Below are 60,948 nucleotides of genomic sequence, written 5' to 3'. Positions count from 1 at the left end.
CTCTGCGATAACAATTGTGGTCTAGCATGGTTCAGTGTTGTATTTGTATCGATAGGGTTATCAAGCTCCTAACATTGCAGAGTGAGCAGTCATGGCACAAAAGAGCTGATTTTTTGTGTGTGTCTATTACTGGCCTTTGGCCAATCAGGTTGCCCTAGTTTTACAAGCATGATGTATTGGAGACCCAGATTCTTGGCTGGTGTTCACTAGTTACAATAGCCATGCTCTTTTGAGCAGAACTTTAATTCAATTCAATTACATTTTATTTATAGTATCAAATCATAACAAGAGTTATCTCAAGACACTTTACAGATAGAGTAGGTCTAGGCCACACCAAAGAGTATAAAAGTAACAAGAGGCAAAACTCAATAGAACATTGTGTTGTGTTCAGTCCAAGATGGCGGAGCTGCACTCAATAGAACGTTCCATTGCAACAAACGCACCCATGACCGAGCTGCAGCTTGCAACGGAACGTTCTATTGAGTGCAGCTCCGCCATCTTGGACTGAACGCAACACAACACTCAAGTTGAGTTTCGCCTCTTGTTACTTCTATACTCTTTGACCACATTCTATAATTTACCCAACAATTCCAGTAATTCCCTTTACAACATCCTCATGGTATTGTGCAATGGACAAATAGATTTTGTTAGAATCTAGTAGCAGCATTGCCCCAGACATTATGGCTTCCTATACAATATCCGCCAACATTCAAGTGTTGAATGGCAAGCGAGACTAGACCAACAAGGACTCGCTTTTCTCTTGTGCTGTTCCAAAAATGGACTTCCGTCTCTTTCCAAAAAAGTAAAGGCCTCTAAGATGACAGCAGCCAGGAACAGCTCATTACAGGCCAGCATAATGCCCTTTAAGCTGTGCAGCATCTGTGACTGGCTGTTTGGAGCAGAGGGTTTGTATCTCAGGCCTGGACTGACCTGGTGTTAACAGGCTGAGTTACCCCCTAATGGTCAGTCCTGCCCTGGACCTGTAATGATATGTCACAGCCAGCACTAAAAGGAGTTATTTAAAAGTCTTACTCTTCAGCCAGTGATCGTGTTACCTCACTGGGAGTAACCTATGCTTCTGGTTGTGGCCTGCCTGACTGACAGGAGCTGGTGCTGGTCCACTCATCTAATATATGTGGAAGATGGTTATGGTTTAATAAGTTATCAGTGGTGATGGTTCAGCTCTGGGTCTGTCTTGGTCTTTCAGGGGTCGGGGAATGTAACACACTGAATTACATTTCATAACAGCTCAAACAGTTTGCAAATCACCTTTGAAGTAGAATGTATATGTCTTTTATCCAGTGGTGGAAGAAATATTCACATCATTTACAGAAGTAAAAGTACTGATACCACACTGTAAAAATACTCTGTTACAAGTAAAAGTCCTGCATTGAAAATGTTACTTAAGTGAAAGTATGTAAGTATCATCAGGAAAATGTACTTTAAGTATTAAAATTAAAAGTACTCAATGCAGAAAAAAATCCTTCCATTTTAGAAACCGGAATTGATCCAAACAGTTCTGTCAATAAACTAAGTCTTCAATCAGCTGATCATTTCAGGTGGACTTGTAGGCCGTTTTATTGTTGAGTAGTTCAATTCATAATAAAACCTCAGATTTTATAAACTACATGTGTTTTGTGTGCAAAAATCTTAACGTGTAAAGTAACAACTAACTAAAGCTGTAACAGATGAATGTAGTGGAATAAAAAGTACAATATTTCTCTCTAAAATGTAATGGAGTACAAGTAGAAAGTGGCATGAAAAGAAAACACAAGTAAAGTACAAATACCCTCAAATCTGTGCTTAAGTACAGTATTACATTCCATTTCACCACTGCTTCTATCCATGTTGATCCATTTTCTAAAGCTGCAAACCTACTAACCTGGCTCTGATGATAGTGCAGAGTCCTGACTCGGACTCTTTGTACCCATATTTAACAACGCCAAAGGTCATTTGATAACCCAGTGCCCAACTACCTTAAAATAGCTCTGGAGATTTCTGGGTACTTGTTTGACTTCACTCTTAAAAAAGATTAGAGGGGGTTTTGCAGGACAGGGGAACTGGTTTCATTTACCTCTGTGTTGAACTCAGTAAACAGAGACAAATTCCTAAACTTTTGTGTCTGCTGGTTACATGACACATGGCATTTGTAACAAGGCCAAATGAGCTACACAGTTTAATTTCAAATAATCTTCAGTAATCAGTATTACCCACCTGTCATTGATGCCGTTAGATATCCTAAGAATGTTGCTCAAATAAATACAAATGCATTGTTTAATACAAATCTATTAATGTCCCACAGCTTATGTGGCATGTGTGTCTTGTTATATTCTAGATGTTCACCTGATACTTTACTAAACGTCTATTCAGGGAAAGTCCCAACAATGTGAACTGCAGGTCAGACTGGACAAAAGAATACTTCTTAGATCAGTCATTTTGGTTAGAATAGGTACATTTGTCTTTGCTTTTGGCAAAGTGGGAACTGCAGATGACAGATAAATGAGGAACCTGACCTGGGGCAGTCAAAAATGTTCTTTCTGTGTCATGCTTTGTTTCATATTATCTTGACATCTCCTTTGGTAAAAAAACCAAAAACAACAACCTCTCAGTTGCAGTTCCAGTTGTTGAGGGCATTTCTTTAATAGCCTATTTCAATAAAGAAATATTTGACAAATGGCCATCCTGGACAATTGTAGAGGTCTACAACTAGATACATACAGTACATACCTCTATATATCCATATGTGCACACACACGCTGAGGAGCAGAGCAGGAAAGAGATAAATACTCAGCTTTAGTATGGCTTTCTGGGACTGATTCAGATCCTATTGTAAAGAGAACCCTGCCATCTGCTGGTGTGAAACAGACAAAAGCTTTTATTGGATTAGGCTGTAGATTAAAAAACAATCTTATGTAAAAGTCTATTTTACAAAGAAAAAAGACTTGTTTCATGTATTTGGCGCAAGAAATACAACTACAATAAAATACAATTTATTCTGGATTGTCAATTTATTTCAGCAAACGCATGTCATACTTTTATCCATGCTGTCTTATTCTACGTGTTATACCAAAACAAAATCTTTCTTTCTTGTGTAGCATAAAGGGACTAATTCGCATTTCGTTGTGCAACCCTGTGTTGTAGAATTTCAATAAAAGGACCTTGTAACCATGTGATGATTTCATCTGCCCCCTTCTCTTCCTTATGTCTGCCAGAGGCTAGTTGCTCCTCTTACATCCAGTGTGTTGGACAAGAATCAAGCACCGCTCAAAGTAGACTTTTCTTATGTCAGTTTTACACAAGGTTAACTTTGAGCCTATACTTTTTCTATGTCTGAGCCAGGGGAGTGTGCTTGCACCACTGCTGCTTGAATCCTCTCTGGAACTGCATAGGATTTAGATGATGTGGAAACATTAAATACAGTTTTTAATGGGAGGGAGCCCAGAATGAAGAGACTTCCAGTTATCTCCCCTTTATAGAGGTCAGATCTGAGTTGGTTCATTATTTAATATATTTCCAGTGTAGGAATAGCAACATTATTTTGAGAGTCCCGCATGATTTTGTTTCCATTCCCAGAGCAATGCTGACAACATGCCAAGTATAACCACGTTGTTCCCTTAAAATTTGGTGACATAATATTAAGTCTCGGTTGTGAATTTAAAATCTATAAAGGTCTGTTTTTTTAAATGTCTTACTATTATAAGTGAACCTCATGGTTCCTCCATAAAATAGCATGTGGAATTATTTACTGCACCGGTTTGTAACTGCACAAAGAGCACACTTATTCGCGTTTTTCTTTAGTGTTGAAAAGCCTAAATGATCATACTTGTATTTGATATCCTGTTGTATTAGATTTTTGTATTGCATTGTCTTAGCTTTTAAAGAAGTACAGCAATCGCCTACTTTACCCTTTTTTTTGGCCTCTATAGTACAGTATCGGACTTGAAAATGACTCCTTAAAATGCAAATAAACATGGATTCATTGGGTGAACTGGGTGTGAACAAAGACTTTGGAGTGTGAAAGTGTAGTATTTTTGATTACAGTATTCTTGCCTTTCTTCTTGAGGCCAATCCCGTCCAATTTAACACATTTCCTGTTTGTGCTCGGGGTCCAACCAGCGGAGTGGTTGCATGTGCACTAATCAACACACAGAGAAGAAGCTTGGTAGAGTTAAGATGGCGGCATGTGGGTGAGGAGGCTGGGATCTAAACTCGAGGTTTTTCGCCATTAAACGATTCATATGAATCCACGTATATACAGTAATCGAAAGAAGAACAATTTCCACATCTTTCACACGCCTGTGTGTGATTTTGGATTGACCCCATGACATCTATACACTTCGTGGTTCACCCGTTGCCCGGGACTGAGGATCAGCTCAATGACAGGTATTTTGTTGCGGCCCGTGGAAAAGAATAATTTAAATCAATATTTACGTGCAGGGTATGATACATAGTATTTGAGATTGTAATTACGAACGATGTTGACATTGTCATGCGCGTTCAGTCGGGTTTAAATTATTTAAATGACCCCCTAGGGTTGAAACAAGGCCCGGCATCTTGAACAATCCTCGTTAGCCTGCTAACGTTACTACCTAGCTAAACAGTCCGTCCAGTGCTAGCTAGATGCTAGCCCGTTAACTGGCTATAGTACGCTAATAGCTAACACTAGCAGGCTGTTTCCTTGATTATCTGGAAGGATTGGCTCACAGTCAAAGTTGAGATAGACAATGCGGGTTGGGGGATGGGGAAAAGAGGGAAATAATGGTCGTAAAACGCTACGTTATCGAAAAGATACGAATTTTCTTTTATAAATTATAGATATACTCTTTTGACATGTGTCAGTGTTTGTTTTGTGGGCGTCTCGTCGATTATCATGATCAATGAAGTAGCCATCGTTAGCTAACGTATAGCTAGCTGCTAATGCTAGCAAGCTAATTCGCTACCACGCTCTTGACAAAGCCAAATATTTGTGTTCCAGTGTCTTTTTTTTTTTTTTTTTTTTTTTTTTATCGGGGTGTTTTTGAAAGCTTAATGGCACAATTTACCTGCTAACGTCGTCGAAAATAATGATTTCATTTGTCTTTTTTTTTTTTTTTAAACATTGCGCACCAAGATAAATATCTAAAATATGCAGGGAAGCACAGTTAGCAACATTGCATTTACATTAATCCTGTTATCTTCTTTAGTAAGGGGACTAGCCAAGGTTTATAAAGTGTGTATGAAAGATGCTGGATTATTCAGTGTTCACGTGATCATAGACTTTATTTCTTTTCACTGTAACACAAAAAGCTACAGCATACTTGGGACAGTTATTTCAATTGCACACACTATTGTTAATAGTGGCATGCTGCTGGCATGCACATCACTGTGTTAAATGCGGTTTCTTTATAGGTTTTCAAAACAAGAAATCATGAGACCGTAGTAGTTGCAAGAAAGGTCCAGGAAATTTCGTGCGACCTGTATTTTGGCTGAACGTGATTTATAATAAACCTATTTATATCATCCATTGAGATTGAACTGATTAATGAGCTGTTCTACTTAAAGACAAAGAGGTTGAGACGTGTTTTTAGAATGACCTTGAGTTTAAGAACTGGGTATAGGCTCAGAGTATTTGAACGCCTTTTGCGGGTTGGTGTACTACCTAACTCTGGGGGACCAGCTTCGGTCTAACTGACAGGAAAGCTCAGTTTCTTCCCTGGTTACACTTGTTATTGAGAAAGCCACCCAAACATCTTGGTGGTATGGACCATTGGTTACCTTAAGAGGTCATGGCTGTTACATCCTTAGGCATGCATGCCATTGCATGCTACAGTCACCATGTGCTGCTGGGAGGCCCCCTCACTCTTCCCCATGAAGGAACTTGCAGTTGTCAAAGCAGATAAGTGCCTCTATCTGAAGTAAAAAGGCTTGGTCCAGCTTGGCTTATTTGAAGTGCCTGCCTGGCATGAACATCCTGTCAGATTCCCTCAACCAAATGCCACTGGCTTGCTTGACCTAACTGATGTCTGCTTAGACACATTAGTTTAGCACAGTGAAATGGCAGATACCATTCTTTGTTCATAGTGAGTTGGATGTTTAATATGTTTTGGCTGTGCTTTAGTGAAACTATTTATTTTAGTTATGTCTGTCCTAGAGTTTGTTTGATGGGTAGGTTAGTGAATGACTGACCGATCTTGATGCTGTGTGAGTAATTTTCACCTCCCTTCCTGTAGTGTTTGGGCTGCTGCATGGGCTTCTAAATGTGCTTCTGCATTGTGAGGTTATGTCTACCTTTTAATACTTGTATCTTGCTCAATTTCTTGAGATTGTTTGGTTTGTTTGTGTGAGGGCATATTTTATCAACCAGTGAATTACACGGACAATGGAAAACGAACAAATGGCACATTTACATTGACATTCTATTTGTATGCCTAAGTGGCCATGACATTTTCATTGCTTGTCTTTTGTTTTTGTGCAATCATAAGCAAGATGTATAATATGTTTAGGTTTACACTAGAGGTGGGCGATATATCGTTCAGACGATAATATCCAAATTGTTGTCTGGACGATATGCAAAATTGGGATATCGAATATTTCATAATTTGTACAATCCGACCCCCCAAACATGAAAAGAGCTGAAGGAAGTTAAAGAGAAAACAAATAACGCACACTATAACCTTCTAAACAATTATATGTAGCAATTTTAATACTGTAGGGGTTTGTTTGACTGTATTTTTTGTACAAAATCACAATCGTCCCGCACGAGAGTAAGCTGCTACTAGTTCTTACCTGTGCGTTATGACGTTCACTCATGTCAACAAAGATGGCGGTGCGCGATTGTGCAGCGGCTCTCCTGTCGGTGTATATTTATACAAGTACGTACAGCCACACTGAACTAATCAATACAGGACCACGATACAACACACTGAACTAATCAATACAGGACCACGATACAACACACTGAACTAATCAATACAGGACCACGATACAACACACTGAACTAATCAATACAGGACCACGATACAACACACTGAACTAATCAATACAGGACCACGATACAACACACTGAACTAATCAATACAGGACCACGATACAACACACTGAACTAATCAATACAGGACCACGATACAACACAGCCGTTACGAGAGCCTTCCAGGCGGCTCATAACATCCCTGAGGATATAGCCTGACCGAGCCCTCCAGGTTGTTGTCGGCGCTAGCATGCCGCGCTAGCTATCTACCGGCAGAATGAGAAAATAACTGGCACGACCAGAGGCGGAGGACTGCAGGATCGTTGCCCAGCACGGCTCACCTGACCTGGAGCCCTGTCGGTAATATACTGACCATTTTATTTACCACGAAAACAGCACACTGCCGTCTATATAGCCCCCGATGCTAACGTTAGCAAAAGTTTGGTTCACTGCTAACTATAGTGAACAAACTGCAGCGCGATCACCTGGATACGGGATACAGGGGACTTTATCAAGGCGTCCTTAAAATCTGTTCCCCTCCAGCTTTCTCCCAGCATGTAAATTGTGTTACTAGAGGGAAGAACACACTAGACCATGTTACTCTAACATCAAGAAAGATACAGAACTGCACCTCTCGCTCACCTGGGCCAGTCAGATCACATCCAACTCCTGATCCCAGCATAAATCCCGGTCAGGAGGACTATACATCCCAGTAGAAGGACTATCGGAACCTAGTCTGACCCGGCCCTGTCACAGCTCCAGGACTGCTTCCAATAAGGACATGGTTGTGTGCAATATGTTACAGAACAGAGCCCTTTGTTTATAGTTATGATTTCATCTTGCTTGTACATTTTCCCAAGAGAACCACCAAAATAGCCTCTGAACAGGGCTTCTTTTAACTTCTAGAAGGATTTCAAAAATATCATCTGAATATCGATATCGAAAAAAAATATCGAGATATTCATTTTTGTCAATATCTCCCACCCTTAGTTTACACCTGGTATTAGCATTTAAATAGTGTTTTAAATAGTCTACCTGATCCGTAACTGCAATGCATTTACGTTTACCACTGAGGATGAGTTTTCTTCTTCTTGCTTTCCATCCAAATTGGCATTTGTTGATGTATAAGTAAGGTCATTCATCACAACAGGTGCCCCTGTTCTTCTGTACCAGGTGTGGAAGAAACGGTTTGCGAAACTATATATTCAAGGTGACAGCATAGGCCAAATAGGTGGAGCAGTATGTTTCTTGAAAAGACACTAGACAAGTATCGGCATACAATCTCAGACATCGGGGTTAAGCGTGTTCGGATAAATGCAATTCCTTAACACTGTCAGATTGTCCGTCTGTATTGTTGGGCTGTGCAATTAATCAAATTATAATCGTGAATTTTGGCTTCTAAAGACCACAAAAACAATGTAATTGATTATAAATTATTTTGCACTTTACTTGAACATATGGAACTATTTTTAATTTGTGGTCTGAATGCAAAAAGTTTGGGAAAAAGGGAAAAATATTAAGGGAAAATTTCCCAGTGCAAGGTGTTTTCACTGTTTTTTTAAGTTAAGTAATGCAACATCTTTCCAAAAGTCATTGAATAATTGTGTTAAATAATCATGATTTCAATATTAACCAAAATAATCGTGACTATGATTTATTTATTTTTTTCCTCCATAATCGAGCAGCCCTACTGTATTAGATGTGTGCGGGGAGTAAATTGAAATCTGGAGAGCAAACAATGAAGAAGGTAATTAGACCATGACCTGCAACGGCCAACAACAGGCAATTAAATGAGGCGGTTGGCTTTAAAAAGTGGTAGAGCTGATTTTGTTCTAAGTTCACAGCAATCCATGAATGTATAGTTTTCGACAGTTATGTTGCAGTAGCATGCTTGACACTTGCTTTGCACTATACAGGGCTCTTAACGTTTTTCATACCATACCAAAATTAATGCAGATCTTTACCAATTTAAAATCTTTGTTTTCCACATTATCATAAGTGGGAATAATTGAAAGTGACCTTTTAACATAAATAAAACCTCCTACAAATTATTAGATTTTCAATCAACAGTTTTATTTGAGTTGCCCCCCAAAAGCTAGACATGGCCATGCTAGTTGGTGTGTTTAAAAGTTGGAGGAGGTGCTGGACAAGATGCACCTCATGGGAAGAGGCACAGCATGTTGCCAAGGAAAACATGCAAGGAGAGATCTCATTTCAGCCTTATGTCCCATAAGGCAGTGGTCTTCAACGTTTTTTTTTAAACCAAGGACTTCTTAACTGAAAGAGAGATGGACCCCTACTACTAATATTGTATAAAATTACTGTAAGTTGCATTTTAAACTGAGCCTACAATGACGTTTGGGCAGCCTAAAGACTTTTTTTTTTTTTTTTTTTTTTTTTTGTGCATAGAATACTAAGCTATTAAAACAATAATTGTTGGCACGATTTATAAATAATATTTTAATTCGCAACATAAATGTGGCACAGTGAATCCTTTGGGATGAACTGTATCTGTGGATGGATAACTTAGTTACTACCTTACATATAGGCAAGTAAGCCTATCAGTGGGGATTTATATTTGGTGATATGTTATTACTATGTACAGACTTTTTAATTTTTGAAAAAACTTTCAAAATTAACTATTTTGGAGGCCCCCCTGCAGTGACTCTGAGGACCCCCTAGGTGTCCCGGACCCCCTGTTGAAGATCTCATGCCATAAGGGATGAAGTGGAGTAGATAAGTTAAGTGGTTAAAGTTAGTAACATGATTGGGGAGTTTTGACTCCTCATAGTTAACGTAAAGTTATCGCCAGCTCACTCGTTGTAAATGCAAATGTTGTCTGCTGACTTGTTATCTAGTGTTAACAGTCTAACATTAGCTGACTGGTAACGTTAACAATAACGTTAACTAGCAAGCTTACCGACTTACTTCCATCCAAGTAAGGTGAAATCAGAGGCTGACGGTTCAGGCTCTGGCTCTGCTGTGCATTTCCCTGGTGTTTGCTTTCTTGATGTAACGTTAAAGTACAGCAGTATCCCACCACGGGACACCACTGCACGTCACTCTGACAGTCAATACTGGGGGTGACAGGTGTCTGATTTCACGGGTCTGTCTGTGTTTATGTGGTCAGGGAGGTTTATTAAGCACTGTGTGTGCTACACAGAACATGTAGTTAGTTTCATTTTCATTGTAGCCTAAGTTAGCACAGATTCTTTTTTTTTCTCAACTGTCGTCCCAAATTCATCCCAAAATGAATTTCTATCCTTCCTGATCCTATTTTCTTCCGCCCCAGGACAATGGGACGTCCTTTAGCTCAAGCCCTGGCACTATAGTAGTGAGGTGGCAGGAGATATTTTGGGTTGCAGAGGTTTCAGAAGTAAAAGTCCTATTCATTTTCTCCATGGACAATGTTAGGTTAGTGGCAGATAGGATGAAATTAAACACTCTGGGCTGAAAAAACATATTGTTTAATTGATAAAAAGGCAAGGAACATTGTTGTGATAAACATCCAATGACTGTATGTAAAATATTGATGTTCTAAAGATCTTTTAATAAATCTGGAAACACGATGTTTATCTTTCAGGATTCTTTTTTTTTTTTTTATCATTAAGGCAATGGGCAAGTGTTTAAAATATGCAACAACTCTGACTTGCCTCTCTTGCAGGTGTCTTTCCCCATTGCAATAGCCACTGATGCTCATGGGTACTAGGGATGGGCGATATGGTTGAAAACTGTATCACGATATAAGTTTTTCATATCGGTCGATATCGATAATTATTGATATTTTTTATGACCTATTTAAAATAAGGACCAGGAGAAAAATATATTAAATGTAAACATTTTTATTTAAAACTTAAGCCTGCTCTAATTATAATCCCCTCAATTATAAAAGCAGAAATGTCAACACAACCATGGAAAACATAATTAAAATGTAAACAGGTCTAAAATCACAATGAACACTTAACAATTATCTCTTAACATTAAGGTGCAAAATTTAGCGAATAAGTAAGAAATGCTTAATAAAGTGTCATAAAATAGTGCAAAGTGTTAGCTAAATATAAGAAACCTGAGAAGGAACTATTTTCTACAGGTTTAGTGCTAGGTTGGTAACTTGGCTTCTGGACAGTGCTCAGCACGTCTGCCTTCGTTATTTCTTTGTAGCGTTTAGTAAGGCGCTGATGCAGAGTACCTCTCCATGGTGGTCTGCTGCTTGTAGTGTTTAGTAAGGCGCTGATGCAGAGTACCTCTCCATGGCGGTCTGCTGCTTGTGCGGTGTAGCAGCTGCAGATGTTGTTGGACGTTGAAGGCGAATACGGCTGTGCTCGAAAGTGTGAGCGCGGCTAAAGTGGTAAAACAAGTTTATGGTATTACCAGTGTTGGTCTGACTACGGTCAGACTTATAAAATCCCCAGAACTGCCATACTGACTTTTCCTGTTTTATCAACAATTTCCTTGCTCGCTCCGGCACTCACTTTCCACTCCACGCCGGTTCTGTTATTGAAGAACACGAGACAGCGATGTGGCGCAACCAAACATGATACTGTTATATGATTGGCTGTTAGAGTGTCACTCCCCACGTTGCTAGGTTGCCAGAGAGTGAGGGCCTTTGTTCATGCAACCAAACTTGATTCACAACCTCTGGTTTCTTCTGATGAAGAAAAACAAGTTATTGAACGTTTTATCGACCGCATTTTCTATTGATATTGATTATGTGTCTATCGCGATACATATCGTTATCGTTTTATCGCCCAGCCCTAATGGGTACTGCAATTTTTGGAGGCATTTTAACAGTCTTAGGTAGTCTTGAGGTCTTGATCTCATTTAGGATCCTAGTGGCCTGAGGGTAAAAACTCCTAGCCTCCCAGTGCTGGCCTGGTCTATTCAGTACCTTCTTCCTGCCCTCAACAGTGAGAAAAGGCTGTTATCCAGGTGGTTGGCATCCTAAAGGCGTTTTTGCATTACATGGTACCTGCTTGACTCGCCTCGACTCTACTCGCATTTTTGGGTTTTCCATTATGAAATAAAGTCCCTGGTACCTGCCAACAGGTACTTTATTTAGAGTGTGTGTGTGTGTCGCGTCAGGTCACGACAGTTTCCTGCAGCGTTGCTATGACAACTAGCCACGCTCAGTACTAAATCTCTCATTTGAAGTGTCAATATGTCATATACCAATTTCTAATGTTTTTATTGTTTCTTTGTCCAAATATGTCAAACGTCTGGCATGGGCAAAGCCATGGGTGTTCCAAATAGCCCACTTCATGATGTGTTGATGAATAAATTAGTGGTCGACCGATATCGGGTTTTCAAAAAATATCGCTGATGCAATATTTAGAGAGCAGGGCGGCAGAAATCTAAATCTGTTTTTTGCATCTGATAAAATACAACAATTTAATAATAAATGAGACACAATTGCTGAACTTAAATTAACATTTATATATTTATATTATATGACTTAGGGTCAAATTGACCCGTTCTTAAATTTTTGTTTTATATCAGAAAATATGGGACGTCAAAATAAGAGCTGAAAATGTAAAGAAGAAAAATTTTACAATTTAAAATGATGGAAAAAAACAAGGTTGATGGGAAGCCCGCACAAGGGTTTAACACTGTTAAAGGAACACACCAACTTATTGGGAATTTAGCTTATTCACCGTAACCCCCAGAGTAAGACAAGTCGATACATACCCTTCTCTACTCCGTGCGTGCTGTAATGCTGTCTGACGGTTCCAGCATTAGCTTAGCCCAGCACAGATCCTGCAGGTAACTGGTTCCAACTAGCTACTGCTCCAAATTGTGACAAAAGTGACAAAATAACGCCAACATGTTCCTATTTACATGTTGTGATTTGTAGAGTCACAGCGTGTACAAAAAACAACGTAACATGAGACACAGCCGTCTTCTAACAGTAAACAAACCGGGAACTATATTAGTAGAGAATATAGTTCCCGGTTTGTTTACAGTTAGAAGACTGTTGTGTCTCATGTTGTTATTTTTTGTACACGCTGTGACTATAAATCACAACATGTAAATAGGAACATGTTGGCGTTATTTTGTCACTTATTTGGAGCAGTAGGATTGCTGGAACCATTCACCTGCATGTTCTGTGCTGGCCTGATGCCGCTGGAGCAGTCAGACAGCATTACAGCACGCACGGAGATGAGAAGGGTATGTATGACGTGTCTAACTCTGGGGGTTACGGTGAATAAGCTAAATTCCCCATAATTCGGCGTGTTCCTTTTTAAGTATGTGTTGTCTCTGTTTAGTCTGTTTAAATGTAGTGCTAACCCCATTCTACAGTAGCCACACTGACAAGCCTGCCTGCAGTTAATTGGCCTTGTGAGCGCAGGCATCAGGCGATTATCTCAAAATGGTATTAAACAGCCCCATTAATCAGTCAGCCGACTAATCGGTCTATCATTTAAATAAATGTATATTTAAAAAATTCTTAACACTACAATCTTGTTCTATTCAAAACTGTTATGTCTTAGATCGCAATGGCTAATGGCTTAATTTTGTCTCCGCTTGTATCCTTTGGCCTGTGTGGCAATTGAAATAGGTGTGACCAGCAGTGTTGCCACAGTTACTTTGAAAAAGTAACTTAGTTACTTTACAGATTACTTAATTTTAAAAGTAACAAAGTTAGATTACAAGTTACTTTATTAGTTACATGCTGCAGCTGGCGACAACACCCCTACAGCCTCAACATAAAAATGACAACCGGTTTACTGTGAGGTAGCTCGGCATTGCCAGTAGTAGGATCTGGTTTATTATGGCACGAAAGACAGCGAGTCAACCGTGTTTAAGGGCAGCATTTCCGCTACAACGTAGGCGTAACTGCCCGACCAACTTCTTCAACTCTCCACTTACTGGTTTTGCACCGAAGTCCAGCTTTTGTTGTTTGGGTGGTGGGGGACCTCCTCCTCTCTGCTTCGTTCCACCTGCTGGGACTTGCTCTGTAAGTTTGACTGCAGTGCTGCAACTCCAAATGGTGCTTCAGATTTGACGTAGTGTTTTTGTAGCTAGATAGCACTTTGTCGCCACCAGCACAGAGTGTACAACCAACCTTAATATTGCCGTCTTTAGCTGACACAAACTCAAAATAGTGACTGTATTTCCAGCTAGAAAACGCGAATCTCTCTCCTCTCTCCCATTGTTGTTTACATTTGTCGCTGCATGGTACACGTGAACTGTCGACAAGCTGAAAACGTGACTTGTCGCATACGTGACTTCACTCCCCGAGACGCAAGAAGAAAGCAAAAATATATATTTTTACTAAGGAAAATGACAAAAATAGTAACGCACAGGGACTTGGATAAGTAACTTTAATCTGATTACTGGTTTGGAAATAGTAACGCGTTAGATTACTCGTTACTGAAAAAAGTGGTCAGATTAGAGTAACGCGTTCCAAGTACGTGGCATCACTGGTGACCAGACACACACACACACACACACACACACACACACACAGACACTGTGTTGTCAACACAGAAAAAGCTAACCTTACCCTCAAAACTATAGTGGAAATTGCTCTTCAAAACGTCATCTTTCAATATGTGTTATTTTGCTTGTGTCTCTATCCTATGGTGTGCTGTTGGCATTTGACATTGGCCAAGATTTCTGGTCCAGGCAGCTGGTTGAAAGTGCAGATGTTTTTATGAAGATTTCTGAAGACCAGCTGACTGAAAGAAAAACAGCTTGCAGATTCAATACTAATGTTCTAACAATAGTAAATTAGTCAATTTCAGGATTTTAAAATGAACCAAAATTGCCATCCTTACCTCAGGTGCGTGAGGAAATTCCGGGTATTGCTGGGCGTTATGACCAAAATTTTGTATCGTGGTATTTTTTTTATGATTCTGGCGTTTTCACGGTATTTCTTTTGCATGACTGGGCCTTTTTATATAGGTTTATAGTGGCTTATTCTACTGTCATCATACATACATAGAATATAAAAACATTTTAATGTCCTATTTACTGAAAGCTTTGATTACTATAGGGTGTGATAATGATACAATACATGAAGGAATCAGAATGTATGAAATGGTGACAGAATGTAAACAATTCTTATGGCCCCATATCAAATCAAAATGTATTTGTATAGCGTTTTACAACAACCAGCAGGTATCCAAAGTGCTTCACATCTGGAACTAAGAATAGACAACATATCTTGCAATAAGAAGAATGAAACGTAGAAAAAAGTAAAATCATAAAAGGTTACACAGAAACAGGAAGAGGAAATTGTCACACCACTACTGTGTATTAAAAGCCATTCTAAACAGGTAGGTTTTGAGTTTAGACCTGAAAAGAGCAACATCTGTAATCGTGCAAATTTGTTAAAAAGCGAGCAGCAGCATTCTGCACAAGTTGAAGACGTGAGATGGAGGTTTGATTCAAACAAACGTAGAGAGCATTACAGTAATCCAACCTTGAACTAATAAAAGCATGGATCGTTTTTTCTAGATCATGCCCGTTAAGGAATGGCTTAACTTTAGCTAGTAGACGGAGCTGGAAAAAGCTCATTTTAACATTGCTGATTTGTTTGTCAAATTTTATGTTGCATTCAAAAGTAACCCCCAAATTCTGACCGCTGGCTTAAAATATGAAGCCAGTGCTCCCAAACTCAAAGATGGACCGTTTGTCGTGCCTGAAGTACTGAAGATGATAGTCCGTTTTATCTTCGTTAAAGTTTTGTGACAGCCACAACTTAATATCATTGATACAACTAAGCAGGGAGTCTAATGCGACACTGTCATTCGGTTTGATAGGCAAATAAATTTGCAAATCATCTGCATAACAGTGAAAAGATAAGTTGTGCTTTCCTATAATAGCCCCTAATGGCAATATATATATAAAGAAAGCATGATTGGGCCAAGAATTGAACCCTGGGGTACCCCACAAGAGAGAGGAGCAGTAGAAAAAAAAAAAAAAAAAAAAAAACTAAAAATAGATATATGCCAAAAACATTTACATTGCTTCCTTTTCAAACTATTTTAGAATGGTTGTGTAAGCACTACCTTGACCACAGGTCTATCGTAGAAAACGGGGGGTGCCATACATAGTGTACGTAGCTCCACTTCCAGCTTGCTTTGGTGTTGGTATAATGTTGGGATAGCAGTTTGGCTGAAGTATTTTCACTGGTCTTACTCTCTTGTCTGTAGCTGGACCATGGCCTTTCATTAGTTGATTGTTATCGCATTTGGTAATGTCGCTCCACCGCTTGAGGTGATCGAGTGAGGTTAATGCTAGAGCTGGGCGATCTGGAAAAAAATCTAATATCACAATATTTTTGACAAAATGCCTCAATGTCGATATTGTAGTGACTATTGATGCTTTCACAAAATATTAACGCATTGGGTTTTGATAATTTATCTCCAATAATGTGGATACAATGACTAAGTGGTTAAAGGCAAATAATAGAACAACTAGAACAGTCTGGTAAGTTCAGAAAATGACATCACTTTACTGTAATGCAGCCTTTTATCGATGTTTGATATAATAGCGATATATTGCCCAGCCCTACTTAATGCTAATTTGCTAGTGTTAGTTAGCATGACTTTACAATTATGTGTTAAAACTTTTGTTTGTGTCACAAATTGTTGAATGGTGTTTTACCTTGTTAAAGAGTTAGTTGTGGGTTACTAACTGTTGGGTTATAAAGTTTTAACCATGAGTGAGAAGAGTACGCAGTGATTAGGGGTCTCCTCTGAATTCACTCACCGCTTGCCCCGACCATAGCCACTCCCTGAGGCTGTGCACCTATGTGGCGATAGACGTATAGGAAATTAAAACGGGTATACTGGATGAAAAGGTATACCGCCCAGCACTGATTCTGGGTATCCCTTCATATACTGGGGAGTTTATCTACTTCTACACCATCGACTCCAGCACAGCATTTCTAAATTGCACAGGTTACATTAATCTGCACTAATTGGGTCTTACTTGCCTTAATATAGTCTCTATCTTCTTGTCAGGCTCCGTGAAGTCTCAGAGAAGCTCAACAAATACAGCTATAACAGGTAAGTTTGTGTCAACACTGTAACTGTAGGCTGCTTTGTTTAATTTTTTACAAATTGTTGTCAATAGAACCTTGTTTATTATCCTGTATATTGTCTCATTTGTCTCTGTGCTTTCCTTTGTCTTTTCCAATGCAGTCATCCACACCTTAGTCTGCTGGAGCAGGCTACTTTAAAACAATGTGTTGTCGGTCCAAACCATGCCGGTTTTCTCCTTGAGGTAATGCTTTAAGAAATTACATCACTAGCATTAATGACACACTTGGGGATCTAGAGTGTATGTTTATTATTTATTTATTGCCCACCAAAAAAAGTTCAGTATAACCAAACTGGGTCACTATTATCAGACGACCTCTGACTTTGCTATAATACAAAGTAATTTGCTTCTGTTTTACTTTATGGTTGTTTAGAAATTGGCACTGGATTTAATAGATTGGATGTGTACTGCAAACATCTTTCTCCTCAACAAAAGCGTGTAGTTGATCTTCTTTAAGGTAAAATATACTGTCTAGTTTGTTCAATACTGCCTCAATAGCCGCTCTGACAGGAAGTTCATCAGTTGCAGCCAAACCGTGCTCCTCTTTAAATGCTCTAAGCGATGTCACGTTTTTTAGGCTACATGTTTGTCACATACAGCAGACATCTCTTCACTATCTGCTAGCTGCCTGTCCCCTGAACACACTGTAAAAAAAAAACTAAAAAAACTGCAGTCTCTGTAGACAGCGCAGGCTCCATAAACGCCAACAAAAACAAACTGTGCCAACCTGCACCACCAAACACAACAGTGTTCCAGCCAATAACCGACAAGAAGGATTTGGTTGTGGGGGTTGGGGGTTAGTACGCTGAATGGAGGGAGAGGGGACGGGATGAGGAGGGGCGAGCTAGCCTCTGTTTGTTGGAAAATACTTTGAACGTCAACAAGAATTGCCATCACCCAACATCGCTTAGAGCACCTTTTAAAGTCATCGTCTCAAACACGACCCATATTTGATAAGCGATTTGTGATTGGCCTGTCAGATCTCAAGTTGCTGGACCAGACACATCTGCCGGTTCAAATAAAACATGAGCTCGCAGATTCGTCTGGTTCCCAGGCAAACCCCAAATAGGCTAATCCAGTCATAACAGGGCTATAAAAGAGACATGTAGTAATTGACCTGATGTTGGTCAAATGTTGTGCCTTTATACTTTGCAATGCAATTGTGCGTTAACAAACATAGTCTAATCTAATGGCACAGGGTTTGGTTTGGCTATAACATAAGTTATATTTATTTTAGTATACAGCACCTCTAAAATAAACTAAACTGATATGCATGTAGACTACCATAGTGTTTTGGCTTTATGTTTGGCTTGATTTGAATTCCTAATTTGATAAATTGCACTCACATTTACAATATGAGTTTTCCTACATTAAAAAGTTTTAATTTGTCAAATGTGGGACACTAAAAACCATGAATGCATCTATTTTAGGATGGGCGTGTGTGCAGAATCAGCTTCGCTGTCCAGCCTGATCGCCTGGAGCTCAGCAAACCGGATGGCAGCGATGGGTGAGAGACTTCTTTATGATGGGATCTGTCCCGGAAACTTTGGCACAGAGTTGGAAAACAGATTGCTTGTGAAGATGTCTAGTACAAGATGCCCTGAACATGCTCAGGCTTACTGATAGAGGTTGCTGTGATTTTGAAGTCGGCAATTCTGCCCCTTTTGGCCCAGTACGAAGCAGTTGGGCATGATTTCACTTGTAGAATAATACTCTGGCTCTTTGCTACAAACTGTCAGGACTGAAACATATATCTGAATACATCACAGGTCTATTCCCAAAAATTCCTCCAACAGACAGCTGTTGGACTGGGGGATGCTTTAGTGTTGTGCTTGTTATAAGTTATGTCTATTAGGTAAGTCTCACTACAGAGCTGTTTTTCAGAGAGTTGTTCCCCAAAGTTACATGCATTCCAGGGACATATTTTTGCTTTCCCAATATAAAATATTTTACTGCCTTTTTATTCTAATCTTGACACAAAACGACCAACAGCAAGACAGTCCCAAAATTGTTTGTAACTTTCTGAAAGCCATACTTTTACTAGCTGCTCTGTTTTGTGTTTGCTATGAGCATGTATTTTTGGTCAATGTCTCAATGATAGTTGTTGATATCCTGCCAGCAGAACCACTTGATTTAGGAGCTTTCAAGGCCACTCTAGCTGCTAAATATGCATGTGAATCAGGCTGTAAAAGGCTGAGGAGCTCCATTTATGAAACGTTTCTGCAGAACACATGTTTTGTTGCTGCAGACTTGCAAAAGAAGAGGAGATGGTTTCACATTGTAATAGCTTTTCAGTCAGCAATATTGTGGGCTGCTGGGAAGCCTATGGAAAAGAGTGTGTGTGGCCTGTTGGTCTTTTGGTTTGTCAGCTTACTGAACAAGGTCTAATATCCTCTGATTTTTCAGTTGTAACAAAAGTTACACGGGTTAGGTTGTATCAGCTTGTTGACTTGGCTGTCTGAATTTGCTGTTTTTCTGCATTGCATCTGAATCATTTAAATCTCTGTTTCTGTGTCCCATTGCCCTACATTACAATATGTTGTTGCTGATGTAATTGTGTTATTTTGTTGGACATCTAAATATCAGCTTGTTAAACGAAACATGGGCACAATTTAGTTCCCTTGCCACAGCAAAACACAATTTTTACAAATTCTACTGAACACATCAGTTAAGAATATTGAAGTAAAGTACTTTTGGTTAAACTCTGAAGGCATTCCATTAATAGAAATCTTGAAATAGGAGAAAGCAGTCGCAGCCCCAAAACCCCAAGAACTTTAAAAAAAGGAAAGTCTTGAACGAGGAACGAGTTGCAGCCAATTCTGATTCCCAAGGGTGTTGCCATGCTAGTCTCCAACATACCCCCTCCTGTTTCACTGTATAATATATAATTTAATAAAGAATCTTGAACCAAGGGGTATAATTTAACAAACCTTGGGTAAATTTAGTTTCTGTTAACCTAGGTAATAAGAGTCTTTTGGTCCTTTTGTGGGACTTCTGTAGGTTTGTAACTGATCTCCCATCTTTTGTTTCCAGTTCAAAGTTGAGCAGTGGTTCAGGGACAGGAAGGAGCTCCAGGCCAGGCAGGACTAGTGATCCGCCCTGGTTCCTGTCTGGCTCTGACACACTGGGCAGACTGGCAGGCAACACCCTTGGGTAAGTTCTGGCAGGGTTGACAGAGACAAATTGTCCTGTGGAAGCTTGGTGTTGAGAGCACAGATGCTGCAGCGGGTTAGGGGTGTATTCCCCACAGGGTTCTCAATTCTGAAGAGAGAACTTTAGGGTGCTGCAAAATGTAATGGATAAATGTCTCCACCACACGACATACATAGAAAAGCATGGCCATGTTCATTGAATCTGCTAAATTTGCAGTATGCAGTTTTCTTAGTGTTGTTGTTGACCACTGGAGAATTGAGTTTCTTCTCAAAATATAGTTGTTGTGGTTCCTGATATTGAAGTTGTGCAGGTAAACTTTCTAAACTTGCACTCTTACAAAGTGATAGTTTTAAATATCTGAAATTATGGTTAAAACATCCAAAATATGTCCATAATACATTAATTATACTACACCGAAGCTTTTTTTCTTTTCTTATAATGCCTAATTTAATTATGACAATTGCCAACAGTTAATTTCTTCCTTCCTGTAAATGCTGCTGATGTAAAACCTTACTCTGGACTGCCCTGTCTCTGCTGTCACAAAGGCTGAATCCCTTTGTACCCAGATGTGTGTGTGTGTGTGTGTGTGTGTGTGTGTGTGTGTGTGTGTTTGAGTGTGCTCTGTTAGTCAGCTGGTGTATTTGGCAGTTGTGTCTGACTATGGCCTTGCGCTGTATGTAACAGGAGTCGCTGGAGCTCTGGCGTAAATGGAGGCAGTGGAGGAGGTGGAAGTGGAGGAGGAGCAGGGGGAGGTGGAGCTGGAGGTGGCAGCAGTGGAGGAGGAGGGGGTGGAAGTGGAGGCGGAGGCACGTCGGGCAGGTCATCAACAGCAGCCCGTGATTCCCGTCGACAGACCAGGGTGATCCGTACAGGAAGGGATCGCGGCTCGGGCCTGCTAGGTAGCCAGCCTCAGCCCGTCATACCAGCGTCTGTCATCCCTGAAGAACTTATTACTCAGGTACAAACTTCTCCGCAGGAATATATCTTTTCTTTAAAAAAAGGAAATGCTACAAAAACGGTTTAACCTTTTTCGTACTGAAACAAATTGTACATTAAGCAGTTCACATTAATTAATAATACATTTATTTTATATGTGACTTTGAAAGGTACTCAAAGGCCCTTTACACAAAAACAGTAAAACAATACAAATATAACAATAAAACTAGCATGTACTTGCTAATCTGCAGTCACAAGTGAGTATGAATAAATGTGTTTTCTGCTTTGTTGTCTATTTCCCCAAGGCCCAGGTAGTCCTTCAGGGGAAGTCCAGGAGTGTGATCATTAGGGAACTCCAGAGGACCAACCTGGATGTCAACCTCGCCGTCAACAACCTGCTGAGCCGGGATGATGAAGATGGAGATGATGGAGACGACACAGCCAGCGAGTCCTACCTCCCTGGAGGTTTGTCAAACGAAACAAAGAAACCGAAAACAGAGTTTGGAGTTCAGGCTTAGTAGCATTTCAACATATTTTAATGCAAATAGGCTTGTGTGGAGGAGTAACACAGTATTCAAATGATTAAATTATGACCATTGTAATGGTCTAGACAGTATTTGCAAATGTCCTACAAATAATGTGTTTTTTATTGTCTTAAACCTTGCATCCTGTTGTGCCTTTGTCCCATGCAGAGGACCTGATGTCCCTGTTGGATGCAGACATTCACTCGGCTCATCCCAGTGTGATTATTGATGCTGATGCCATGTTCTCTGAGGACATCAGCTATTTTGGCTACCCCTCTTTTAGACGCTCATCGCTGTCTCGCCTGGGATCCTCCAGAGGTAACTCAACAACTCACTTCTGACTAGTAAAAGGAAGGCAGGGTGTTGGAGAGCCTTTGGTGACAACACTGGTGATGGCTTTTGTTGTGGGGATGGAGCTTTACTAGCTTATTAAAGAGAAGACAACACAGTTTTTTCAGTAAAAGTTTTGCCAGTTGCTTAACATTTGAATAAGCAGTTATCTAACGAGCACAGCATTTTTTTTTTTTTTGATAAATGACAACCGTAGGGCAAATGTAAAAAAAAGTATACATATTTTCCTCTTTGCTAAATGTATACTTGAGCCAGTATAGGTTTTACACAAATTCATGTTACAGGAAAGGGTTTTAGCTTGTTTGCTGGGGAAACCAGTCTGTTTAGCTTGATTTGTAATATTGGTGTTACAGGCTATAAATGTTTGGTGTTGTATACTGCATGGCTGTAGTACATTCTGTGAGCTCTCTGAGAAAGGCCCGCTAGGCCCACCTGTCTTAACAGGGACCCTTTTAAAGCAGTCTATTGTTAAAAAAAAAAAAAACGACCTAGTCCACTTTTAACCCATATGCATGCTTATTTTCTGTCTATCCACTTCCTCTTCTACCTTGCATTTTAACAGTTGAGCGTGCAAACTGACTCACCTACTAGTATAATTTAGACTCCCACTCGATCTTGAGTATTGCAATTTTGATTTGCATTACAGTGATTCTAAAGAATCTATCTTTCTTTCTCTATTCTTAAAACTATGTTAACGGGTCTTTCCCAGAGAGTGGCTTACTTCTATCCCACTGGTGTGACCTTATTGCATACCAGTTCTCCTTCTTCCCTTAGAGCGCGACTCCGAGCTGTTGCGTGAGCGTGAGTCTGTATTGAGGTTACGTGAGCGCCGGTGGCTGGATGGAGCCTCGTTCGACACCGAGCGAGGCTCCACCAGCCGCGAGGGCGAGCCCAGCTTGGACAAGAAAAGCATCCCGGTCCAGAGCCCTGTCTCCTTGGGAGAGGAGCTCCAGTGGTGGCCTGACAAGGTAGGAGGAGCACAAACGGAGCTCTTAACACAGAAATACAAACCTTTGCAATGACATTGCAAGTGGAGCTTCGATCTATTCTATTTCCTTTTGAAAATCTTGAGATGACTCTTCAATCTGATTGGAGCCCACTAGTGGCAAATTAAATTTTTTTTTGGAAAAATATAGAGGAAAGTTGTGCTTTACCTGTCATTTATTGAGATCTCTAATCTTCTTTCCAGGATGGTGTGAAGTTTGTAAGCATCGGAGCCATGTTCTCAGAGCTAGTGGCTGTCAGCTCCAAAGGAGAGCTCTATCAGTGGAAGTGGAGCGAACCTGAACCCTACAGGAATACACAGGTGGAGAATTCTACCTATGCGAATAAAATTGCAGAGAAACTGCTATATATGTATTTTTAGCAAAATACAATATGCATTTAATCTGTTATTGTAACACACTTAATGACTGGAAAGCACTGGTAGTTTATTACATGTTGGACACCTAATATTACTTAAGATTTTCTGTCATTTGTTCCATCAGAATCCTTCGGTTCATCACCCGCGTATATCTTTCCTGGGTCTGGCCAATGAGAAGATCACCTTATTGTCTGCCAATTGCATCAGAGCCACAGTAGCTACAGAGACAAATAAGGTATATTATGATTGTTGACATAAGGACATGTGTGCTCTGCTTTGTTCATGCAAATAGTACTCAACTACAGGATACGTTGTGTAACCATAAGATTATGATTGACTAAAGAAAAGATTATTTAGTTACTAATCAGCCAGCCTAACATTACAAATATTTTTTTGATGAATTGTTCATTAACTCAAGTGTGTGTGTGTGTGTGTGTGGGTGTGTGTGTGTGTAATAGGTGGCAACCTGGGTGGATGACACACTGAGCACAGTGGCCTCTAAGCTGGAGCACAGTGCTCAGGCCTTCTCTGAGCTGCAGGGGGAACGTATGGTGTCACTGCACTGCTGTGCACTCTACACTTGTGCACAGCTGGAGAATAGCCTCTACTGGTGGTAAGAACAAATGTTTTTCCATGAAATTACATTGAATGGAATTATATTATGTTTTAAAATAACAGTGGCTCCCAAATGTCATCATGACATTGTTATCCTGCTAAGTGTAGTGGGAGTGTTCATTAAAGTCATACACAAAACAGGTTATTACACATTTCTCTTTTACAGTGTTAGTGATGGGGAAACGTTATGTCATTGTGTTTTTATAAGGTTCTAAAACATGACATTTAGCAGGGGTTACAAAGTGATGTCTTTGTCAATTCAGTGAGAAGGGTATATGTCAGGGACGGGTATGAAAATCAGTAAAGTTTTGACACTTGATTGCTTGCATCGGTCTGCAGGGGTGTTGTGCCTTTTAGTCAACGGAAGAAGATGCTTGAAAAGGCCAGAGCCAAGAACAAAAAGCCAAAGTCCAGTGCTGGCATCTCCTCAATACCAAACATTACCGTGGGAACACAGGTAAGAATTTTGAATTTTCATTGTTAAAATGACTATATGAAACTTTTAATTGTTCATGAAACTATGTAATGTTTCATCTGATGATCATAAATGACCTGTAACAGCAAATGAGACTTAACGGTGAAGAGAACGCTATTTTTATATAGTTTTATTAATGCCTCTGCCCGGGTACAATTCTTTTCCTGCAAAGTCACAGAATGATTGACAGAAGCTAGACGCCGCTTCAGAGCACACATTCTGATGGGTAACAGATTTCGGCATAACACTGGAAAAGTTATTGTATCCAGCCAGGTAAAGGGTAGCAGGAGATTTCTTTATATAGGCCTAATTGTATTTAAAATTATTTTAGAAGTGATCTGTTGTAGTTATTGCTGATACTGGTATAAACTCAACATTAACCTAAAATAATTTTACCTGTTCCTTCCTTAGGTGTGCTTGAGGAATAACCCCCTCTACCATGCCGGTGCAGTGGCCTTTTCTGTCAATGCTGGCATTCCCAAAGTGGGCCTCCTGTTGGAGTCTGTCTGGAACATGAACGACAGTTGCAGGTTCCAGCTGCGCTCACCAGAGAGCCTCAAGAACCTGGAAAAGACCACTAAGACCCAGGATATCAAGTCAGTTGCATTTTATGTGATAAAAGCTGTCAATTTTTGTATATGAGTAGTCTTCCATGACTTCATTTCATTACAATTTTAGAAAGGGCTGGGTATTGCCACTAATTTCCCCATTTCAATTCGCAAGGTCCCAATTTGATTTTCGATATAGTACCAATTCAATTAGCGATATTTCAGTTACAATGCAAATTTTATGAGAACTAATGTCAATTGTACAAGGAACTCTCTAACCTTATTTAAAAAATTGTTTACATTAAGAATTGACTTCAACGCAGTTACATTAATGTAATTTTTTATTAAACATGAGCACACTATAGCAGTCAACACAATAAAGTGCAACTCTACAGACTACAGTTAGTGAGTATTAAGTGATCAGAATTTTTTTTTAGTTATTTTGCCCCTTCCCTGCTAGCATGACATGGTCAGTACCAATGGATGCCTTAAGTCGTGTTGTTTCATAAGATACCAATATCTTCACTCATCTTTAAAATGGAGCCCACTACAGCCTCTTAAAGACAATATTGTCGGCCGAGATCGCTAACATTCCTGCGCGTCTCTTGGGGTTAAAAGATCTATTGAGATTTTATGAATCCATATCGGATAATTCAAATGATCTATTTGAATCAGAAAATGTATTATTTTAAACCCAGCCCTACTTTAACCACATTTAGAAGACCTAGACTTTAGTCCCTTTGGTTACAGAATGTGGATCTGTGAGAATAAGTCACATTCATCTCACTAACTTGGTCTTAACCCATAGGACTGAAAGCAAGCCAGAGCTGGTGAAGACTGAGATGGGTCCTCCTCCCTCCCCAGCATCTACCTGCAGTGATACCTCTTCCATTGCTAGCAGTGCCTCACTGCCCTACAGTATGTCAGCTTCTCTCTTGCTATCTGTCCCTCTTAACCTCTAGCTCTCCAAACAACACTCAAACATCCTCTATCTCCCAGGCACAGAACCAATTTCTTCCTCACTCTATGCTCTCATTAGTCCTTTGACTTTGAAACAGATGGTGCACAGGCTTTCATCAGCAAGACCCCCCCCCCCCTCCCCGTCTGTTATTCTGTGAAAGAAGTGTGGTCGGCTCACAGTATATACTGTGGTGTATTTGGTTGCCTTTTTACCTCCTCTTATCATATGACTCATATACAGCTAGCTATCAGTGTTGATCATTTTCCCTAGTCTACACTAGTTTTCATCACCTGGTCAGCAGTGTATTTGTAATGTCCTAATCAGGAGTATGATGCCAAACCATTTGCAATCCTTTGATTGCAAATGAGGACTAAAAGTTAGTATGCCCTACTACTTGCAGAGCGAAGGCGTTCTACCCCGGCTCCCAAAGAGGAGGAGAAGGTGAATGAGGAGCAGTGGCCTCTCAGGGAGGTGGTGTTTGTGGAGGACGTTAAAAATGTCCCTGTGGGAAAGGTGGGTGCATTACATAGAAGATAACGTTCGCAAATGTATTAATATCTTGGATTAATAAGTAATGCAGGTGTTTGAGTCTCGGGCTACTCTCAGATCCTGCTATCAATCATGTGTCCCTGGTTTGTCATGGCATCTCTGTTTCACAACTTCTCACCTTTTTATACTATGTTCTAGGTGCTTAAAGTGGATGGCGCCTATGTTGCTGTGAAGTTTCCAGGGACATCAAGCAGCATGAGCAACCAGAGCACTGCTGCTCCCACTGACTCTGACCCATCATCACTGTTGCAGGACTGTAGGCTCCTCAGAATAGATGAGCTGCAGGTATGGATGTCAACTGATCCAATATCACTTGTCTTCATCTCAGTTTTTGGAGTTCAGTGTGAATATATCTCTGCAGGTGTGAGCTTCTTTGTCCTGACATTCAAGTATTTTCCTTTTGTCTCCTTCAATCTCTTCCTGACAGGTGGTCAAGACTGGTGGGACTCCTAAAGTTCCTGATTGTTTTCAGCGCACACCTAAAAAGCTCTGTATCCCAGAAAAGGCAGAGATTCTGGCCGTGAATGTTGACTCCAAAGGTGAGTCTTTGTCTGTTTTTCTATATGTCCCTGGGTACTTTATATACTTAATCAATATATTTATTTGGTATTTTGCTGTAATTTGTATTCCCAACCCTGAATATCTCTCCATCTTCCAGGAGTCCACGCAGTGCTGAAAACTGGTAACTGGGTGAGGTACTGTATCTTTGACCTGGCCACAGGCAAAGCTGAACAGGAGAATAACTTCCCAACCAGTAACCTGGCCTTCCTGGGCCAGAGTGAGCGCAATGTCGCCATCTTTACTGCAGGACAGGTAAGATAATTTCCCAAATAGGTGACACGTTTTTGCAGTTTTGCACATGCCTTTACAATATCCAAATGTTAAATGTCGAAATTGTTTTTCTTCCAGGAATCTCCCATCATTCTACGAGATGGAAATGGCACAATCTACCCTATGGCCAAAGACTGCATGGGTGGTATTCGAGATCCTGATTGGTTGGACCTGCCTCCTATAAACAGCCTGGGAATGGGGGTGCACTCTCTGGCCAATCTCCCCTCTAACTCCACAATTAAAAAGAAAGCTGCTATTATTATTATGGCTGTCGAGGTAAATGTGACCTTATAAATACAATGTAAAAAACAAATGAACAAGTAGATTAAGTATTTGTGTTTAGTGTCATTACGTGCCCTTGAAATGTAGTTCTCAGTTACATTGCAAAAAGGTTTTACTGTGGTGGTTTCTATCACGTTCCTACCCATTCATCTGTCTGAAAGAGCAAAAAGCAATAAGTCATAGTGAAACATCAGACATTCAAATGAGTGATGGTAATCAGTACTTACTCATTGTCTGTGTCTTTCAGAAACAGACGCTGATGCAGCATGTGCTGCGTTGTGACTATGAGGCATGTCGGCAGTACCTGGTGAACCTTGAGCAGGCTTTCTTGTTGGATCAGGGCAGCCAGGCCCTCGGAGCACTTCTGGATCATCGCTGTGATGGAAACCGCAACATCCTCCATGCCGCTGTCTCCGTCTGCTTCCCTGTTAGTAACAAGGAGACCAAAGAGGAAGAAGGTAAGCTGGTGCTTTAGACCAGGCCCACCTATTCATACCTGTCCAATACCTGGGCCAATTTAAAAAAATAAAAAAAAAATCTCACATTATTTTGGCTATTCTAATAATCAAATCTAATATGATCTATTTTAGCTGTATTAATAAACTACAACAAAGCCACCCTTTTTATACAGGCGGGAGCCCTCAAATTAAATCAATACATTAACAACAAACAGGTTCTCTAAAATTGTATGGGTGTGCCCGAAGCCAACATAAAACCGTAAAAGCAGGGAATTCTCAGTTAAAGAGATTTATTATAAAAAAGGGATATAAATCAGCACATACAACATGGGTTATTGTTAGGGTTGGGTACCTTTTTGCATCTGAACAAATACCTGGAATCTGTACCTGGAATTCGGTTCCGGTACCCAACGGTACTTTTTTCGGTACTTTCCCTCTGTAATTACAAAAAAAATATTTCCGTTGTAAAAATAATTCCAAACCTATTTACTTAGAACATTGTTATTTATTTAGAATATTTTACTCTCTCCTCCCAAACCCGTCCCTACAACCTATTAAATTGAGTAATTGTTCTGCTTTTTTTCTTGTATTTGTATATTATTCTATTTTAGCCTGTTTTATTTACATCAAGACCGTTTTTAATTGCTCTTTAATGTTTTATGTAAAGCACTTTCCTCTCAAAACACAATTCTAGTTTGGAGTCTGCTCCTGTATCCGTTTAGTTGCCTGTATCCCCAGGACTCTCTTTTCCATGCCAAGTGACCATGCTGTTTCATTTCAGAAGCTGAAAGGTCGGAGAGAAACACATTTGCAGAGCGACTATCGGCTGTGGAGGCAATTGCCAATGCCATCTCTGTGGTTTCAAGCAATAGTTCTGGGAATAGGACTGGCTCCTCCAGCAGCAGAGGGTAAATAAACAGTTCTTTTTTTTTTTTTTTTACACTACACAGAATTTATAAGGAAGAATAGTCTGTACAGTGTCATTTGGAGTACACAAGGCTGCCTATAACAATAAGAAAGGAATCTTTTTTTATTTTTTGTGCCGTCACCAGGCTTCGTCTGAGGGAGATGATGCGGAGGTCTCTAAGAGCAGCTGGTCTCGGCCGTCATGAGTCTGGCCCATCATCCAGTGACCACCAGGACCCTGTGTCACCACCCATTGCCCCTCCAAGCTGGGTCCCTGACCCCCCACCCATGGACCCTGGTCAGTGTAACTGTACAAGACTTTGTAATTAAGCCCTTTCGGACGGACAATATCACTGCAATTAAATGAGGCATCTGCTTTAGTTTGCCATAGTTGTCAGTGTGACAACTATGGCAGACTTTATCAGATAAGTCTCTGTGCGATCATGAATTTAACTCTCCTTCCTTGCCTTAATGAATGAATCTAAGACTTTGTGCTAATGTGTCTCTTAACCAGTGTTGGGGAGTAACGGAATACATGTAACGGCGTTACGTATTCAGAATACAAATTATGAGTAACTGTATTCCGTTAGTTACAATTTAAATAGTTGGTATTTAGAATACAGTTACATTGTTAAAATCAGTGGATTACATGACGATACTTCTCTGTTTCACGAGTTTATTCACTCTGAATAAATTAAGGCAACTTAATGCATTTTCCAGAAGTCCCGATATAAAATAGAAAAAAATAGCTATTTGCGTGATCAGTCACAATGGAGTCGGAATGGGCACGACAGAGCCAGGGCAGCAATAAGTTTCTATCTTGGAAATTCAAACAGCATTTCACATTAAAGAACGAACAGGGAGAATGAAATACAGCTAACTGTGCCGTGCAGCCTCTGCTTGCCAGCAATCGACCTCCTTTCAGCTCCAAATTACTCCACCTCCAACCTGAAGAAGCATCTTAAAGTAAGTTATTTTTTTAATTAGCCAAGGGTAGTCGTCTGCTGTAGTTTTACTGGTCACCTTGCTATTTTAACATTGACGTGCGACTTTACATTCTCCTATACGTATACGTGCTGATTTACTAGCTCCAGAGCCGTTTAAAGACTGACTAGCCCCGTTTGACATGCTAACTAACGTTAGCTAAAATTAGCTCATGGTAGCTTAGACCGCGGTTAGATTTTTGTAGTATGTAGTTCGGGACTACCAATACAATAATCTATCTGCTTGTTCAGGTACACATTCAGCTGGTTGGAATAAAAAGAACACACCATTATAGGCCTGTTTAGTAAGCTGGATGTGATGGTCGCATTCCTACACTTATAAAACGCAATTCAATGTGGAAGTAATCCTGAAGTAATCAAAGTATTCAGAATACGTTACTCAGATTGAGTAACGGAATACGTTACAAATTACATTTGTGGGCATGTATTCTGTAACGAAACACGTTTTGAAAGTATCCTTTCCAACACTGCTCTTAACTGAAGTGAAATCTACAAAAACTGTTTTTATTTTATTAACAGATGGTGACATTGACTTCATTCTAGCACCAGCTGTGGGTTCACTTACCACTGCCTCCACTGGGACTAGCCAGGGACCCAGCACCTCCACCATACCAGGTACATGACATATTTGTCATAGAGCAGTTTCACCACAACCCACAATTCATTTAAATTTTTCCAGCTGTGAGCAACTCTTCTATTGTGCATTGCATTGTGAGAGAATAGTGTGCACGGCACACTCATAAATCCACCGTATGCAGTATATATTGTGTCTGGTTTGAGTATACTTAATTTTGTGATGTATGTAGTGTGAACACGCATAATAAAAACCTGCTTAGAATCATAAGTAGTATGTAGTACGGATTAAGGACGCGGGAATGTTTTCACTGCTAACTAATAGGGCTGGGATGATATGCTTTTGTCCCGATTTTCATTCTTTCACGATACACGGGTGCCGGTTCGATTTGCATTGCTATTTTCATTTATTGTGATTCGATAGTACTGAGTATTGTGATTTTCTTTTCCTTTTTTAACAAAAACAAAGTTGAATAATACACTTCTAGAGACAATATATCATGAGACATTTCTACTAGTCTGACATTTATTCATTTGTAAAGAAGTATATAACATGGATTTTCTGCATTTTCTGCTTTCGATCTGTTTTGCTGGAAACTGATAAGATTAGTCGTTGTTTGCAGTACCGTATGAACTGAAAATATTTAGGTGGATCATTGGTTAAAAAAAAAAAGAAATCACGATTCCGGAGGAAATAAATCGTCGAAAGGAAACAAATCACAATACATTGGATTTTTTCCCCCACCCCTACTAACTGCTATTGTTATTTGTCTTTTGACTAGGATATGTTAAAATTGCATTGATCTTGTATCGGTTATAATTTAGACGGGCTGTTTTTAAAATGGTGTTATAAAGTACATGCTAAGATAATATCGTAGAGATGCCGAAAGAAGGGTTGAAGTTGCAAGGTTATTTTTTCTTATGACATTCTGGTCTTTTCAGTATACATTATCACTTTGGTACCAGTGTAGATTAGTCCATCAGCTGTATACTGTATTCTTGTGTATTCCAACTCTGTGGTCAAACGTGTTAGGCATCTCTAATGGATCGTCCTCCGTGTCGTCCTCCATGTGTGCAGGGCCGTCCACTGAGCCATCTGTGGTCGAATCTAAAGACAGGAAGGCAAACGCCCACCTTATCCTGAAGCTGATGTGTGACAGTGTTGTTCTGAGGCCACACCTCCGGGAGCTGCTCTCTGCCAAGTAAGAGTCTCTATTTCTATATCATCGTGCATTTTGTTTGTCCTGCTTTATCTGCTAGTCTTTGTTCATTTTGCCAATCTAATTGTTGTTGCTGTTGTTTGACAGGGATGCCCGTGGAATGACCCCATTCATGCTGGCAGTCAGTGGGAGAGCCTACCCGGCAGCCATCACTGTTCTGGAGGCTGCGCAGAAAATGGCCAAGGGTAAGTTAATAAGTCATCTTTCTGATTTCTGTTGTGAACTGGTTTGTCATTTGAAGGGGGACTGTTAATGATGATGTTCTAGAGGGCACGGACCTCTCCAGTCACCTCTCTGTCAGATCCGCACAATTTATGCTGAATTGTCAATTTCACAAATATTAATTGTGCTATATGTGGTTGAGCTGCCCTGCTTACAGCAGCAAACTACATGTTGTTACTGGCATTCCTCCGTTTTGATATCTTCCTCAAATGTCTAACACAGTGGGTGACCCAGGCATTACAGAGAAGGAGGATGCAGATTCTGTGTTCATGGAAATGATTTGCCCCTCGGGGACCAACCCAGATGATTCGCCCCTCTATGTTCTCTGCTGCAACGACACCTGCAGTTTCACTTGGACTGGAGCTGAGCACATTAACCAGGTCAGCCCTAGAGGATATCATTACACTGGAATTTAGAGGAAAAGCGCACTCATCAGAAAAAGTGACGTGTTGTAGATCACTCAAGCAGCATTCATCAGCGTCTATTAGGGATTATCATTTTAATGTTTAAAAGACAGTTATTTAACGGATAACTTGATTAGCTTAAAAACACAACAGAGAAACATTAAGATTATTTATTTAATTACTTAACTTGCCATGCCAACTTCGGTAGCTTCAGGGAGTGCTCCTTTTTTTCACTGCACAAGTGGAACCTTACTGCTTTTGGAGACAGTGCTTGTAAGCTCTTGTTAAGCTCTTTAATATATAATGTTCAGTTTAAAGGTGGAACACTGGTATTTTTCATCACAATGACTTTGCGTTTAGGATATCTTTGAGTGTCGGACCTGTGGTTTGCTCGAGTCCCTCTGCTGCTGCACTGAGTGTGCAAGGGTGTGTCACAAAGGACATGACTGCAAGTAAGTCCCAATTTTGAGTATGGCCTTATAGTATTTACTCTCTGTAAAGGTTTTCGTCTTTCTTACCATTGCTTTTTATCACCTGTATTCCACACTAGATTGTCTGAATGATCATTAATTTGCTTCTGTTTTTTCCCAGGCTGAAGAGGACCTCTCCCACAGCATACTGTGACTGCTGGGAGAAATGTAAGTGTAAAACGCTGATCGCCGGTCAGAAGGCTGCTCGCTTGGATCTGCTTTACAGGTTACTCACAACCACCAACCTGGTCACAACACCAAACAGCAGGTAAGACCCCGGCCATGTTCGCTGTACTGGCCTTTAGCTCCACTTCACCTAGAGTAGCGTTCTATCTTTTGTGCCTTATTATAATTGGCGAGTATCTGGGCTTTTCTGGCTAAATCAGTTTAACTTTATTAATTTGACACAGAAGATACTTCATATTGTGCAAGTGAAGATGAAGTGATGTTTCTGACTGATTTTTATTTCCATCCGCAGGGGAGAGCATATTTTACTGTTCCTGGTGCAGACTGTTGCCAGGCAGAGTGTTGAGCACTGTCAGTACAGACCACCACGCATCAGAGAAGACAGGAACCGCAAGGCTGCAAATGCAGAAGGTCAGTTCAGAATCCTTCTCATATGTTACCCACCCTTTACCATCAGTGCAGATTAATAGGGGTGGGAATCACCAAATGCCCCACGATAAAATGTTGTGTTGTATGCGATATATTCAGGGTTTGTACGGGTGCTTGAAATTCTTGAAAATGCTTGAATTTTGATGTTGTGTTTTCAAGGTTTGAAAAGTGTTTGAATTTTGGATAAAATGCTTGAAATTGTAACTGTATTTCTTTCACAACAAATACCTATCTGACTGAATAGTTGGTTTATTAAATGGAGAAATAAAATGTTGGAGAGCCTAAAATTAAACCTTTCGCTTGTGCACGTGTGACTGCGATATGCCACCACGCCAAGACCCGCCCTAGGAAGCAACTTGATTGGTTGTGGTAAGGCATTTCATCTCAAGTGGTTATGGTTAGGATAGCATCATGGACACCTGGCCAATAAATGCTATTGAAGGGCGGGTCTTGTTGTGGCCATAGTGGGATTCGTAATATCAGCAGGTTGTCGTTTCAATGAACGTTGGCTGGAAGATGAAAAATACAAATTATGGATTAAACGGGGACAAACCCTACGGGTTGCCTCTTGTAAAGTCTGCAAAAAAGACGTGTAGCTTTTCACAATGGGCGAGTCTGCGCTCTCGACTCGCATGACGTAAGTTTCAAGTAAGCCAACTGAAAACGTTAGCCCAGTGCATAACAACAATTGTTGATTGCTGAACAGAAATCGTGTCAGATGGAGTGTCATACAAGTAGCCTACTGTAAGGTTGAGGATGGCCTTATGCAATATTTACACTGCTCTATTCCAGTAGATAAATGTCTGTCTTGGCAATGAAATACATTATTTCTTTCAGTTAATTAGGCGATTTATCAGGCAGGTGCAGTCAGTCTTCTGGGTTAAAATGGAATTACAGGTTGTTGTTGCACTGTCTCATATTTTGTTCAAACCTTGTCTATATCAAGAATATGTCCCAAAACCAAGGCCTGTAAAATATTTCTTATATGTCTTCATATTTTAGCCTTTGAAATTGCTTCAGTTTTACAGCCTGGAAATCACATTATCTGGGAAGCAATATTTGGACATTAATTCATAGGCAGCCCAAAATTTGTAGGGTGGAAGACAAACATGTCAATATGACTGAACCATTACAAGTTTGTACGGCATGCCCTAGATTTGGGAAAAAAGTGTGAAAAGATTGACATTAAGGGTACCATAAACTTTGAGCAAAATCTAAGAGGGTGCAGCAACAGTTTTCCTGGATTTTGACACAGAATGACCCAGCTGCATGTCATTTGGCTCAGACCCCCCCACTCAGTGCTCCTCTCCATAGCTGTCTTGCTCGGGTATGTTATGAACCATGAAGAGAAGGCGATAATTCAGGGTTAGTGAAGTGAACCTGTCGAGTGATTTTGTTTGGGGTAATTGTTTTTACATTGACTCAGGCAGGTTAGATAGCAAGCAAAGTCTACATTTTGAAAAATAAAACTTGTGTTTTGCTTAAATATCTGATCCTTCTGCTATTACAAAACAAAATGTTGGCTGTTTATAGCATTATGTCTTTTAATGTGACAAAAACACTAAATAATTTTGACTGTATTGGTATATATTTTACGGTGGTGAAAGGTGCTGGAAAAAGCTTTAAAATGGAACTTGAAAGTGCTTGAATTTGACCTTGGAAAAGGTGTACAAACCCTGTATATTGCCATTTATTACCTTTTTTCCCAACTTCAAAGTATGTCCCCAAAGGAAAACTTTGTCAGCATCTGTTTGATCTAAAAAGATACATTTCGGTTTGTTCATCTCATTTCAATTTTATTGCTGCCTGCCCAAAATCTAAAACTGATAAAGCAGTTGATTTTATTATTCTAGTACCAAAAAGTTAAATTCTCTTTCTCACTTTGCAATTTAAATAATAAAAGATTGATACTTGGCATTTGTGTATCGATACAGTATTGTCACAGAAAATATAGCGATACTACGCTGTATTGATTCCCCCCCAACCCTCTACAGATTCATGATTTACAAATTTTACAAACATTCTTATGAGAATTTTTTTCTGCTTACTACTTTCTGTAGTCTAGTCCGGACATTTTAAAAAACATTATTATTCCTTCAAGGCATCTGGTGTATGAAAACATTCTTCTTTCCACTTTTTCAGACTCTGATATGCCAGACCATGACCTAGAACCTCCCCGCTTTGCTCAGCTGGCTCTGGAGAGGGTCTTGCAGGACTGGAACGCCCTCAAGTCTATGATCATGTTTGGCTCTCAGGAGAATAAAGACCCGTGAGTATCAAAAGCCAAAACAGCGTTTAAATTTGTTTGGTAATAAGAGCTTGAAAGACTGCACTTTTTGGTGCTCAAAGAACAAAAAAATGCCACACATATATTTGGAGTTCTGTATTTTTTTCTCCTAGACTTAGTGCCAGCAGCAGAATTGCCCACCTTCTGCCTGAAGAACAGGTCTACTTGAATCAGCAGAGTGGCACCATTCGCCTCGACTGTTTCACCCACTGCCTCATTGTCAAGTGTGCTCCTGACATAACTGTAAGTAAACTCAGTCTGAGTGTACACACAAAAGATTTCTGAGTATTTCTCTCTGAGGAAAATACCAAATGGTACCACCTAAATATTACCAGTGATGATGCATTTTCTTTAGTTTTTATTGCGGTTAATACGCCCATGCACTTGTAAGTATTTTGGTCATCAGAAGGTGATTTTTGTTCTCCTGTATTAGTTCATAGACACCTTACTGGGTACACTAGTAAAGGAGCTGCAGAACAAGTACACTCCTGGCCGAAGAGAGGAGGCAGTCAATGTCACCAGGAGGTTCCTACGCTCTGTTGCCCGGGTATTTGTCATCCTAAGCGTGGAGATGGCCTCATCCAAGAAGAAAAAGTAAGAACACAGAGCATTAAGTTTTGGACAAAGGATCTAGGAATTAATTACCTCCTCCAAGGATGTCTCTGTGTAACAGCTATCAACGTACTGTTTAAACGCTCTGGTCAATAAAATACAACACATCTTCTTTGTAGCCCCCATGTTTCCACATTACGACTTAGAGCTCATGAACGGCTTCCCAACTCGGGAAATGGGACCATCTGAGGATCACGTGATTGCACCATCGGCCTTGGCGGAGGTCTGCACTCTTGAGTGCCATTTTAGTTGCAACTTGAGTTACATCAGCTCAATTCTTCCACTCATTGGCTCTATACAGTGACTACGTTTACATGCTCACAATATTCAATTTTTTGCCCATATTACAAAAAAGACAATATTCCTACTGAGCTGTTTACATGGCTAATGAAAATGAATATTGCACTAATGTTCCTATTTACATGCTGCCATCAAAATAGGATTTTTCCAAAGGGGGCAGACTTGTTGGACCGTGCAAATACAGCCTCCCTCTTTTGTTCCTTCAGCCACCTTCTTGAAAAGATCGTATCATATTTGCCCATATCCATAAACCTGTTGATATCTAAGTTAGGGTTGGGCGATGTCCCCTAAATTGGCAGTTGACAATGTTTACAGTAAAACCTCGCGATGGACGCGGATTTATTATTTCACTATATCTCTTTACATATAAATAATATAACAGTTAACATAGAAACGATCAGACATACATTTAAATGCCCTCTGTAAATAGACCGTATTACATGGCTATGCTGCCGCCTGCTGGTAGGGGCAGTAAATTACAACTTGACCTACTTTCACTTAACTACAGTGCCGTAAAGTCTAGACTCAATCAGATGTCCGTGATCTGTGTAACGACAGTAGAGTGGAACGTTTGACTAACAGAGCGGCAGTAACAACTTAATATACCATAATTACTGAGCTTAAACTACATTCTCGGTTATATTTGCACTGAATAACGCATTCAGTAAACAGTAACATAACTCTTACAGCGCACATGAACAGATGCGCAACATTAGCTCACACATAAAATGGCACCCTCGGGAATTAGCCTACGGTTACTAACGTACATTCATACTGTAAATCCTACATAACATTGTCCCGTACCCACAGGACATCAGACTTATTTATTGATGCACGCACACAGCAGTGTCAACAAACTTAGTCCAATGAGGGGAGAAAGGAAAGTGTGATAGTGTTCCACATTCACATGTTTTCTCTCTCACTTGAGACCGCTGTGTCCAAGTCGGGGTGCAGAGCATGACCTTACTGCATGCTGATACGTTACTAGTTCAGGTAGAGCGAGCTACTGCTAACAGGGAGAGAGAGATACTATCAAAACAGCCAAACCAGTCTGCTCAAAGCGATGGTCTTTTTCACAAATAGGTTGCACAGCGCAAAACCCGACGCAAGTGTCTTTGCCAGTTTAAGACCGACGCAGTTGTCAATTTACTGTCCAGCGCCCGCGACTAGGATTAGTGTGTGTCTGGCAGAGTGTGGGGCGTGGCATCACGATGGAGGCTCTCCATCGTGATGTCAGTCAGCCAGGTCAGCACAGGTTGTGCTGATGGACGATCCATCAGCACAACCTGTGCTGACCTGGCTGACTGACATCACTGGACGATATCATCGTCCATCGGCATAACCCTAATTAAGTCTTTCGTAATGTTTAAAAGTAGGTGTGTTTCTCCTTCGGACCAGAAATGTGGGCTTTTCTTTGGGGCATGCATCTCTACCGCACTCTTGCAAACAGTTGGCTGGTTGGTTTGTGTACCAAAATCAAAGCAGTGCACACAGAGCTGACCATAAGCTGTAGACAGACAAGAAGCTGTAAACTTAGGGCTGGACGATATGGAGAAAATCAAATATCACGATAATTTTGACCAAATACATCAATGTCGATATTGCGTTATTGTAGGGTTCACTATTGGTGCTTTCACAAATATTTACACAATGAGAGTTTTGATAAATAATCACCAATAATGTGGATACCATGGCAAATTATTAAACAGAAAGTAAGTCCGGTAAATCCAGAAAATAACATCACTTCACTGTATGCAGCCTTTAAAACTAGGAAAAGACAACACGTGTGTCATCAAGATATTACAATATCCAAAATGTAAGATGATATCTAGCCTCATATGTTGATGTCGATATTATGGCAATATATTGCCTAGCCCTATGTAAATTGTTGCAGACTCTGTAAAATAAAATAATACCGCCATATCCCATGTCTTTATCATAAAATGCTGTATTCAGCGAAAGGACTCATTCAGAATATCTAAACGCAATATGCTGTTTACATGACCTGTATCAAATTCGGAATATTGTCATATTTAGGATATTAGTGTGCATGTAAACGTACTTAATGACATCAATTTCACGTGGTCTTTTTTTAATTCATTCAAATGGTGTTTCTGCCTTTTCCTCAAATTTTCCCTCACATAGCAACTTCATCCCCCAGCCCATTGGGAAATGTCGGCGAGTTTTCCAAGCCCTACTGCCATACGCTGTGGAGGAGCTGTGTAATGTAGCAGAGTCGCTGATTGTTCCGGTGCGAATGGGTATAGCGAGACCTACTGCTCCTTTCACTTTGGCCAGCACCAGTATTGATGCTGTTCAGGGCAGCGAGGAGCTCTTCTCTGTTGAACCGCTGCCTCCGAGACCTTCACCTGACCAGTCCAGCAGGTTAGTTGGTTTTAGTGCCTTTATTTCCCTGTCTTTATAGACTCTGATGGCAGTTTGTCACAATTTATTTTTTCTGTGTTATACAAGATTGAACTGTGCCTAATATTGTATCAGTTAGTAAGAGCCCCATGGTAATCTGCCAAAATGAACATATGACTTGAAATGTTTGAAATAATTGAGTCATTCACTAGATTTCTACTTGGAGAGAAGACCCAAAAGGAACAGAAGATGGTTGATTTTTCTTATTCACTGGATATAATGACTTGTGGTCTTGTGCTTCATTTTTTTCCAGTTCCAGCCAGACAGCTGCCTCTTATATCATCAGGAACCCCCAGCCTCGGCGCAGCAGCCAGTCTCAGCCTGTCAGAGGAAGAGACGAGGAGCAGGATGACATCGTGTCAGCAGATGTGGAAGAGGTGGGGAGCCTCTTTATGAAATCATAAATAAACTTTAAATGGAAGTGAATCCATGTATATTGGTGACTAGTTTCTTAGAATGTATGATGCCACTTCGAGCCCACCCTGTTATTTACGCTGCAAGATTTCACTGAGATTTGGATGAATATTTTTTGTATATTTGTATTTTTCATTTGGTGTACTCTTAATACTGTGATTTTAGGTGAGAATATCCATAGTTGGGTCTTGCTTCAAAGTGTTCCTTCTTAGGATATGTTTGTTTGTCTTGTTAGGTTGAAGTTGTAGAGGGAGTAGCTGGTGAGGAAGACCATCATGACGACCAAGAGGAACCGGGAGAGGAAAATGCTGAGGCAGAAGGGCAGCATGATGAGCATGACGAGGATGGTGAGACACACCCTACTAAGGACACTAGTTGTTCATAATGTTTTGTGAATGATTACTTACAGCTGAAACCCCACCCAGCAGTGAGTGAAGCATCCGTTTGTCTCTGCTCCTGCTTTTAGGAAGTGACATGGAGCTGGATCTGCTGGCAGCAGCTGAAACGGAGAGTGACAGTGAAAGTAACCACAGCAATCAGGATAACGCTAGCGGCCGCAGGAGTGTGGTCACAGCAGCCACTGCTGGCTCTGAAGCAGGTTGGTCAACAGCTGTGTGTAATCCCTCAGTTTAGATTTAATTTTAGATTTTCTTTTAAATCTCCCTTCATAAAACATTCTCCTCAAGTTTTTGTTGGAAATGCAGTCACCTGAAATCTTTCCAATTTTTTTGTAAGGCCCCAACTGCTTTCTAAATAGTAATTGCATTTCTGTCTTGCTGCACTGTGGTGTATTTTTTTTTTTTCTCCAAGAATTGCAGACTAATTCAGTTCTCACAAAATCATTGGTGCTTAACAGTCCACATTTTGGAATGTGGGAATTTATGTTTAGAGAGCTAATGATACAGTAGACAAAATGGTCCCTGGCTGAATACCCAATGTATTTCATTTGCAGGCAGTAGGGTGTCCTTGGCATTTCCTATTTTTGGTATGAGCTCCTCTTTACTTCAATGCATATACAGATGTCAGGGCAAGAGTGAATTTGCAAAGTGCATACACAGTTTCCTGCTCAGTTTCTTCAGTTCGTCCCTTTCTCACATTTCACTGTTATTGTGTCTGTCATTTGAACTAATACTGCCACTCATCACAAGTCTAGTCTTGTTTTTCTTTCACCCAAATAACAAACTAATCAACTTGTAACTTTTCCAAATGTTGTGGTGTTTTTCTCCTTGGTCATCTCAAATGTCTATTTCTTACTAATGATGGTGTTGTTTAATTTCAACTGAGAACATTCAACACAATTGAGACATTACTGTTTTTTCTGTCTGTATGGCATTTCCAAGAATCTTTAAAAATATACAAAAAAAATGAAGTCCTATGTTATTCAGCACAAGTTGATCAACAGACTGCAGCTGTTTCGACTTGAAGCCTCAGTGTTTTCACCATCATATTAGTGTTGTTTGGCCTTGTAGTGGTGTGATTCACTAACCCGCACTCCTGCCTGGATAAATCTGTGAAAGACAAAAAAAGGGAGGTGAGATTAACGTAGCCATTAAACTTGTGTCCCTTATCTTGTCTTCATCCCATATCGTCCTCTCTGAAGGTGCCAGCAGTGTTCCTGCCTTCTTTTCAGAGGATGACTCCCAGTCCAACGACTCCAGCGACTCCGACAGCAGCAGCAGTCAGAGTGACGATGTCGATCAGGAGACATTCCTGTTGGACGAGCCGCTGGAGAGGACAACTAGCGCTTCCCACGCCAACAGTGCAGCCCAGGCCCCTCGCTCCATGCAGTGGGCTGTTCGGAATACACCCAGCCAGAGGGCCACTGGAAGTGCTCCCTCCAGCTCCTCCACACCAGCTGGTCAGTGGAGCTCTGTCTGTGTGTGGGATTCTATTGTAAAATGTCTCTGTGGTTCCAGATGACTGTCACAAAAAATGGTGTATATTGATTGTACCTGTTATAATTTTTGTCTTTCTCACAGCAAGCTCCACAGGCCTGATATATATTGACCCTACCAACCTGCGTCGCTCGAGCGCTATCAGCTCCAGTGCTGCTGCGGCGGCGGCGGCTCTGGAGGCCAGCAACTCCAGCAGCTACCTGACGTCTGCCAGCAGCCTGGCCCGGGCCTACAGCATCGTCATCAGGCAGATCTCAGACCTCATGAGTCTGATTCCCAAGTACAACCATCTCGTTTACTCACAGTACCCTGCTGCTGTAAAGCTCACCTACCAGGATGCAGTCAACCTGCAGGTAAGATAGACTGCCATTGTGTGGTGACCAAAATACTGAAGGACACCTTAAAGAAACAATATTTTTTCTGTTAAGATTTTCTAAAATAAACAAACATATGTTAAAAAAAATGACAGTGGTACCAAAACATTATCATTTACTATTACTATACGAGACACGAGAGTGGGGTCACAAGAATGAGACGAGACATTTGAGATATTAACACTATTTTAAAGAAAAATTCAATCAAGAAATATGACTGGAAAAATAGTGTTTACTCAGAGAACCAAGGTTAAAACGTAACCAAGCGTTTCATTGCAGCAGTTAACAAGGAAGTAGGCTGCTCTTGTAGTGATTTATGACCATTTTAAGACGAGGAGAGAACACTTGTTTAATATCATTAAAATTATAGTTAGGTTGTGCTTTCTGCTTCAGACTCATTTTAAGAAAGACCGAAAGAGCGATCTGCGTGAGTCAGCGCCACACTGAACTGCACGCTGTGTCGAGAGAGAGAACCCGCTAACGTTCTAACGCTCTCGTCACACCTTTACTCAGCGGCCATCCTATTTTAAAAATCTTTTTTTTTTCCCCCTCCAAGATACATTTTGAACGTTCTATTTAAAACTATGCTTGGTTACACATTAAAGATGCTGAATGTAGGGATCTGGTTGAGAGTTAACTCGTATAATTCAATAAACACTATTCAACTATTGTGGAAAGACCAATAACAAAAAAAGCAAATCATCATGTATTTTATTGCAACACTACAGCATTGGAATACTTAAAGGTTCAGGATGAAAACATTGTTTCAGGGAATCCCTGCCAATTCCCATCCCTGTTGAAAATGTAATTGAATTGCATTGTATCCATATTTGGGAGTGGACAACAATGACTGTCTGAACATTATCATGTTTTTAATAAAGTCAGATCTGTCTAATGAGCTGGATAAAAGTGAAATGTTTATCATTTGGTTGGACCAGAACTATGTTGAAGAAAAGCTGATTCCCACCTGGAACTGGATGGTGTCAATCATGGATTCCACCGAGGCTCAGCTGCGATATGGCTCAGCTCTGTCGTCTGCCGGAGACCCGGGTCACCCCAGTCACCCACTCCACGCCTCTCAGCACTCAGCTCGCAGGGAGCGAATGACGGCCCGGGAGGAGGCCAGCCTCCGCACCCTGGAAGGACGCAGGTAAAAAACGTTTTTTGGTATTCTTCTTTGTTACATTTCTTATTCTATTCTGATCAGTGGATTGGTTTGGTGATAATTAGTCTTGAGGGAACACCTTTAAAGTCTTGACACCCCCGAAATCTAACAACCACAGAAAAACCCCAGAAGCCCCCCTTCAATACCCATGAATCACTCTTTACAGTCCCTATCTAAGTTCTGTCCAACTGTGCTTGCACAAAATAGTTTGGTCAACACTTTGTATTGAATTGGTAACTCCATATTTATGCAGTGTTCTCACTTGTTTTTTATGCTTTCAGGAGAGCAGCTACCCTGCTCACCGCTCGCCAGGGCATGATGTCGGCGCGGGGCGACTTCCTGAACTACGCCTTATCACTGATGCGCTCCCACAATGATGAGCACTCCGATGTGCTTCCTGTGCTGGACGTGTGCTCACTGAAACATGTGGCCTACGTGTTCCAGGCTCTCATCTATTGGATTAAGGCCATGAACCAGCAGACCACTTTGGACACCCCACAGATGGACAGAAAGAGGTAAATAAAGAAAATGAGTGAAAATACGGTCTTCTAAAATCTGAGAGTTTACTTTAGCTGCGGTATTTGCTTACACCCAGCTCACGTTTTCACAATTTCCATTTCCTGTTACCATTTGTGGTTATGGGTTAAAATTGTCGTCCCTACACAACTGCATTATCTGCATAGAATTGCATGCGATGGCCACCGAAAAAAAACAACCCGGTTTTCAAATCATTTTGTCTGTCATCTTGCTTGACAAAGCAAGGCAACTTTGGTTGTTAGGGCATATGATTAACAATGGCTTTAAATGAAACCTTTTCTTAGACTACATGTTACATGTTGCTGATTTGTAATCCACTTTAACTAGGAATCGAGAGATTTTGGAACTGGGTTTGGACAATGAGGATTCTGAACATGAGAACGATGAGGACACCAATCAGAGTAAGCCAGATAACTAACATCTGATAATAGTCAATAAGATATAAGTGTCAAGGAACTGCCTGGTCGTTTTAATGTGTGTGCTGACCGATTTGTTTTTGCCTTACCTCAGGTTCGACTCTGCAGGACAAGGACGAGGACCCAGTCCCAGCTGAAACTGGTCAGAATCACCCCTTCTTCCGCCGCTCTGACTCCATGACCTTCTTGGGCTGCATCCCTCCCAACCCTTTCGATGTTCCCCTGGCTGAGGCCATTCCTCTGGCAGACCAGCCCCACCTCCTGCAGGTCAGAAATGCGGCTTAGCGGCTTTTAACAGAGCATACGGTCATTATCTATATTGGCATAACTTTTACCATGATAGTAAGTATCTTTGGCTTCAGTTTCATTTTGCTTTTTATTTTTTTCCCCCACAAACAGCCTAATGCCAGGAAGGAGGATCTGTTTGGTCGTCCTTCTCAGGGCTTGTACTCTTCCTCCTACATGGCAACCAAAGGCCTGGCTGAGGCAAGCATGGACAGGAACTGCCTGGAGGTAAACATGGGCTCCTCTCTACCCTCCCCCTCTCAGGTATACCACCCCTCTTCACTGGACAAACACGCTGGCAGCTGTGTTCTAATATCCACGCATAGCAAACACCATGGAAAAGTCGAGGTAACTACACCTTTTTAAATAGAAATCTGTAAACTTTATCAAGGATTTATTTCAATGATATTTCAGAGCAGTGGAAATAGGCCACCTAGAAATAATAGATATTTGGGGTATTTCAAGTGTGGGTATTGGAACAACAGCCTGTGGTCTGTGTCCCATTTCCATATATCCATTCATCATCACACTGTCCAAACCAAATATATCTGTTCACATTACTAAAGAGAACTACTCTGGACCCCACTGAAACAGATCCTGCCCACTAAGATGTCTTACTCAGCCAACCTGAAGAATGTGATGAGTATGGAAACTGGCCAGCGGAGCACTGAGAACCAGTCACTGGCAGAGCAGGAGATGGAGGCTTCAAAACCAGGCCCTTCACCCCATGACCTCGCCGCCCAGCTGAAGAGCAGCCTACTTGCTGAGATTGGCCTCACTGAGAGTGATGGACCTCCACTTCCATCGTTCAGGTACTAAACACTAATCTGCCCTTTCTGATGTTGGTTTAGCTAAGGTGGAGACAAAAAAAATCTCCCTCAGATATGAGAAAATTTCAATGCAGTATAATTTGTTTTTTAATGTGAATTTATACATGCACTATATTCAAATACAGACTGGCACTGGCGTCAGTGAAATGCCACAACGGCAAACACAGCGGCGACCCTAGTCAGAATTAAAGGGCTACTTTGCTGATTTTCAATCAGCTCTGTGTCATCACAGTGTGTGCAGACAAACCGTACCCTGCCTCCCCCTGTGCAGCCAGCGCACAGACCGGGTCTACCAGGTAAGGTGAAATGCGTGGTTCCGCGTCACCCGGTGGGCCTTTGCTGCTCCGTGTGGAGCTTTGTGTGTTACCGGCACGGAGGGAAGACAAACGGCATTCATCTGCACACAGTGAGAGGACACAGAGCTGGTTTTAAATCGGCAAAGTATCCTTTTAAGGACATACAATGTAATCATAGCCTAACTCTGGAGAAAACCTAAAATGTTTTGATATACTGAAATATAGTTATACTGCTAATAAAATCCAATTATAGCATTTGTGGCCCTTTGTCTGTCCAGACCTCACTGTAGTTTCATGGGGATGATGATCTCACATGACATGCTACTTGGCCGCTGGCGTCTGTCACTGGAGCTCTTTGGTCGTGTCTTCATGGAGGATGTCGGAGCCGAGCCTGGATCGGTACATTTTTATTTATTTATTTTCAACTAAAAGTAGCTCTACATTACTCCTTTTTTATGTGTATAAATGCTTTTACAATCGTAACTGAGTTTCTTTTTTTCTTCAAAATAGATGAATAAGTATTGCAATGAGATTTATTGCAATATAAATATATGAAATTACCTAACATTACATACAGTCAGCAGGAATTGAGCAACATGGGAATCCCAATAGAGTCCTCTTTCTTAGTTAGTTAGTTAGTTTATTCATCCCGAGGGAAATGTTAGGCATCCAGTAGCTTACACAACCATAACACAACAAACGCACACACATATCTCACATACATAAAAATCACTTGGATTGGTCTGCTAACAATCGGCTGAAAGATGTATAGAGCTGCAGACTAGCAACTCTTAATTCTTTGATTCAATGCTAATATGAAAAATATTGCATAATTTCTGTTCTCTGGGCAATGGTGCCCTTGATGTTGGAGAGCAGCGTCATGATTGTGTTGTTTTGATCGTTTTTCCCAGATCCTCACTGAGCTAGGCGGCTTTGAGGTAAAGGAATCCAAGTTCCGTCGGGAGATGGAGAAGCTGAGGAACCTGCAGTCCCGGGACTTGGCCCTGGAGGTGGACCGGGATCGAGACCAGCTAATACAGCAGACCATGCGTCAGTTAAACACACACTTTGGCAGGCGCTGCACAACCACACCCATGGCAGTGCACCGGGTGAAGGTCACGTTCAAAGATGAGCCTGGCGAGGGCAGCGGTGTGGCCCGCAGCTTCTACACGGCCATTGCCCTGGCCCTCCTCTCCAACGATAAGCTGCCCAATCTGGACTGTGTCCAGAGTGTCAGCAAGGGCATGCAGGCCAGCAGTACGTGTCACCACGATTACAATTCAAGTATGACAATACATAGAAACTATACTGTACTATATTATGGAACTCATTCATTGTTACAATCAATGGTACTTTTGTGATGCTTAAAGCAGTTATCACATGAGTAAAAAGAGATTTTTGTTTGGTTTGTTTTTTTACATAAGACATTTACACTCAACAATGAACTTTTCATCTTTTTACATTCCGTTTTTATTTGTGTGTGTTTGTCTGTAGATCTCATGCAGCGCTTGAGAAACAGAGACCGGGAAAGAGAGAGGAGAAGTGGGGGGCTTCGAGCGGGATCTCGTAGAGACCGAGACAGGTAAGCTCCAACTTAATGAACATATTCCCCTTTTACAATAAGCAACAAACAAAAAAAGAAGTTACAAGCATAATGTTTGTGTTCGACAGAGACTCAAGGAGGCAGCTCTCCATAGACACCAGGCCTTTTAGGCCTTCGTCAGAGGGAAACCCCAGTGATGAGCCCGACCCTCTGCCTGCACACAGACAAGCCCTGGGTGAAAGGCTCTACCCACGCGTTCACGCAATGCAACCGGTAATAAGTCATCTGCATCCGTCAAAGTTCTCTGTTACAATACAGATTTTAATCAATTTACAAGCAGGTTGACGTGACTTGTGATGTGACTCTACTACCAGATTTGCATTAGAATTGCACATTCCAACAGCAAGATGAATAAATCCATAGACCCTGGAGAGCAAATTAACTTCACTTGCCGTCATCAAGCCCACATCAATTTTCAAATCAGCGGAAACATACTTTGACTACTCCACCACATAACTATGTATTACCAGTGTGTCTAACTGGAACAATTGGATGGTTTCTTTCACCATTCTTAGACCAGCTGTGTATTTGTCTCCTCAGGCGTTTGCCAGTAAAATCACAGGTATGTTGCTGGAGCTGTCCCCTGCCCAGCTGCTGTTGCTGCTGGCTAGTGAGGATTCTCTCCGAGCCAGGGTGGAGGAGGCCATGGAGCTTCTCATTGCACATGGAAGGTAACATCTGTTCACCATAGTGACTCATACTGTCCTGCTTTCATTGCGTGTGACACTAAAGTGCTATATACGTGGATTGTAATTGATATTAAAATGTGATTGTCACAGAATTTCCGTGCATTGTGACGTTTACAGACTAACTGTAAACCTTCGGTCTTGTCTGTCTCCTCCAGGGAAAATGGTGCCGACAGTATATTGGACCTGGGTCTTTTGGAGGCTCCAGAGAAAGCACAAGTAAACACAACATCTCTGTTTCCACTCTATACTAGAATAGTAGCATGTAGAGGTATTCATTTAGTTTCTGTTGGACATAATCTGGGTTGTTTTGGCATAGTCATACTATTTCAATTTTAATGACATAAAATGACATAAATGCATATATAAAATACATACCTTCTAAACCACCTCCTCTGTCTTGTTTGGTTGTAGCAGCAGGAGAACCGTAAGCGTCATGGTTCAACCCGCAGTGTGGTTGACATGGAGCTGGACGACCCAGATGATGGGGACGACAACGCTCCTCTCTTCTACCAGCCGGGCAAAAGAGGCTTCTACTCCCCTCGGCCTGGCAAGAATACAGAAGCCAGGCTGAACTGCTTCCGTAACATTGGCAGGTAATGAAGGGTATTATGTCCAAACCGTTGGGTCTTAATCTTCAAAAGGGAACTACGTGCAGGGAAATGAGTCACATCTTTAACAAAGTAGGAGACAATAAGTTAAATGTTGTATTTTCTCTACAGAATACTGGGGTTATGTCTGCTTCAGAATGAACTTTGTCCAATCACGTTGAACAGACATGTTATCAAAGTGCTGCTTGGGAGGAAGGTAAGAGAACATATGGAATGCCGACAGTAAGACCCTGCTTCGTGATGTTGCTTTTTTCAGAACGAAGGTGCTTAATGTACTTCTCTTTGTTACTGCAGGTGAACTGGCATGACTTTGCGTTCTTTGACCCGGTCATGTATGAGAGCCTGCGGCAGCTGATTCGCCATTCTCAGGCTGGTGAGGCAGATGCAGTGTTTGCTGCCATGGACCTTGCCTTCGCCATTGACCTCTGCAAAGAGGAAGGGGCTGGACAGGTGAAGGACTACACTGTCAGTGTGTCACCAAAAGTAGATGTAACACTAAATTCTAACAGAGTATTGTGTAGCCCATGTTGTTCTAAGTTAAAATAGCAGGGAGAGCGTGTTGCTAGAAGCACTGGTGAGAACCTAAAAGCAATGTTTTTAAACTGTGATCTAGCACAAGGCTAATACCTTGTACATCAGAGTACATTTTAAAATGCCGTGCTAATGTCAATCAGAACACAGTCGCTGTTTCAGCACAAGAGAAAATCTTAAAAAATTAGTTTATTTTTTATTAGTTTTATTTCAGTAACTGTTCTTGACCACACTCTACAAATTCAGACTCATAATGCCCATACATTTTTTTTATTTTTTAAATCTATACACATCTTAAGTTCCGCTACCCTTATTACGTGTATCCTCATAGAAAATATAAATGAGTATTCGCTGAGGAAAATCAACCAATGTGATGTGGCCTGCTTTTTCGGTTTCAGTTTTCAACGTTATTTGCATCTCAGAACATTAATATGGTAAACGACCAGCTTGAGGTGTAACTTTTGAAAGCATAATCGGAGTACTGAAATGCATTTGTCGATGCCTTCTTCCTCCATGTTCAGGTGGAGCTTCTGTCTGGTGGGGTCAACATGCCAGTAACTCCTCTCAACGTGTATGAGTACGTGAGGAAGTACGCTGAGCACAGAATGCTGGTGGTGGCTGAGCAGCCTCTCCATGTAAGTAAAAGCCTTTGAACAACTGGTTGCTCAGTGCTCTACCAAACCTGGTCAGTTTGTTGGAAGAAAAACAATTTTTTTCAGTCAAAATGTGTATTCAAATGTGCGTGTGTGTGTTTTGTAGGCGATGAGGAAGGGTTTGTTAGATGTGCTTCCTAAGAACGCCCTGGAGGACCTGACGGCCGAGGACTTCAGGCTGCTGGTCAACGGCTGTGGAGAAGTCAACGTCCAGATGCTAATTAGCTTCACCTCCTTCAATGATGAATCTGGTATGCTGCTGTGCTTTCTATCTGCTTCGGTCTAGTTGATCATTAACAGTTTAACTGTAATAAGACTTTTGACCAATCGGTTAATTAAACAATATCATTATATTATATACATTGCTAAGCATAAGTGAATACCCCCATGCTGAAGATGACTAAAAAAAGAGGAATAAAAAGTTATCTTTTGGAAATTGATCTTAATGCCTTAATTAAAAAATGAGGAAAAATCCAATCTTTAAGACACCAATTTTCTTTTTGAATGAATAATGTATCGTAAATACATAAATGTTCTTCCTTAAAATACAGGGGGCATAAGTAAGTACACCCCTATGTTATCCCCCCAGAGGCAGGCAGATTTTTATTTTTAAAGGCCAGTTATTTCATGGATCCAAGATACTATGCATCCTGATAAAGTTCCCTTGGCCTTTGGAATTAAAATAGCCAATTTTCAAAAGATGATTTTTTTATTCCTCCTTTTAGTCAACTTTAGCATGGGTGTATTTAATTATGCTCAGCACTGTAAATATTAGGGCTGTCAAAATGAACGCATCAATAACGAGTTAACAAACTTCTTTTAACTCCAATAATTTCTTTATGTGCGATAAATGCACACACTTTCTGTAATGTAAAAACGTTTCTTACATTAATATTAGCTCCTTTTTTCTGCTAAGTTCATGGCTCTCTGCTGAATGGCACTTAGAGCGGAGAGCTATGTGACACATGCCTCTGTATGTCGGAGGACTGACCAGGTAGACACACAGCTGAGGACCTTGTAGGTGGAGACGGGCTCGGACGTACGCTCCACGGACCGCTGCAGACTTGTGTCGGCCGTGCGGACTCGCAAGAGGTTCCAGGAAAGTATCTGCATGTTGTCGATGACGATGCACACAACATCGTAGCTGCACGACCGATACAAGTCTGCAACTGTCCACTCCGCGCACGGGGAAGGTGTCCCAGCCTTGAGTGGGTGAACTGGGACTCCGTTGCCTGCTTGTTGGTTAATGATTGGTTAACGAGGGTCAGAGAGAGGGGGAAAAAAAAGGAAGCGTCCCTAGTCTGGTTTCCTGTCTTTTCTCTTTTTCCCTGCATTAAATCCAAAGTTAAAGATTTACAGTTGTACATTGTTGCTGTAACAGAGTAAGCAAGTAAGACTTGTACTTTATCCAACAGGGGAAAATGCAGACAAGCTCCTGCAGTTTAAACGCTGGTTTTGGTCCATAGTGGAGAAGATGAGCATGACTGAGAGGCAAGATCTGGTAAGTCTGTTCTCATCCTTGTCCTTCAAAATAAAGAGACTCACCGGAGATGTCAGCAGTTCAGTGCTCAGCATTGGGAACAATTGTTTGTACCAGGGATGCACTTCGGATTCGGCTGAATATTGGGCTTTTTGACGAGGTTCGGTTTCTGCTGAAACTTAGAATTTTTTTCCACCGATCCCTACGCTTGCTAGGCGTCGTTGGTTACGGGAAGGTGTTTACGTAGGTGGAGCGTTCAATGCAGTAGGCTGAGAAAGTGAACATGGAACTGGTGAACAGAAAATGTGTAGTTTGGCAGTACTTTCAGTCAAAAGGCCATTCAAGGCCATTCAAGTCCAGCTACATGTTCAGTTTGCAATGCTGATTTGTCTCGTGGTGGCGAGGACCCTAAACAATACACAACATGGCCGCTGTTACAACATTTGGTATCAAACATCTGGAAGAATACGAGTTGTGCATGAAGGAATCTACAGACAGCAGCCACAATGCAGCAACTTCAGGTACGGCAAAGGAAGGACAGTCACTTTTTACTTCATAAATGTGTTTACTGTGGTAATGGACTGAGGATGGGAGGAGGATTCGGTATTTGGTTTCAGATTCGGCAGAATCTCCCCAAAAATCTGGATTCGCTGCATCCCCAGTTTGTACATTAGGCTCAGTTTAACGATTCAAATTTACAGAGCATCCTCCATTAGGTCCCCAATGCTGAGTAACCTGTTAGACTGTCAACATGTTATTGCCTTACACACAACCCCCACTACAGTCTGTAATGGTTGCACCTGTTGTAGCTGTGCATTCAGATTGTGTGTTACCTTCTTTTAATGCATCTGCAAGTAAAATATACCAAACAAAATCCCTTTTTTTTCACAACTTATCCCAGTACACAAACACAGACATTACTAAGGTTTTCCTAAAATAAAATGGATGAAAAAAGCAAATGCGACTTAAAGGGGTGATAGAATGCAAAACCGATTTCACCCTGTCATAGTTGAATAACGACAGTTCGGTGGGTAAATAGGACATACATAGAAGCTCAAAGTCCCACTGATACCCCTTTACTATGAAAATCTCATATTTTTAAACTGCCGCTGAAAACGGGCAAATCTCAACAAAGCTAGTTGCTTACGTAAGCATCTCAAAATCCGGAACCTTAAGAGAACAGTCACGCCCCAACATTTACATCGGCTACACAACTGACCTGAGATCAGGTAGTCTTCTGAATCTAGCTAGGTCACGCAGATCTCTGCTATTCCATTACAAAATTCACTTCTGAAACTTTTTTATGCGAGAAATCAACTATGTAAAGCTCAAATATGGGCCGTTTTACGAAAATGGATGGCTAATTGCAAATTTTGTCCAACTGTGTGTCGGAATTCAGTGCCGGTGCTGCCTGTGTTGCTGCCTCGCCGCCCGTCCTGCCTTCCTTTACACACCCCGACCTGCTCTGAGCTCGATTGAGCTCCCACAGCACTCCATACCCGCGCAAAGTCACTGTTTTTTGGCTAATGGACTACTAAACGCCGGTGCTCTGACAGAGCTCCAGGGCCTGCAGCTCCCCTCTTCCTGCTAGTGAAATGCCCGGTGTGTGTGAGTGAGAGCACGGTCAGAGAGCTTGTTACACCATCAATCTGTTACCACAAGTTCCAGTTACTCTTTTAATGTGTGTAATTATAATGTGTTGAGTTATTTAAACAAACGATTGGGGAAATAAACGCCGCTTGTCCGCGAGTCTCATTGATAGAGCCTGCGGCTGGATGTAGCTCTATCAATGAGAGCTAGCTAGCCTCCTCTTAGAATTCCTCTGAAATTCACAAAAATTCATTAACTTGAAATTGGACACCGTTTTTAGCTTTAAAAGACATTTAGGGAGATGTTGTATAAGTGGCGTGACGAAATTCAAACTGTAAATATACACACATTATGCGGTAAATGAAGCTAACTATCCCTGATTTGTAGCTAGCCACACATAGCTAGGATTGAAGGGGACAGTCATAGCTAACAAAACCCCCACTGTTCACAAAAAATCATTAACTTGAAATCGGACACCGTTGTTAGCTTTAAGACCTTTAGAGATATGTTGTATAAGTGGCGTGACAAAATTCAAACTGTAAATATAGCTACTCTAGTTATGCCGGCAGCTGACAGCCAGCCTAGAGTAACTGGAACTGTGGTAAGAGATTGCTGGTGTAACAAGCTCGCTGACCGCTCTATCACTCTCACACACGGGCCATTTAGCTAGCAGGAAGAGGGGAGCTGCAGGCCCTGGAGCTCTGTCAGCGCAGCAGCGTTTGGTCTATTAACCCCAAAACTGTGACTTTGCGCGGGTATGGAGTGCTGTGGGCTGCCAGGCGTGACGGAGCTCCAGCTACCTCACAGCAGGCCGGGGTCTGTGGAGGAAGGCAGGCCGTGCAGCGAGGCAGCACGGGCCGCTGAACTCCGACACAGTCTTACCAAATTTGCAATAAGCCATCAATTTTTGTAAAACGTCCCATATTTGAGCTTTATGTAGTTGATTTCTCGCTTAAAAAAAGTCTCAGAAGTGAATTTAATAACGTAATAGCCCGACAAACAATGTATAACTTGGCAGTGAGACCTGCTGTCGAGTCTCCCATGTGTTTCTATGTAGTTTGCTCAAACCAATCAGCGCGTAGCTCATTCTGAATATTCATGAGCATACCATATTTGGAAGAAAAGCTCTTGTTCCAAATAGAGCCATATTCACAGGGTAGTTAAGGGCCTAATAAAATAGCATTCGGGCAATTTTCAGCCCAACCAATGTTACATACCCTATTAGGAGACCTTAAGGAACAGTGTAAAATACCCTATATAATCATTCTATCACCCCTTTAAGGCCGGGACACACCAGCCAGACGGCTGACCGTCGACAGAAAAGCCAGTCGAGATGATCAGTTGTGTCCCCGAGGTCCAAAAAACTGCCTCGGGACACACTGAGGCGACACAGACTTGAGAAACGTAATACGTCTCCATAGCAGCAGGCGGTGCTAATCTGTGTTGTAAGAAAAAGAAAAAGCCAGACTGTCATGGCGGATCGTTCAGAATGCGATCTCATATTGTACTAAAATAGTTCACTGAAACGTGTTTTCTGAAAACATTTTAAGAGAGAAATAGGCCGTGCGGCTGCTGAATCTGTCTTCATTTCAGATCAACAAAGGTCAGTTTGAAAGATTTTGTCAGATTTTGAGAGACTCTAGTCAGGCTCATTCCGCTCGCCATTTCCGGGTGAGTCCCGACTGCCTTGCCTCCGACTGAACATGTCAGGTCGGCCAAAATGAAGGCAGACAGCCCCCCAGGCTGACGACGGCACGGGACACACCGAACAGACTCGAGTCACTGACCTCGCCAGACTGTCCAGCGGCCGATTATCGGCCCTGTGTCCCGGCCTTAATGATTTTCCTTGTCCCCAGGTGTACTTCTGGACCTCCAGCCCTTCTCTGCCAGCCAGCGAGGAGGGCTTCCAGCCGATGCCCTCCATCACCATCCGGCCTCCAGACGACCAGCACCTCCCGACAGCCAACACCTGCATCTCACGTCTCTACGTGCCACTCTATTCTTCAAAACAGATTCTCAAACAGAAACTCCTGCTAGCCATTAAGACCAAGAATTTTGGTTTTGTGTAGAGGTTCGACAGAAAAGAGTTTAAAAAAAAAAAGGAAAAAAATAAAAACATGTTTACTGTTGTGTAATATTTACCTAGCTCCATTTTTGTAGATTTATTTTTTGTCTATACAATTTTATGAAATTCGACATACTGTCGCCATCTCCCCAGGCGGTAATATTTGTTTGTGTTGTGAACACAAACACCTTATTTTTATTTTTATTGTTTTTTTTTTTTTTTTTTTGTGTTAATGAAAAGGTATACAGTCCAGAACATTCCTGCATTGGCACTGTAAAACGTAAAGCCCACAGCCCTGCTCTATTGGCTTCAACTTTTGCATCCCAGGAATGTGGTTTGACAGAAAGCTGTCTGCCGAAACCCAGCCAAAGATGACAGCAGTAGAAATATTTAAAAGAAGAAAAGACACACTGTGATTATAAGTTTTTTTTTTTTTTTTTTTTTTTCCTTCCCTAGAAAAGTACTATCACTGACAGTTCACTGCTGCCTTTGTGGAAAGTCCTTTTTTTCTTGTACAGGGGGAGTAGGGAATTTCAAAATAAACTTGGATGCAAATAATTTGTCCGGTCTGGATTTTTTGAGAGGAGGCTGCTCACCTGGGACAAACGTTTGACTCGCTACACACAGAATAGGGCTCTTTAATCTTTTCTCTACCACAGCCCTTTATAGACAATTGGGTAATAGCTCCTGTAGTTTCATCAGTAGTAGTATTTTAATGATGGTGTTTGTGCACTGTTTTGCACTAGATCTATTGAGCAAGGAAGTTTTGCGTATTTGCATTATTAAAAATAAAACTATGTGAAAGAAAAATCTTAGAAAGGTTTTACAAAGTATACTTCGTATGGCTGTAAATTCACCTGCAGAGATGTACTGTTTTACAAAACTTTTTAGTTTTGTCAGAGGGACCATACCATGGAGGTAAGTATGAAGGTAAATGTGGTTCCTACATGTTCTGACTGTAAAGTCATGACAAAAATCACATGTAGATTAATATTTACATACAAAGACAGCTGCAAACTTGTAATGCAACATTTACTCGAAGAAAGTTGCTGTTTGGTAATGGATCCATTATCTGTGTTCAACTGAGGATCCATGTTGAATGTAGTGAGACGCCCATGTGTCAGCTGGAGGGGCCAGACTGGGCCTGAACAGTCCTTCCATAAAGATCTGGGACATGCTCGAGACACATTTGAAAAAGAATTGTTTAATTTGAAAACGCAGAGATATCCTTTTAAGTTCCTAGTCGGGGTCAAGCTCCATAAAAGCCGGATCCTCTTCCTATAATGCAACTTCAGTGTGTCCTTTAGGATTTTTTTTAGCAGTGGGGGCAGGGTCTGTCCGAACAGAGGAACTATAGGGCACTTAACATCCACAACAGGTCTACACTTAGAACGGACCCACCGCGCTGACGTTTTTGGCGGAGCTGTTCGATCAATAGTCAACTCGGAAGAAAGCGAACGTTTTGACAAACTAAATGAACACACCAGTATGTGGACTTAAACTGGACGGGCCCAACCGCGACTACATTTTTTTGTACAGCCGTATTTCAGATACCGTGGTGGCAACGTTTTTGCCATGTAGGGCGGCCACTACAAAATTAACAGAGGAAACCTTGAACTTATTCTTTCATCACAGCCTGTTTAAACCCTTGTGTTGACTTCAGATCAAATTGACCAGTTTTCAATTTTTGTTTTATATCGAAAATATGGGACGTAGAAATAAGCGCTGAAAATGTGTAGAACCTTTTTTTCAAGGTTGACGGGAAGACAACCGGGTTAAAGTCCACTCCTTTTAAACTCCAGGGTCCTAGTTTTAACACTGACTATCAAATCTATTTGTCACATACACAATAATACACAGTTCAGTGTGTACCTCATTCATTTCAATAAAAACTACAAAATCCATGAAAATAGTAATATACAACACAAGTGGTGGGGGGGCTAGCCACAGTTTCCATTGAGCAGATGGACCGCTTGAGGGAAGAAGCTCCTCCTCATCCTCTCTGAGTTTGTTGTCAGGCAGCGATAACTCCTCCCTGATGGCAGCAGAGAGAACAGGGAGTTGCTAGGGGGACTGGGTTCTCTGAGAATCTTAGTGGCCAGGGCCCAGTTTTTCTAAAAAAATAATCTGGATCAAATTGATTATTGAATTATTAAATGTAATTACATGGTCTGATCTTAGTTCGGAATCCATCTTTTGGTTTTGAAAAACGCATTTCCAAGATTTGATCCAATCCGTGATCCGAAATCCAACTGGGTTACTTTTGAAAAACTGGGCCCTGCATATTGGGGAGAGGAGCTCTGATGACCCCGCTCCCTCTTAAGGGCCAGGTAGTCTTTTTGGCAGGGGCGATTCTAGGATCAGACCATTAGGGGGGCTCAGCCCCTAAAGAGAATGTGACACGGATACAGTGCCTTGTAAAAGTGTTAACCCCCCTGCTAAATTAAACCTGACACTTTATATGTCACAGTCCTAACGACCAATTTGACACAATGTTCTCACATTCAGCAATTGTAGTTGCTTACGTTTCAATTTGGGTTCTAATCTGCACCGTGAAATGACCAACTTCTTCTCTGGAGACTACCAACATTAAACTTCCCAATTGTCTCCTGATCTCCCTCTGACAGATCAGATAGAGACTCAGCCAAAGGGGGGAGTCTGGCACAACCACCTCTGACCTCATGCTGAGCCCCCCTAAAAAGGGTCTAAAAGCGCCAAAGCTTTTTGGGTGCTGCTGCCCATCCAGGTGGTGATGCTCCCAGACAGGACGCTCTCTGTGGTGCAGGTGTAAACGTTCCTGAGCATCCTGACGGGGAGGAGTCTGAGATGGTGAAGATGCTGACGGGCCTTCTTCACTAGGGAGGTGATGTGGAGATATATGTCACAACAACGGTATTTACCTAATGTGTTTTATGTCAATTTGTTCAACAAATGTGGACAGAACAGGTTCATTGTAACATATAACTTGTTATGTAAGCATTATAATCTTTAAGTGACTTGAATCTTACCTTAGGAACAAAACAGAAATGCTTTTAAAAATAAGCTAGTTCTGTCATATATGTTGACCACGCACACAGCCATCTTGGAAATGTTGTCATGGCAGTTTGACACTCCCCCTGGCCCTGATTGGTGCATCTGAACAGGGAGAGGTGGATTTTTACAAATCGCACTCCAGGCTGTAGGTGGAGCCAGAGGAGCTGGATTTTATTTTAAATGACCTGCTTCATGTAGTTCTACTGGAACATAGGGTCAGTTTCAGCAAATATGACAGAAAGTCTTGCACCTTTAATTACTGCTTTACTATCCTAAATGATATGTGAATGCTCTCTGACTGTATAGAGGAAGAAAGATGTTCCCTGATACTGTTTTTAATTGGTAACTTAATGCTGTATTCTTTGAACAGGACATCCTATTACAAGAGTATATTGTACCGAAATGTATAATTTCATTTGAAGCTTCCGTCTACTTAGTTACTTTGTTTCTGACAGAGTGGTTTTGTGTCACGCTTTGGGAGAAGCAGGGCTTGGAGGGCCAGATGAAGAAACTGTGTGCTGTTGTACACTGCTGCCATTGGCCAAAGAAGGAGCGCTACCGCAGGTCCTTCATTCCAGCAGCAGTCCGACTCTTTAATGCAACATCATAATGTAGCACTGCTAGCTGTTTCTGCAATATGAGCCATCACTGGACAATATTCTGCACTATGCATATTTATTTATTTATTTATTACTTATGTGTCACCTCCAACTGTGCAATATGTCATTTCTATTCATCTGTATATCTGTGTTTATATACTGTCTGTTTATATAAGGGTGTTTATTGTGTAAATATGTTTGTTTTATTACTATTATTATTATAACAAATAACATTTTTCTATTTCTTATACTTTATGTATATTTTTTCTCCTATGTCTACTTAATGTGTATTTGTGTTATTCTGATGTGTGTAAATTTTTTTCTTTTTCTTTAGAGCTGCTATAGCCCAGGGATTTCCCCAGTGTGGGATTAATAAAGTCTATTTTATCTTATTTTATCTTATCTTCACTTACTTCTTGTGGTAAAGAATGGCTTAGCCAGCACTGCCACCTAGTGACCACAACCAGAAACTCCCCATGACTGAGCTACCTACCATATGAAAATGTCAGCGGAGGTATTTTATGGTGCATCTTGCAGAAACTTGTCAATCAGTAAGCGATATATACACATCAGTATAAGTCACATCATTGGCGATATACCATAATGTTCTGGTGATAACAGATAACTAACTTGTGGTAGCCTGTGATGTAAGGAGCATGTAAACCATTCCAATAGTCACATGGTGGCAACGTTTGTGAGCTAACAATTTGGCTTGTGCAGCATGTACTTTGATCTGTAGTATGTGGAGTAAGTAGTCGGTCAGGATTACAGAGCAGGCTGGCATGTACTGCATTTCTGGTTTATTTATGATTTTATTAAAGACACTTAATATCTGTTAAGCGCGATTGTATTCATTTAGCCAGTTGATCTTTTCAGACCACTCAATACAATAATCAACATAAAAAATATAGTGTTAATTCAAAATTTATTTCAGAGGCATTGCACAAGACAAGTGTAGGCTATGTATTGTATAGGTCAAATTTGATGTATTTAAACAGTAGTATTTACTAACCTGTATTTGTAGTACTAACCCTGGCAAAATACCTCTTGTGCAGCTATATAATGGCAATAGAAATGCAAATGTGATGTACGAAGTATGATAGTATAATTCATATAATGGATACATTAGAATAATAATGATAATGCAATCATTCATAAGATAAAACCTTTTTGATTTACCTCACCCTCCCTGCAAATGCCTATTTCTTTGGAGCTGTCACGGCCCATTTGTGTTGCCTTCAATATATTTTGTGAAAAATGGAATTTCATGCACCAAGTTAATTAGGTTGGGAAAGTCTGAATAGCCCGATAATAAAAACATTGGGCTTTGTTATTTATGACACTTTGTCAACAACTGATCGCAAATGTGAAACAACAGATGTTTGATTTGATAAATTAAAATACAGTACACAAACGTGCATACATGATGTGCATAACGTTACAGTAAAGTAAAGTGGCAAATAAAAATAAGTTGTTGTACATAAATATTTGGCTCTATATTTTGGATTTGTAAATACACCCTTAACTCTCCAGTCTCCACATTACATGCGACAGTGAAGGCAACGCTTCTCCTCCAGTCAAAACGGAGCCATATGATGTGAACCTGCTTGCTCGCGGTCACATTGTGGTGGTCAGCTAACGGAGGCATATTGTCTTGCGATGATATCGGCTAGCTTCCTAGTAAGCTAACTTAGTTTGTCACCGCAGTTTTAACAAGTAATACGTTAGCTAGCTAGCTAGCTGACTGTCTGTCTAGGCCGATGTTGCTGGCGGAGAAGGGGATGAATTTATTGTCTTCCATCATGTCGAAGTCGCTCCGTTAATTTTAGCTAGCACTGCAGGCTAGCGCAGCTAACGGTTAAAACGGCAAGCAAAGCGTGACTAATCGGTCTGTTGTTTGAAAAACAATACAAATGGAGCAGTGGCAGGACGCGGCCTCTCAGCAGGTCAAGCTGCTTACAAATCGTCTGAATGAACTGTTGTCCAGAGGTCTGGGGCTGCTGCGCTCCGAACTCGGTGTGGATTTGGGACTGAAGCCTGAGCTTATTCCGCCATGGGTGATCCTCTTAGCGGCATGTAGCGGGCTGTTGCTGATGGTCGCTCTGTGGGCCTCAGCCTGCCGGTCTCTCTTCAAGAAACGACCCGCTGTATGCCCCGTAGATGACGGCATTGAAGTAAAACGGGGTCTCGTTAAACCGGGCAAATCCGAGGAACCGAAGAAGAAGAAGAAGAAGGCAGAAAAGGCACGTAGCATACATTAAACCAGTCTACAGCCTTTCCTAGCTTATTCGTTAGCAAGGCTAGCTGTCAAGCTAACCCCACAGTGACAGTTAAATCTCATGTCATGGCGAAACCCCTAGCTAGCTTCACGCTAGTGTCCGACCCGACTATGCTAGCCTCGGAAGGTGTTACACTTTGATAGCTTGAAAGGAATATATTAGAAATTTGTCATGGCTTTCTACATTTTGTCTTTATATGTGCTTTGCAGAAAGCCCAGCCAAATGGAAGAGCTGCTGCTGAATCACAGGAAGAAGCCGTAGTGTCCGAAGAGATAGTGCCACATCACCAGCCGCCCCCAGCTGAAGTCAAGGCTGAAAAGGTTGCAGAGGTAATTTGTTGTACCAAAGACTTATGGCAACACACAAACACGCGTACACCAGCCCAGGTTATGTTGTACAAATGTTTGCAGTTCGCTACCATTGCTTGTAAGTCGCATCATTATTTCTCGGCTACTATTCTATGTTAAGCAGTCCAGAAAACTCAACCTTTTCTCACTGTCACCCTAAAATGATGTAACCAGACCAGC

General features: G+C 41.1%; 2 protein-coding genes across 12 annotated transcripts in view; both read left to right on the top strand.

Annotated features, from left to right (window-relative positions):
• The first annotated feature begins 4,101 nt into the window (after nucleotides 1–4,101).
• ubr5 (ubiquitin protein ligase E3 component n-recognin 5) lies at nucleotides 4,102–55,068 on the top strand. Of its 11 annotated transcripts, none has more exons than XM_028579625.1 (59): nucleotides 4,102–4,383; nucleotides 16,918–16,962; nucleotides 17,098–17,179; nucleotides 18,427–18,503; nucleotides 20,030–20,149; nucleotides 20,834–21,107; nucleotides 21,391–21,550; nucleotides 21,778–21,927; nucleotides 22,717–22,928; nucleotides 23,150–23,266; nucleotides 23,448–23,558; nucleotides 23,782–23,936; nucleotides 24,278–24,395; nucleotides 24,825–25,009; nucleotides 25,770–25,879; nucleotides 26,323–26,435; nucleotides 26,610–26,756; nucleotides 26,899–27,010; nucleotides 27,130–27,284; nucleotides 27,381–27,578; nucleotides 27,832–28,042; nucleotides 28,824–28,950; nucleotides 29,095–29,246; nucleotides 30,472–30,567; nucleotides 31,604–31,727; nucleotides 31,833–31,930; nucleotides 32,190–32,347; nucleotides 32,732–32,823; nucleotides 32,963–33,109; nucleotides 33,320–33,438; nucleotides 35,599–35,725; nucleotides 35,857–35,986; nucleotides 36,177–36,337; nucleotides 38,801–39,040; nucleotides 39,333–39,456; nucleotides 39,729–39,840; nucleotides 39,960–40,091; nucleotides 40,446–40,478; nucleotides 41,094–41,351; nucleotides 41,473–41,741; nucleotides 42,701–42,912; nucleotides 43,209–43,442; nucleotides 43,792–43,865; nucleotides 43,975–44,147; nucleotides 44,280–44,513; nucleotides 44,760–44,977; nucleotides 45,570–45,690; nucleotides 46,203–46,575; nucleotides 46,786–46,873; nucleotides 46,963–47,107; nucleotides 47,435–47,565; nucleotides 47,739–47,799; nucleotides 47,998–48,176; nucleotides 48,303–48,387; nucleotides 48,486–48,641; nucleotides 49,244–49,357; nucleotides 49,482–49,626; nucleotides 50,791–50,876; nucleotides 54,302–55,068. In XM_028579625.1, exons 1-59 carry the CDS (start codon nucleotides 4,322–4,324, stop codon nucleotides 54,512–54,514), a joined length of 8,655 nt encoding a protein of 2,884 aa, XP_028435426.1. In that variant the 5' UTR covers nucleotides 4,102–4,321; the 3' UTR covers nucleotides 54,515–55,068. The 11 variants fall into 11 exon arrangements, with proteins under 11 accessions (XP_028435426.1, XP_028435434.1, XP_028435427.1 ...); XM_028579626.1 differs by having other exon boundaries at nucleotides 4,103–4,383; nucleotides 22,735–22,928; nucleotides 47,995–48,176; XM_028579628.1 differs by having other exon boundaries at nucleotides 4,103–4,383; nucleotides 41,124–41,351; nucleotides 47,995–48,176.
• A 4,609-nt stretch (nucleotides 55,069–59,677) lies between these two features.
• mtdhb (metadherin b) overlaps nucleotides 59,678–60,948 on the top strand; it is a 13,993-nt gene continuing 12,722 nt past the window's right edge. Inside the window, exons 1-2 of the mRNA XM_028580721.1 lie at nucleotides 59,678–60,385; nucleotides 60,631–60,750. Of these exons, the coding sequence (XP_028436522.1) occupies nucleotides 60,056–60,385; nucleotides 60,631–60,750 (450 nt within the window). The 5' untranslated portion in view covers nucleotides 59,678–60,055. The remainder of the gene's footprint in view (nucleotides 60,386–60,630; nucleotides 60,751–60,948) is intronic.

Source organism: Perca flavescens, chromosome 6 (assembly GCF_004354835.1).
Source record: "Perca flavescens isolate YP-PL-M2 chromosome 6, PFLA_1.0, whole genome shotgun sequence".
Classification (NCBI taxonomy): Eukaryota; Metazoa; Chordata; class Actinopteri; order Perciformes; family Percidae; genus Perca; species Perca flavescens.
Note: the sequence above shows the minus strand (reverse complement) of the source record. Positions and strands in the feature narration are given on the sequence as shown.

Bases quoted from the DNA above. Each gene is read 5' to 3' on its own strand.
- ubr5 (XM_028579624.1), top strand. From the start codon at position 4,322: ATGACATCTATACACTTCGTGGTTCACCCGTTGCCCGGGACTGAGGAT. The intron at 44,978-45,569 runs GTACTAAACACT...TTGTCTGTCCAG, and splicing joins CCTCCACTTCCATCGTTCAG to ACCTCACTGTAGTTTCATGG. The intron at 48,642-49,243 runs GTGAAGGACTAC...CTCCATGTTCAG, and splicing joins AAGAGGAAGGGGCTGGACAG to GTGGAGCTTCTGTCTGGTGG.